We start from the raw sequence: 72,089 nt of genomic DNA, 5'->3' as shown, positions 1-72,089 counted from the left end.
GCTGGTATAACAAACGATATGAGGTAATTAATGAGATTGACTAAATGTACAATGATTATCTCATTAATTACCTTATATTGTTTGTTATACCAGTTGGCGATGGAGAAGCGCAAAGAATAATGGATAAAACAACGAAGAAAGCGCAAAATGGAAGAGTAGATAAAGTATTTGGATGTGTTTCCTATTTGGATTTGTTACCATTTTATACATCACAGATTCATATACATGCCTTTAACTAAATTACTTATTAAGTTAAAATGTTATACAAAAAATAATAGTTCTTTTCATGACTTTTTAACTAATGCATCTTGACAACTAGGGCATTTGGCCTAATGGTTGTGTAACACCTTTTGTGGTGTGAGATCTCGAGTTAAACTACTATAGATAAGAGTTTGATACCTTTTGTGATGGTGTATTTGTCCCCCTTTATAGGGGTTGTGTGCTCAAAATTTTGTTGTCCTTAAACTCTTATACAAACATGTATAGAGGACCTCTCTATAATTTTTCTAAAAAGTTTAAGATTTTAATTGTTAATATTTATAAAATTTACCACTGATGTGTAATTTTCTTTCTAAATTTCCATTGAATTGTAATGTTGAAAAAATTTTCAATTTTTTTGCCAAAACCCTATTGTTGGACCTTTTTTTAGTGAAATGGGCAGCCTCAATTTTTATTTATTTATTTTTTTCAAATTTGTAGATCTCTTCAAGAACACATACAATTCCTTCGTGAAGGATAAAAAAAGTTATTTTCATTTTTTCATGGATGATCCTACCCTTTGACATATTTCTTGTATAGCTTAACATTAAATCTTTTAGAGGTATTGACCTCCACCACCGTCGAAGAGATTGTTGCATGGTGGAGGCCATACACTACTCTTCATTTTCAATGTTGTGTTATGGTGTTTTTCTACAAGTTTGGAATATTAAATTATTATCTTGCTCTATTTTTTGGAGTATTGAGCTGTGTTGGCTATTTGACTTTCAAACTTTAAATCAAACATTTTTGTTGTATTTTGATGAATGTTGGATCAAAATATGCAATTGAGCCATATAAGAAATGTGTATTTTGTTTGTTTCTTTGAATGAAATAATGAATTTGTTGAAGTTTTTTCTTGTGAGATTGGAAATTGAACAATGTATATTTCGGTTGTTATGATTTATTTATTTATTTATTAAACATGATTGAATAAAGATGTTTTGTTTGTTGTGAGGTTAACTTTATTTTGGTTTCCTTTGATAATATGTAGCTTATGTTTTTATTTGTTGATGCTTTGTTTAAAAGTGACAGTAGAATGTTACTCTGGTTTGCAATGACAATATGTATTCTTTCTTTTGTTTGTTAATACAGTAAAATTTTACTATTGAATGGAGTAAAATTTTGTTGTTGACGTTAATTTCGATGGTAAAAATCTTATTATTTTTTAACAAATTTCATAAACAACATAGATCTTGTTTGATAGATTTGACGAGAGGAATCAAAATAGATCAAAAGTTATATCATTTTAAAGTTTATCACAACAAACATACTAGGTATACGTCTATTACTAGCTAGCGAAACAAACCCATTGCGGTAATAACCACGTCCCACAATCCCAGTACGCTCTGATACCAAGTTAGAATGCCCCGAAATAAAAACAATAGATACACTCATAACCCTCAAGATATATCCATATAATACATAGCAGATATGCGAAGCTCATAAGATTAAATCATTCATTAAAGACAGTATTAGTAGAACATTCTCTTTTTCATTAATTTTTTTTAATGTAATACAAAGATAACATCACATGCATTAATATATTTATTAACCCTAAGCTATGAATCTATAGCATAAAAGAAAAGAGAAGTTCATGCCCTAATGGCTACGCATTTCCAAGACGATGCTTAGTTACAACAAAAAATGGGTCAAACTCAATACAAATAAAAGCCCTAGGCTTGTACAAAAGATATTTACGACACAAAAATAAATGAGCCTTCAGATCCAAGATCCTCCTAAGTAATTTTCTTAGCGGAGGCATGTCATCAACACCTGAAAGTTGTTTTCCACATAGGGTGAGCTACTAAAACCCAATAGAGATTAATTTAACATACTGTATGATCCCTAACAAGCCATATGATAAATGCACATGAATGCCATTTACCAAAGCGATGCATTTTCCTTCTCAAACAATACAATGCTATGTTTATAAATCAATTCATATACATATACTTTTTAAAACAAAAAATAGGGCAGTGGATACACAACACTGGAAATATCTGGGTATGTGTTTGCTAGTAGGCTATACAAGTACTACGAAAGCCACTTTACCTGTGCTAACCGGAAGGATCAACACCTAATCGAGCGGGTTTCTAGACTTTCACCAAGGCCATATCGGCCAACGTAATAATAACCACAACCACACCCCTTAAACAGATTCACCAAGGTATTCACCAATTTTTCTCAAAACGATACATTTTCAATGTGTGAATATGAAACAACTGTTCAAATACAATACATGAGTGAATGGTTTCAATTAACCTAGTTCTCATGTAATTTCTACATGTTCTTCTCCACTGATAGCCAAAATAGATATCTTTATTCAAAAGATAAATTTCAGAAGATAGATAGAAAGATAAAATTTCAATACTAACAATACATGTTCAACTCCACTTCCAACCCAACAAATATTATTACAATATCATTTCAAGTCTCAATAATTCCTTATCATTTATTCAAATCATGATTGCCCAAAGATATCCAAATATCTCTAGACAAATATTCTTTCCAACATTTCACATTTTAAAACCAACTTCGCAAATTTTCAATACCAAACCATTCTAATATCATTCCCAAGAAATCCCTTCTTTTATAATCCCAAATCCAACCCACATTCAACCCACAACTCTCCAAAAACACCATTTTATTCAAAGAACACATAACAATATTAAATACCATACAAAACACTAAAGAAATCCCTAACTCAAAGTAGAAGGAGAGAGAAAGATCAATCCCAAAATCAACGTGACAGAAATCTGAACTTTTCAACCACTTCCATGCGCTTTACCTTTTATCCCAAAGCACCAAGATGACGAGATTAGCAGATTAGAGTGTATGGGAAGGTTTCTGTGAGATTTATATATATATATATATATATAGAGAGAGAGAGAGAGAGAGAGATAAATTAGATTTGGAGACCCTTTAGCAAGAGAGAGATAGAAAGAAATCAAAAAGTGAAAGAAAAGATCTTTTGCCTGCAGCTTTATACACGCAGATTGCCCGAGTGTCAGTGTGACGACCCAACACATACATTAGTTTTCTATATTTATTTGTGTAAGTTTAATTGCTAAATTATATGTTTAATTGTGAATATCTGTTTGTTTTTGGAATACCTGTTCAGAATTGTCGACCTAAAGACAGAAACGGATAGCCTTAACGGCTTCAAAAACCAAAATTGACTAGCCCATTAGGCTAATTAGAATATTTAGAGTTTTGTGGCAACTTTAATTGAAATTTAATTCGGATCAAAATAATTAGAATTAATCAAAACCAAGTGGGATTAATTAGCCCTAACTAAGCTTAATTAACCTAAGCTAATTACACCATATATAAGGCCTTAATTATGTTTTCAACTCATTTTACAGCATATGGGTTGAGAATTCTAGAGAAAAGGAGAGTGAACTCAACACTTTAGAGAGAGAAAGGAGAATTTGAAGGAGATTGGGAGGAGACTTGAAGAATTAAGCTAGAATACACTTGAATTCACACTCTAGGTATGAAATTCTCCCTTAATCCTTATAGATAAAACATATACAAGTTGAATTCATCTAGTTCTTAAGTTCATTTGCATGTAATTGGATAATGAACGCTAGAATTACCATGAATTGGAAGAGTTGAGTTGAATTATGCACATACATGCATAATCCCTCATCTTTAGTTCAATTTCCTATGAATTCTTACATGCATGGAACTTTTACACATTTATTTGAAGAGTTCTTCACGTTTTTACACTTTTCATGTCATTTGATCAAGTTTTGAAAAAGAGACCAAGAGTTCATCTCTTGCATAAGTTAAACATGGTAATTTAAGTTTGAATTTGGGACTTGGTTCATGATTTTGAGCACTTGAATCAAGGTGACTAAGTTTTCAATGTATACAATGTTTCTCCATGTTTTGGTACCAACATGCAAGCTTTGAAACTTTTGAATTCATGTTTTGAGCTTCCAATTCAATTTTGGAAATTCCAGAATTCGTGCAGTTCGCTTGAGCGGTGAACTTGTCGCTCGAGCGTACTTCACATGCCCGACAATTGCATAGTGGCTCAAGCAACCGATTGTGCGCTCGAGCGAACTCCCTTTTACTTAGTACTTGGCTCGAGCAACCATCAAGCGTGAAAATTTTGCGTAGCTTCTAGACCGCTCGAGCAACCAAAGGTGCGCTCGAGCGAAGACCCTGTTTTTAGCAATTTTTGGCTAACTCTTTCAAGTGCATACTTGCATACTCATATCATTTTAGGTAGTTTAAGACATCAATTGGACACACATAACCATGGAATAAGTTAGGAACACATAAAAGTATATTGAATTAAGATGAAACAGCTTATCGAGTTTGTCATGACCCGAACCCGCCCCTATGGATTAGGGTCATAACTGGCCAGTAATCATGAGATTACCTACGGCCTCAGACAAAAATCAAATCATATTTACGAATAGGGGGCCAAAAGAGGAAGCAAAATGCAAAGATTGTCCAATGAGCTTGTACATAAATGACATAGAACAAAACCTTTTTACTCATATTAATAGTAACTCACACATTCATACAAAACAATATCACACATACCCAGGAACATTCATCACATAGTCTTCTAAGTCAAAAACGTATATACATAAATGGTCATCTGTAGTCAACAAAAGCAACCCAAAGACAAAACAAAAGATTGAGAGTACAACCTCCTCTGTGAGGCATCCCGGGTTGACCTCTCAAAACTTGGTTTTTTTTCACATATCACTGGGTTGGGGCTGGGGCTGGGGCTGGGGCTGGACATCCCGCTGCTCACCTATGTACATATAAATAAAGAGTAAGCTAACGCTTAGTGAATAATATCAGAGTAAAGAGGTTAATGAATGAGATTCGTATTTAAATGAATCATACATGTACTTGATAAATATAGAACACAATTCTCAATCATAATATACTTAAGCAAATCATAACAAAACGACATCGGGTCCAATCCATTATACTTAGAACATGTCGAAGGGACTAAACGACCTTGGGTCCAAACATTTTCCATAACTGATCATAACATGTGTACTAAACAACCACAAGTCCAACATTTCCATATTCTTGTTCATGCGAATATTTAAATTCAAGACCATATTCATGGTTAATCAATCCATACACAAACGACCATCCGATCCTTTACACCACATGTACAAAACAACCTTAGGTCCATTATTTCCAAATTCACATTTATGCGCGCATTGATAATCATGATTATTTATTCAAAATGACCTTTGGTCCAATTCATATGTAAATTGACCTTAGGTCTATCATGTCAAACATTTTAAACGGTCTTAGGCCCTGTAGACACCCCATTTTTGACCGTCCTCAAGACTTGGACGTCACCGTTTGAACACTCGGTGATCATCTATGTTCGTGTTCGTCTTGAGTTTTCGAAGGTTTCAGTCGCGCCCCTTGCCTCAAGACCTCTCGACTTGTTTGTTTTGTGCTTGGTTGTGTACCAAACACTTGTATTTTTGCTTCTGAGGGTAGGGAATGGCTTGTTGGCCATCCTCACACCTCACCGGCCTTGGCTTGAGGCCACCGGCCTTATTTTCTTGCTACCTGCCAAATCTTTTGGTCGGTCGGCAATGTTTTTGGTCGGCCGGCCATTTTTGTTGGTCAATCGGTCATATTTTCCAGCCGATCCCTTTCCATCTGCTTTTGGCAGATATTTTATGCCAGCTGGCTGGCATTCACAATACACCCCCTCCATACACGTGTATGGAGGGATTTGCTCCCTTGTGTTGGCTTCTCCAAGAAGCTTAGGAATTGAATTCCTATAAAAGGAGGGCCTCCCCTCCCTTTCTAGAGGTTGAACAACCTGTGATATATGATATATATTACTCTCTCTCTATATCTCCCTCTCTCTATATTTGTGTGTGTAATAGTGTTCTAAAGGGGTTTTTGTTCTTAGTTTTGCACTAAGACACCTACTGTTACACTATACTTTGGTTGCTGAGGTTTTAAGGGGTTGATTTCAGAGTTTTGAATTGGTTTTTGATCAAAAAGAGGTGCTGGAGTTAGCGTTCTTGAAGTGTTCTTCAAGGGTGAGAACTTACCTTTTTATTTCCCATTTTTGCTTAAGGTTTTAGACCTATTTTCATATTGTTTCGAGCTTAGTGTATAACTGATAAAAGTTTTGTATTTTCATGCTTGTTATAGTTGCTTAAGGTCATTTTGGTGTTGGGGGTTGTCTACCCCCTCTTAAGCCTTGTTTGACCACTTTTGTGCCTTCCTCTTTGGGCTTTGGAACCCTTCGTGTGTTGACCTTCTCACCATTGAAATCCAGAGGATTTTCAATGGTGGAGAAGTGGTTTTGAGGTCTTGTATAGGGGAGGGACACCCCTCTCCCCTTGTGACTCATTTGCTTGCATTTAGGGCTCATAAAGGTAGCATGTTTGCATGGATTTATTTGGCTCCATTTCAGAAGGTATTTGGTGTTAGTCTATCATGTTAGACCTCTGTTTCATATTGGTTCGATGGCCTATTGTTTGCATCATGCACTTGCTTTGTAATCCCCTCTATTGTCATAACATGTATCATGCATTTAGACCATCATACTTGCATGTTTTAGCTTGACTTCATGAAGCTCTTATCCATGTTTTGACATGTTTAAGCTCTGTTTGGTATTGATTTGGTAATGTTTTCCATGTTTTGTATGGCCACCATGTATCCTAGCTTGTTAGCTTTGAGTGTATGAGTCATGAGTATGCTTTATTTGGGTTATTTCAGTGATTTAGAATCACTTATCATGCTATTTCAGTCCATGCTCCATGCTTGTATGCTTGCATTTACCATCCTTTCAATGCCTTGAAGAGTTGTTCTTTTGTGCCTTAAAATAGGTCATTGTGCATGCCTCTTTGTTTAAGTCCTTGGGCTACCATATCAGTGGGTTTTGGGGCTCTTTTTGGCACATTATAACTCTGATTTCCCTTGGTTAAGTCATGCCATGCTTGGTTGTAATGGGTGTAGTGCAATTCCCTCTTTTGGCCTTGTGTACGCTTTGTTTTGTACTCGCCTTTCTTAGCATGTTTTGGCCTTAATCCATGCATGCTCTAGCCTTATTTTGGTCTGCCCTAAGACTGTTTTGGGTCACCTTGGTCCTTTGGGACTTGGTTGATATGGCCATGGTTCAAGTCCTTTGGCTAACTTTGAGCTTTAAGTCCATTAGCATGCCATGCTTGTCTTGTTTTGTTGATTTGGCATCACTCTTAACATGTTTTCAGAGCTTATTGCATTGTCATATTCTCATGTTTATCACATCTCACTCATATTTGAGGATTGTGCATTGTTGCATAGTTTATGGATCAATGTGTGAACATGCGTGTTTTGCCCTTTCGGCGTCTCAATTCATCACTTTGGCTATTGTTTTGGACGTGGCTGAGATCTTCCCACTATGATCTAAGTCCATCTTTGTATATAGCCGCATGCTTAACATGGTACATCTTGTCGCATACTTGCTAGTTTACCTTTTGTCACATGCTTGTGTAGGTTGCTTTGCATTTAGCATGCTCTCTACTTTAGCCTTTGTGTGCATGCTTGAGCCATGTTGCACTTGGCATATTCATGTTATATTGCATTACTTTGAGTTGGCGTGCTCATGTTGCATTGTTTGCATGCATTGCACTACATTTGGCATACTTGCATGCATTGCATTGTGTTTGGTTTGGGGTGTCAAACCAAACATGAGGAATGAGGGATGTTCGTACTTGAAGTGACGAAACGTACTTTAATCCTCGGTCGCCGACACACTTGATTCAACATGATAGAGTGTGTAGCATTCATTTGTTTGTTGCATTCATTCATATTGATTTGCACACTTCACATCTTTGGCCATCATGCATCAAAATGCACGATTGGTGGCCCGAGGATCAGGAGCCATACTCCCTTGAGTTCTTAGTATGATAGGGAGGGTGGTCGTGCATACATTGTCTTGTAAATGCCTTGCCATACACTGTCTGTCCTCTGTTGTAGCAAAACCAGTGTTCTGCAGGAATAAATGGTCGGTCGGCCACTTTCAGTACCGACCGACTACCAAAATCGTGCCGGTGATCCCATTTTTGGTCGATGACCATATTTCCATGGCCGGTGGTGTTTTCTCTTGGCCGGTGGCATTCCAAAGTTCTCAGGGAGTGGTTCAGAAGCAACCTTAGGATTTTTATAATTCTCAGAGGTGCAGAACAGTGCAAACAAAGGCAACAGAGGCATGGCAATGGGTTTCCGAGCAAGGCGAATCGAGCATGCATCATCCAATCATTTCGAGGCGGAGCTGCGGCGGCCTCTTTAATTTTATACTTAGATTGTTTTGTAATTAATTTATTAATTAATTAAGGGCTTTGTAATATTTAATTAGCTGGGGTAGTTGATTAATCATTCGGTATGTATTATTTATTCGGACCCTCCGAGAGAGGGCAATGTTGTAATAAGTGTACGTGTGTGTGATGTATGTCTTCCAACTCCCATTTCTTTCTCCATTTTACGTAACCGCTTACGATGGTTAGTTTTAGGACATATTTCATTTAGCATCCTTATGCTATGCATGTTTGCATCATTCATCTGTATTGCATGCACCGGGCTCGGTGCATCATACTAATTGCATTGTATTTCAATTCCAAATTGAATACATGTATCAAGTATTGCATCTCACATGCCATCTTAGAATAGCCGAGCCTATTTCTAGTTGCATTTTGCATGTATTGCATTAGCCATCTCAACATGAACTAGGATCATGCATGATTTCTAACTAGTTTCTTGTTTTGGCTCGGAGTACACTGTAAGTGTTTATGCTTTAGCATCTTGCATGTGTGTGAGTGTTAACATGACAGCATGCTTGCCATGAGGCTAATTGCTTATGTGATATAACTGCCTGAATGCTTGTGAGTGAAGGTTAGATTACTTGAATTGGGACAATTCATTGAAATTCGCATTTTAGCCTACTTACGAGTAACAAACTTCAAATTATTTCCAAACAAACAGATATGCGATGCTTTGTTCCAAATTAGGCGATCTAGTCTATACTTGTGTGTTGTGCGCATCACATAGTAATTCTAGCTAATTAACCGGAATAAGAACACATATGTTTTCAAAACAAAATATCATGCTTGGTACAGGCCGATCTTCGGATCGGGAGAGCGGGGGTGCTCATAGATGACCTTCTCCAATCGTATCCAAGTTCCCGAGCCGAGGCAACTTTGGTGATGACGGACACGTGGCCTTAGGCAAGAGTCAGGGTTTTCTAAATTCCCCCGAAATAAAATATTTAGGTGGCAACTCTGTATCTGGCAAAGCAGTCCATGTTTGACACTTCTTTCTTAAAAATCAGTTTTCCAAAACGATTTGCCGGATTTGGACTCTTTGGTGATTTATCAGTCTCGCATTGCACTTTGCGGGATTAGATTCAGAACTGTGACATTTGAGTTCGAACTATAGAAGCAAGGCCCTCGAAGGTGCGTCCATAGGCCCATTCCGTGTCCTTGTCAAAGATACCAAACAGCCTTGGGCCCATTTCATATTCTCATTAAACATACCAAACAGCCTTGGGCCCATTTTGTATTCGTACTAATCAGTTAGACAGATAGAATACTCATTCATAGTACAAATTCATGAGTTCAAAAAGCTTACCACATAGGTAGCATGTAGAAGGTAACATACATGAAAATATCTTTACTAAGATATTACTCACAGTGTTTAAATGGTTGATTCATCCTCGCGATTGACCCTACACAATTCATAGCACATACAAAAATTAGGTCACAATATAATTCAATTCGTTATTTCATTCATTTATTCTTCTTAGGCTTCTTTCTACCTCCTTAGTTCATTTAGAATGCTCAATATATGCCTAAAAGTGCTCGAAAATGCAAAAGAACGGAAAATGAAACATTAAACAACTTTTCAAAGTTTCCTGAAACAGGGCACTTTGCTCGAGCGCAACATTGGTCGCTTGAGCGAACCCCTTGGTTTACAAAAGTACTGGATGCTCTCATTTTATGCTCAAGCTAACTTTTAGTCGCTTAAGCCAAGGCTGAAATTAAAGGGTGGTCGCTCGAGTGGTGTTTTGGTCGCTCGAGCCAACCTTTAATGTCTACAATAGTACTGGGAGCTCAAAATGTACGCTCAAACGACACTTCCATTGCTCAAGCGAACTGCTTGAATTTTAGAATTTCCAGAATTCTGTTTGAGCTTCAAATATAACTCCAAGGCTCCAAATTCATGCATGACTTACTCAAACATGCAAGAACACTTCCAAACACAAATCTTTGAAGGTAGTTTCAACCGATTGTTCAAAATTCCATAAATTTATCAAAATTCAAACCACAAACTTCATGAATTTGTCAAAATGAACTCAAAACTTTCATGCATATGTGATCTAGTTTGAATTCTTATTTAATCATCTTCAAAACATGAAACTAAGTCTTATAGCCTCATGATTCATGAATACATGTGCTAAGTAACACCCAATTTAACATGATTATCATGTTTCATGCTCAAATATGAGGAATTATAACAAATTTACACATGCATGCACATATTGATTCTACTCTCCACAAATTCAACTCAATTCTTGCATTTATTTACATACTCTTTTGAATTCACATACTTATGGACTTAAACTCAAGAATTAGAGTTCAAATACTCGCTTGGAGCCTTCAATCCTTCAAACTCTAGCAAATTCTTGAGCCTAGCTTCCCAAATCTTCAATCTCTAAGTCAATTCCTTCAACTACTTGCCTTCCTCTCTCTAAAATGGCTCACTCTCTCTCTCTCTCTCTCTCTCTCTCTCTCTCTCTCTCTCTCTCTCTCTCTTTCTAACTTCTCTAGGCTGATTTTTTAGCTCAAAATGAGCTTAAGCACCTTAATTAGCATATATATATGCTTCATTAACTTAATTAACTAATCTAAACTTATGCTAATTAATCAAGGCTTAGTTTAATTAATCTAAGGCTTATTTTAATTGAATTAATCTAATTAATTTGATCCAAATCAAATTTTAATCAAATTTCACCAAGGGCTCTAAAAATTATGCTAATCACAATGGTACAGTCAATTTCGATTTTGTCGCCTCTACGACCCTTAATTCCAGTTTATTACAGAATACCAAACATATTTTCCTATAACGGACAGATATGAATTCAAAAACACACATATTCACATGATTAGCATCCAAATTCTCATTAAGCACATAATCACAAGTACAAGAACGGGGTTATCACAAAGTTGGTGCTTTAATTGTGTATTGTTATGTGCTTTGTATAGGTGGGCATCTAAGGCGTAGGATCCATCCAACCCACTATGAGTAGTAACTTTATAAAGATACATTCAAGTTATATCTACTTTTGAAATTGTTATGTGATAGGTTTATTGAAATGTCATCTTCTTTAATGAATGAAGTTCTCACTTTGAAATTGCATTTGTGGCATCATTTAGAGAAGCCCTTGCCTAAAGGAAACAATACCACGGCCATTGATTATAGACCCTTGCTTGGGGGTAACCATCAGATGGGTGTGTCAGAGGAAAATATATCGCTTATTGCTTTTCGGACTTGGCATGGGTTGTACGAATTTTCTGTAATGCCTTTGGCTTGACAAATGTTCTTGCCTATTTCATGGACTTGATGAATAGAATTTTTCAACCGTATCTAGATAAGTTTGTGATTATCTTCATAGATGATATCTTAGTGTATTCTAAGAATGAGGAAGAGCACAGAGAACACTTGAAAGACATGTTGCAGACTTTGAGGGAGCAACAGTTATATGTTAAGTTCAGTAAGTGTCTTTTTTCGAATAAATAAGCTTAGTTTTTGGGACATGTTGTGTCCAATTAGGGGATAGCGGTAGATCCTGAGAAAATTGTTGCTATCAAAGAATGGAAACAACCCATAAACCCTTAAGAGGTGAGGAGTTTTTTAGGACTAGCAGATTATTACAAGAGATTTATAGATAAGTTTTCCACTATTGCAGCACCCATGACCAAGTTGACTCACAAGAATGTGAAGTTCGTATGGACAGATGATTGTAAGAGAGCTTTCCAAGAGTTAAAGTGGTGTTTGACTACACCTCCAGTGTTAACTATACCAGTACAAAGGGAAAAGTTAGTAGTGTTTACTGATGCGAGTGGAACTGGTTTGGGATGTGTGTTGATGCAGCATCAAAAGGTTGTATCTTATGCCTCATGATAGTTAAAACCTCATGGGAGATGATACCCTACTCATGACTTAAAGCTGGCAGCAGTTGTTTTTGCATTGAAAGTATGGCGACACTACTTGTTTAGGGAGCACTTCAAGTTATACACAGATCACAAAAGCCTCAAATATATTTTTTTCTCAAAAAGAGTTGAACATGAGGCAACAAAGGTGGGTTAAATTCATCAGCAGTTATGATTTCGAGATCCTTTACCACCCGAGGAAAGAAAATGTGGTCATAGATACATTTAGTCGACAACATGGGATTATAGCTTCTTTAATGATTCAGGAATGGAAGTCCTTGGAGTTCGCTTCGATGCATAATGTTCAACCAATAGAGGGTGTCGAGAGGACATACATTGGTAGTTTGACCATGTAGCCGACGTTACTAGGTAAAGTTCATCAGATGCAGTATTTAGATGGGTTCCTCGTCAATAAGCTCGATAACCTTGTAGTGGATTTAATCGATGATTGTCCTACTGATTAGTTTGTGGACTTAGATAGGGAATTGCGATTCAATGGCAGGTTGTGTGTACCTAACATTGTTGAATTGAGGAAAGAGATTATTGATGATGCCCATAGGTCCCGATATACCATTCACCCTAGTGAGACTAAGATGCATCATGACCCGAAGAGGACGTTTTGATGGGAAGGTATGAAAAAGGACGTAGGAGCGTATGTTTCTCGATGCTATATTTGTCAATAGCTTAAGGTAGAACACCAACAACCGTTTGGACTTTTGCAACCTCTCAAGATTCCTATATGGAAATGAGAGTACATCTCTATAGACTTTGTGGATGGATTGTTGCGGTCTAAGCGAGGCAATGAATCTATTTAGGTGATAGTGGATCGACTCATCAAGTCTGCTCATTTTATTCCTATCAGTGTTCATCGAACTACTAATAAACTGGTTAGGCTGTATATTCGGGAGGTGGTATGACTTCATGGCGCGCCAGTTTCTATAGTTTCGGATCGTGATCCGTTGTTTGTGGCAGAGTTTTGGAAGAGTTTTCAGCATACTTTGGGTGCTAGGTTAGACCTGAGCACGACTTATCATCCTCAGACAGATGGGCAAACTAACTAAGTAAATCAGATCTTGGAGGATATGTTGAGAGCTTGCATCCTCGATCTTGGTGGTAGTTGGGAAAAACACTTGCCATTGGTGGAGTTTGCTTATAATAATAGCTATCACTCAAGTATCAGGATGACATCTTTTGAGGCTTTGTATGGAAGGCCATGTCGATCACATGCTTGTCGGATAGAGGTACGAGATGCGCCGTTGTTAGGGCCAGAGTTGGTGAGAGAGACCACAAGGAAGATGAACATTATTCAGGAATGTATTAAGACTGCACAGAGTTGTCAGAAGAGTTACGCTGATAGAAAACATAAGGGGGTTGAGTTGAATGCTGGAGAGTTTGTGTTTTTGAAGGTCTCGCCGATGAAGGGTATCATGCGGTTTGGAAATAAGGGAAAGTTGGCACCTAGATTTGTGGGACCATATAAGATCACTGAGAGGATTGGTAATATGGCTTACAAATTAGCCCTACCACTAGCTTTAGCTATGATTCACAACGTGTTCCATGTATCCTTATTGCGGAAATGTGTGCAAGACCCTTCCCAAGTAGTATCAGTAGAAGTGTTGGAGATTAGTGATTATCTCACGTATGTGGTGCGACCGGTTACTATTCTAGAACAGGATGTAAAGTAGTTGCAGCACAAGAAAGTAAACTTGGTGAAAATGCAATGGAGCGAAGAAGAGAACAATATCATTTGGGAATTAGAAGAGAAAGTTCGACGTATGCACCGGAGCTTTTTGCTAGTACTCTCTCCTATCAAATCTCGGGATGTGATTCTTTTGAGGTGTGTATATTGTAGCAACCCTAATTTTCTTAAGTCATTATTTATTATTATTATTATTACTTTATTTTTTTTGGCTTTATTAATTGCGTGGATACATGAGAATTTAATGTGATATTTAATTATATATAATTAATCCGAATATTTATATATATATATATATATCTGTATAATAAGACAGAAGAGTTTTTAAATTTGTCCTACACACATTTGTCCTATTAGGACATTTGAACGACTAAGATGACTTTTAATAATAACATCCAACGCTAAAAAATGTATGAACCAACCTAAGGATTTCAGATTCCCGTCCATAAACATCTTTTATCAATTTTGCCAAAGTCAATTAACCCACGTCCATGCTTCTCTCTCTCTCTCTCTCTCTCTTACCTCTCATCACTCTGTCTTCTTCTTCTCCTCTCGACCTGCCGCTCACCACCTCTCCTCTCGACACTGTCGCTCTCAGCTAGGAGCACGCCATTGACAAAACCCTTTCTCTCTCTTCATGTCCTCTTCCTTTCCCTTCTCTGCCGCCGTCGGAAGTAACATCTTTACCATCTACAGTAACTCTTCATTGTCACGCCGCTTTTACGATCTCCATCGACAACAACTCTTTATCTCTTCTCTCTTTTAGTTCTCAGATCTTCTCTTCGATCTTAACCCATAGCGGCTCCTCCATTCTCCACCATCGAGAGTTTGATTTTCTGAAAGGTTTCATTGTGTTTGGATTTGTGTTTCTAAGATATGGGTTTGGGCTTGTGATTTTCATTAACTGGATTATGACTCCCATTCGAAGCTCAAACTTGAGCAACAATGGAGTTCGAATAGGAAGAGAGAGACGTAGAGGAAAAAGAGAGACAAAGCTTTCTGCTCAAAAAAGAACAAAAACAAAAAGAAGTAAAAGAAGAAAAGAAAAAGCAAAGGGAGTGGGGGGGTAACCCACGTGGGTCTGCTTTCCTTTCCCAAGAATAGTGTTGGTTTTATATTAAATTGATAATTTATTTTTAAGACAGAAGGGTTGGGATTACAATTATATTAAATAGATAATTGATAGTTGATAATTTATTAAATAGTGTTGAGATTACAATTATATTCTAATCCCAACATTATTTACACCGTGCCTTTAGGCACGGGCATACACTAGTTTTTATATATTTTTTATATTATCTATATAAGGTGTTATATATATATATATATATTGATCTTATATAGCATATTTATATATGTTGTATTTATATATTAAAATATAATATAAATGTAAATTAGGTTATCATAATCATGAGTGCTGCCACTTAAAAAAAATAATAAAACAAAACAAAACAAAAAAGAGAGGGTTGTGCTTGTGTGCGAATAAGAAAGCTGAGAGAGAGAGAGAGAGAGAGAGAGAGGGAGAGGTCCCAGAGAGAAAGAGAGACGATGGAGAGAAAGAGGAGAGGAGGGAAAAAATGGTTTAGGGTTTTGTTTTGGTGGCTTCATTAATTCTCCAAGTATTTCTTTGACCTTCAAAAAATAATTGTGAGTGCAAAATCCACTTTCCTTGATTTATATTTATTTTGTTGTTTTTATTTATTTGATATTGTACTTGTATGTAGATGATGGATTGATTTCAACTATTTTAGTTAGTTGTGTATGCAAGATTTAGGGTTTATATATATATATATATATGAGTCCCAAAATAATCCCTTACATAGACTGTTGTTGAGATTCAACGAAGATAGTCCCATGAACCTGCAATAGATAATTATGGTTGATGTCACCCAACCGGGGTTACCGACCAAGGACACTTCGATGATGAGTTAGAATCCATGAATGAAAAATATAGATCAAGAATTGTAAAGAGTGTTGTGTGTGAAGTACAGGGGTGTAACAAGTCCGCGGGGGACCTCGCTACAGCTCGGACTCGATTTGTGTCACGGTTCTAAGTCTGAACCAAAGAGTCCAAATCCGGCAAATCGTTTTGAGAAAACAAATTTTTGAAAGAAGTGCCAAACATGGACTGCTTTGCCAGATACAGAGTCGCCACCTAAATATTTTATTTTGGGGGAAATTTAGAAAACCCTGACTCGTTTGCCTAAGGCCACGTGTCCGTCATCACCAAAGTTGCCTCGGCTCGGGAACTTTGGTACGATTGGGGAAGGTCACTTCGTGAGCACCCCCGCTCGCCCGATCAAAGATCGGCCTCTACTAACCATGATATCTATTTTTGAAAACTTTATGTGTTCTTATTCCGGTTATTAGCCTAGATTACTATGTGATGCGCACAGCATACAAGTATAGACTAAATCGCCTAAATTGGAACGAAACATAGCATGTTTGTTTTGAAAATGGTTTGCTACTCGCAAGTAGGCTAAAATGCAGGTTTTGCCACCCTCAAGTGGGCTTTAGAAAAGATGGTTTTTCCACTATCTAGTGGGCTTAAAACTCACAGTTTTAATGCATTATTCCTATTTAGATAATTTGACCTCCATCCACAGGCATTCAAGCAGTTATATCACATAAGCAGCTAGCCTTATGGTAATCATGCTATCATGACAACATTCACACGCATGCGATATGCTAAAGCATAAAAGCTTACCTAGTACTCCGAGCCAAAACAGAAACTAGTTAGTAATCATATGCATGATCCTAGTTCGTGTTAAAAATGGCTAATGCAACACATGCAAAGATGCAATCTAAACAGGCTCGGCTATCCTAAAGATGGCATGTGAAATGCTACGACTAACAAGTTCTCAACTTGGAATTGAAATACAAGTGCAGTTAGCATGATGTGCCGAGCCCGGTGCATGTAAGACAAATGTATGGATGCACGCATGCTATCATACTGTTATGCTAATTTAAATATGCCCTAGTCTACCATCATAAGCGGGTAAATAAAAGGGAGAAAGAAGTGGGGGTTGGAAGACATGCACACACGCACCCACACTTATTACAAGTTTGCCCTCGCTCGGAGAGACCAAAAGAATAATACAGTCTGAATAATAAATCGACTATCCTAGCTAATTAATTATTACAGACCCTTAATTAATTAACAAAATAAATGCAGCAAGAAGGTGGCCGCAGCCCTGCCTTGGGATGCGTGAGTGATGCATGCTTGATCCGCCTTGCCCGGAAACTCGTTGCCATAGCATTACTGCCTCTGTTTACACTGCCTAGCTCCCCTGAAAACTGCACAAGTCTCGGGATATGTTCTTTGCACACTGTGGAGCACCACCGGCTGGGAAGGATGGCCATTGGCCTCAGAGGATGACCACCGGCCACAGATGAAGTTATCGGTCATTGATAAATTGCCGGTCGGCACTGTATTTAGCCGACCGGCCAAAGCTCCCTGCAGAACCGGCAATTGGCAGCATCAGAGGGCAAGCAGTGTATGGCATGGAATTTTTAGGCAAATGTATGCATGGACGCACTCCCTATCATGTAATGGACTCAAGGGAGCATGGTCCTCGACTCTTGGGCCACCAATCACGCATTTCGATGCATGATGGCCAAAGAGTCAAGTATGCATTTCAATGTCAAATGCAATGCACACAAAACATACAAGAGACCCAACCTCAATCATGGTTGGTCAAGAGGCGAGGCAATGCACAACAATGCACATGCGACCTAAGCATGCAAGCAAACATACAAACATGCAATATAACTACATGGCACACACAATGCTAACAACATAACATGCACAACGCATTGAAACATGGCATACACAATGCAAAATGGACTTACACCAATGTGAGTGGACCTCAGCCACACCCACATCAGTGGCCATGAGATGAAAATGAGGCACTCGAAATGCGTGCACATATGCACGCAAACCGAGGACCGAACCTAAGGCACGAATGCCACTCTAATGAGACATGGCAAAGACATGGAATATGATATGCAAACATGCAAAAATCAGTAGCAAAATGAGGGGCAAAACAGCCCCGAATCATGGCAAAATGATACCCAATGCATGGAACGAGTCCCGAAACATGAATTTTGGCGCATGAAATGGCCTATAGCTATGAAATGCATGCATAATTTGAACATGAAGTATGAAGAAAGAAGCTAGGCAGCCCCAAAACAAGAATGTTTACAGTTTAAAGCATGGCCAAACAGGGAACACAAATGAGGCTAGATTAGCATACAAAAATGGGGCCAAGAGAGGGGTAATGAAGCAACTCACAAATGCTGGCCCCAAACAGAGAAGGGGCCTTCTACAATATTGAAGAGGGGCCAAAAATATGATGTATTACAGTTTATGACAAACCCCAAAAACAGATACAAGTATGCTCAAAATGCTATGCAAAATAATGGCACCAAGAGAGCTATAACATGAAGTATAAAAAGGATGTCCCAAACAGCCATAGACCCTTAATGAAACATGAATAGAGGGTCAAAATAGGGCCATTTTCAGTTCGGACCAAGGTCCAAAAATAGAAGCTCAATAGGCTAATAAATCGTGCAAAAATGGGGACCAAAGAGGGGGATAATGACAAGTGGCACATGGAGGTCCCAAACAGTTTGAAGAAGGGCTCAAAATAAGCCTATCTACAGTTTACATCATGCTCCGAAACAGATTACACATAGGCCAAAAATACTATGCAAGATTATGGCATACAAAGGGGTAATGAAGCAAGTGCAAAATGGGGGTCCCAAACAGGGTAAGACCCTTAATGAAAGATGAAATAGAGCTCAAAAAAATGCCACTTTCAGTTTTGGTCAGAGCTCAAAACACCAAGCAAAAGGGGCTAAGAAAACTTGCAAAAATGAGCTAGAAAGAGGGAGCAATCAACTCATCCTTGAAGACCAATCTTTTGCTGCCTCTTGGACCAAGAAAAGCTGCCTCCTAGCCTCTGAGAAGATCTCCAAGCTGCTGGAATGGAAGTGGTAGTGTGCTATAGGGTGTAGTGCAAATGGAGCAAGGATTTTAGGGTTTGGAGGCTTGGATGAGATAGATATATGGAGGATTGTATGCAATGCTCCAGCTGGTTTTCTAACCTAGTATAAGGAAGAGGAGAGGTTCCTTTATAGAGCCAAGAGACTAAAGCTTCTCTTAGAAGCTTCAAACCAAGAGCAAAGATCCTCCATACACGTGTATGGAGGATCCAGTCTGTGCCCTCCAGCTGGCACAGCTAGCATCCACTCAATCTGTAGAATGCTCCGGAAGGTCGTCGGCCAGCAAAAATGGTCGGTTGGCTAAAATAAATGGCCAGTCGGCACAATAAATTGCCGGTCGGATAAATAGAGTGCCGATGGGTGGCCGATGAGGTCAAAAAGTTCCAGTGGATGTCCAGATTGAAGCCCCGGAAGTTAGCTTTCCAATGACGCAAACCTTGCATTAAAATTCCTCCTGTGGAAAAAGTTATGCTCATTTTGGTGAAGCCGCGCAGATTCGATCTAACCGGGATGATGCCCAACTTCAGCTGCTCATATCTCCCCCACCCGGACTTGGCTTTAAGAGATTCTTGAGCGCAAAATGAAACCCCGGAAGTAAGCTTTCCGACGGTGGTAGCCCCATAGCTAAACTCCAAGTGTACAGACAGATAAGCCCGATTCAGCGAGGGCTGCTCGACTCGCTTCTACCCGGATTCATGCCGAACTTCTCCTCCAACTTGTTTTCTCTCCTCTTCTCCTCTTTTCTTCAACTTCAAACCCCTAAGTAAGGTGTTTTGAAAGATTTTTCAAATATTTCATCTCTCTTTTATTAATTTCCACTTTGTCCTTGCTCAGTTTATCGAAAAACGCATCATTTGACAAAATGTGAGCCTCGGAACATTGTAGAAATTTTATTTCAAAAATGTTTTGAAAGAGAGGGTTTTAAGGTCTAAAAACCGTCCAAAATAACTTTGGTCCAAAATGGGGTGTGAAGTTGAGATTTGTCTCTCTTCTTGCCGAAGAAACTGAACCTTTGCCCTGCACACCTTTCTCCACCAAGTAAACCATCAATAACGCCCAAGTCTTAAGGGCGGTCAAAAATGGGGTGTCTACAAGGGGAAAAGGTATACCTCTTGTGTGTGGGGTCACCTCCGTTTATAGGGGATAGATGATATTTGTTTAGGATATTTTATCCCTATAGCTAGGATTTTTTCCTGGCTCCCACAATTGCCCCAAAACTTTCTCTTTCTTTGACACAAGAAGTGAAAGTTTTTTGTTCTGAGTTCGTGGCATAAACAAATGCTAGATCTTTGATGGATAATACGTCGCTGATGTAGGTTTTACTTCCGGACCACATTGCCAAACGATTTTGCTTGAATAAATATTAAATCCCCTCGGAGATCTCTATAATGATGGGCCACGGTATTATAATCCCCAAGCAATGGTGTAGGCCGTTGTATTATAACCCCTGGGCGAGGGTGTAGGCTGCGGTATTATAACCCCTAAGCGAAGGTGTAAGTCGCGGTATTATAACCCTTGGGCGAGGGTGTAGTGTATTGTCGAGTGCGAAAATTGCTTCACAATATGGACTTCTGTGCCGAGCTAGAGAGATTTCTATGTGTCGAGTACGGAGAGCTCCAAAATATGGAGGGTTTTGTCGGTGTCAGGCGGTGATCAATTGCATACATTGCAAGGATAATAATCCGTGCCAATGATTGCCTGTACCAAATAATACAGATATATCAGCCACAAAAAAGTGGAAAGCTATAAAAGCTATAACAATGACGGTGAACAAAAAATAAGCGAAGAACTGCTGAGTGTGTAGCATGAGTGTATTGCCCCAAAATTGTCATTTGCTTGGAGCTGGGTGAAAAGGAACGGGACTTTGCAACTCAAGTAATTTGGCGTTGTAATGCTTGGACCAAGTGGGTCGAGTATGCATGCATAGCAGACATGTCGAGATGATAAACGGCTGAGATGCCCCAAGTGGAAAGTGGAAAATGGAAAATTGACTAAGATGTCCCAGCTGGCAATAAATGGCCATGGTAACGAATTCAGAGTAGACAGTGGCCAATAGTGCCAAGAAGTAAGTTGATAACAAAGTAGGCCTAGTGCTTGCGAATGGAAGTGAATTCGAAATAGACTTGAGGCAAAATTGCCGAATGATGGCAGGAAGACGCCAAAATTGTTAAAGTCAGCATAGAGAGCTGCGAGAGTGGCACTACATAAAGAATCAACAAATTATTGGTATGAAATGTACAAAATCAGACCATACGGATGTGTTCAAAAGGTGCCTAATAGTTAGAAACGACTATTGGATCGTTGTGATCGGACTCCAGATGGCATCGTTGTAGCCAAAATTTATCGAACGGTGCAGATTGGTGGAGTGGTTTGCTTGGCGAAGCACCAGATAACTTCTCTTTCATGGCTTTCTAGTTCGTCTTCCTCAGCAAATCCATCAACTTTGTAAGCAAACTTTGACCGGCCCGTATGACTATGTTTTAGCTCCGATTTCGACGCGATTTTTTGCGTTGGATTCGTCTCGATGTGCACTTCACATTTGTGGACATGAAACGAGATTGCGATGACTTTGAAAATTTTAGTTTCGACAACACATGAAGAGTTGTTTAAATTCAAGCCCTCAATATTGAACGGTTGTAGTTTCCTCGTTGTAAGTCCAATTCGCCTCATTTTTGTAGCGTTGGATTCATCTCGCAGCCTAGTGTTTATTTCATCACTCATACGCCACAATCCGCCATGTTTTGGATACCGTCGGACTGGCTAAAGTGGACTGAAAACAAGATATATGGTTGTTGCATATGCACGGTGTAGAATATTTGGGCCGTATTTGTGACTAGATCCACTGAGCCGAGCTGGAGTGATGTTCAGAGGGTTCAAGAATGCCGAGTATCCTTGTACGAGGTATGGCACTGCCGAGCAACTTTGTCGCTTTGCCGAGCAATTTGTTATGAATCGCGGCACCGGCGAAGTGCACATGTAATGGCTCAAATGCCGAATAACTCTTGCCGAAATGATTTGGTCGGCTTGTCATCTTTGTCTTTGTTGAGAGCTTGGTTGGTAATGGCCACTCATTGGCTTTTTGCTTTTGCGAAAAATATTTCTTTATACTTTGGTCTCCTTATTTTGGCAACATGGTCGGTTGGCTATTTCATGTTGCCGAATGATTTAATTAGAGTAGCAGCACCGAACTTCGGAGGTGGAGATGAACTGGCAAGTTGATAAGCTAATGGTCACGCCGAGTAAGTAATATTGTCGAACTGATGTTGAAGTGAGTCGGCCATTTGTTACATGTTTTTGAAGTCGGCAATTGTAGACGTCCCCGAACGCCCCGGGAGGGAAATCCCGCTCTGTTCATTTGGGGTCACTACAACTCAGGACTCTCAAATTGTCACGGTTCTAAATCTGAACCAAAGAGTCTAACTCCGGCAAATCGTTTTGAGAAAACAGATTTTTTGAAAGAAGTGCCAAACATGGACTGCTTTGCCAGATACAGAGTCGCCACCTAAATGTTTTATTTTGGGAAATTTAGGAAACCCTAACTCGTTGCCTAAGGCCACGTGTCCGTCATCACCAAAGTTGCCTCGGCTCGGGAACTTGGGTACGATTGGGGAAGGTCACTTCGTGAGCACCCCCGCTCGCCCGATCAAAGATCGGCCTCTACTAATCATGATATCTATTTTTGAAAAACACTGTGTGTTCTTATTCCGGTTATTAGCCTAGATTTACTATGTGATGCGCACAGCATACAAGTATAGACTGGATCGCCTGAATTGGAACAAAACATTTCATGTTTGTTTTTGAAAGATGGTTTGATGGTGCTACTCGCAAGTAGGCTAAGACGTGGATTTGCCACCCTCGGGTGGGCTTAGAAAACATGATTTTGCCACTATCTAGTGGGCTTAAAACACACATTTGATGAATTGTTCCAATCCAAATAACCCAACCTTCACCCACAGGCATTCAGGCAGTTATATCACATAAGCAATTAGCCTCATGGTAAGCATGCTATCATGGCAGTCACTCACACGCATGCAAGGATGCTAAAGCATAAAACTTACCGAGTACTCCAAGCCAAAACAGAAACTAATTAGAAATCCATGCATGATCCTAATTATACAGAAATGCCTAATGCAACACATGCAAAAGTGCAACTATAGCAGGCTCGGCTATTCTAAACATGGCATATGAAATGCTACAGCTAACATGTATTCAACTTGAAATTGAAAATACAATGCAGTTAGTATGATGCGCCGAGCCCGGTGCATGCAAAACAGATGAATGAATGCAAGCATGCTATCATACTGTATGCTAATTGAAATATGCCCTAATCTAGCCATCATAAGCTGGTAAATAAAAGGGAAGGAAGACGTGGGGTTGGAAGACATACATCACACACACGCACACTTATTACAATTGTGCCCTCGCTCGGAGGGTCCGAATAAATATACAGTCCCAAATAAATAATTACAGTCCCGAATAAATACAAAAATCCTAATTAATTTACAAATTAATCTAGGAAAGCTATAAACTGGCATGCAAGCCAGGGACTGCCTTGACTCTGATGAATGATGTATGTTTGGGCTGCCTTGCGCGGAAATCCACTGGGATGCCCCAATTAGCCTCTGTTTTGCAATGATTTCTTGGAAAGCACGACAAGCCCCGGAAGACTGCTGATTCTTGATTTGCTGCAACAGAGAGCAAGAGAGGGGCATAGCAATGTATTTTTATAGATGTATGCATGCCTCGATCCTCGTGCCACCAATCATGCATCTTGATGCATGATGGCCGAGGAGTCGGTTTGCATGACTCAATATGGAATGAATGCACATGAAAACTCAACTAAAACCTAACTTCATCATGGATAATCCGGAGTGTCGGTGACTGGGGAATTGAGACACGTTCCGTCACTCGGAGTACGAAACGTACCTCGTTTCCCGTGCTCGGGCTAACTCCTATCCCAAGCACAATGCAATATGCATGACATGCATGAATGCAACTAATATACAACCTAGCATGCACAATGCTATGAAATGGCATACACGATGTACAAGATAACATGGCATACACAATGCGCTAACATACAACCTAGCATACGCAATGCTGTGAAATGAAATGGCATACACAATGCATAATGGACTTACACCAACATGAGTGGACCTCAGCCACACTCACATAAGAGGCCATTAGATGAAAATGAGACACTCGAGATGCGTGCACGCATGCACGCAAATCGAGGACCGATCCTAAGGCACCAAATGCCACTCTAACAAGACATGACAAGGCATGGAATATGGCATCTAGCATGCAAATTTTAGAAGCGAAATATGACCCAAAACAGTCCTGAAACATGACAATATAGCACCCGATGCATGAAATGGTCCCGAAATGCAAGATTAAGCACATGAAATGACTTGTAGCTACATCAAGAATGCATTATTTGATCATGAAATGTGAAGACAGATTCAAGGAAGCCCCAAAAAAAGCATGTTTACAATTTTAAGCAAGGCCAAACAATGAACATAAATGGGGCTAAGCTAGCATGCAAAAATGGCCCTAAATGTGAGATAAAGAAGCAAGTCACAGCTGGTGGCCCCAAACAGATGAGGGTCCTTCAACAATGTTGGAGAGGGACCCAAAACATGGCATTTTACAGTTTATGACCGAGCCAAAAACAGTACACAAGCATGCTCAAAATACAATGCAAAACAAGGCCAAAAGAGAGCTATAACACAAAGTACAAAAAGGATACTTCAAACAGTAAAATACCCTTAATGAAACATGAAGAAGGGGTCAAAATAAGGCTGTTTTAAGTTCGGACCAGAGCCCAAAAACAGAAGCACAAGAGGCTAATAAATCATGCAAAAATGGAGCCAAAAAAGGGATATAAAGGCAAGTAGAAGATAGAAGCCTCAAACAGTGATGAGCCCTTCAACAACATTGAAGAAGGTCTCAAAATAAGCCACTTTTCAGTTCATGACAGAGCTCAAAACAGTTTATACGTAGGCCAGAAATACTACACAAGAAGATGGCATACAAGGGAGATAATGAAGCAAGTGCAACAAGGAAACCTCAAACAGGTAAATACCCTTAAACAAACATGAAAAATATCTCAAAATAAGCCTAGTTCTAGTTAGGGTCGGAGCCCAAAACAGCAAGCAAGTATGGCTAAGAAAGCATGCAAAATATGGACCAAAAAGGGGGAAATGGAGCTTACCCTTGTAGACCAATCTTTTGGCAACTCTTGGACCAAAATGCAGCACTCTTAGGCTCTGGAGAACACCCTCAAATTGCTGGAATGGAGGATGGAAGGGTGGGGCTATGGGTTGATGAAGAAATGAGTGTAGAACTCAAGGGTTTTGAGCTTGGAAGAGAGGGAGAAGAAGGTGTATGGATGCAAAGCTCTTAGGGAAAATTTGTAACCCTCAAACCAGCAGCTGGAGCTGCTGTTATATAGACAAAAGAAGGGGAAAAAAGGGGGGGAAAAATGGAGGGAAATGTATCAAGTTTCCCCTCAAAAGGCTAAACCTTCGGACATAAGGCCTAGAGGAAAACAAAATTCACTTCTAGGACACACTTGGGGAGGGGGTTATGGACGGCTAGCTAAAAAGGGCAAAAAAGTCATTTCACCAGCTAGGTGGCCGGCCTGCTAGATTTTCTGGCTAGCCAGCTACTTTCAGGACAAAAAAATTGGCTGCCGGAAAGAAAAGTGGCCGGTGGGTGATTGGGAAGTCCAATGGTGGCCATTCAAGTATCCAAATTGAAGCCCCGGAAGTTATCTTTCCAATGGAGTAAACCTTGCATTAAAATTCATCCTGTGCAAAACGTTATGCCAGTTTCCGTGAAGCCGCGCAGATTCGGTCCCAACCGGAGTGATGCCCTACTTCAATCAACTATATCTCCCTCGTCCGGAATTGGATTTAGGAGATTCTTGAGTGAAAAATGAAGCCCCAGAAGTATTATTTCCAACGGCAGTGGCCTCATAGCTTGATTCCAAGTGTGCAAATGAATAGGCCCGATTTGGCGAGGGCTGCTCGACTCTTTCTTAACGGTTCATGCCCATTTTCTCCCCCAACTGGATTTCTTCCCTCTTCTCCTCTTTTCTTCAACTTCAAACCCCTAAGCAAGGTGTTTTGAAAGATTTTTTTCAAAGATTTCATCTCTCTTTCATTCTTTTCCACTTTGCCCTTGCTCGGTTTACCGAAAAGCGCAACATTTGACAAAATGCGAGCCTCGGAACATCGTAAAAACTTTATTTCAAAAACGTTTTGAAAGAGAGGGTTTTACGGCTAAAATCTTTTGATCAAGATTGTTTTGGTCTAAAAAGGGGTATGAAGTTGAGCTTTGACTCTCTCCTTGCTGAAGAAATTGAACCTTTGCCCTGCACATCTTCCAAAACCATCAGTCGCGTCCGAGTCTTAAAGGCGGTCAAAAATGGGGTGTCTACAGTTGCCCCTCTTTGACAGAACTCGGAAGTCAAGAAGTGGCGAGAGTGAATGTCAAAGCCCAGAGACCACCCATTTTTGACAAGGCTGAAGACTTGGACAAACAAACAAAATATAGATAAATAAATGGTTATGCCCGCAGGCTGCCTACGTATCCTTTTTGCGCAGGATCAAACCAGCGTAGTTCAGGGGCAGGATGCAAAATGATATGCAGAAATATTTTGAAGATTGGACTTATACGCTACGCGAAGCCAGTTTTGAAAATTGAACTTATACGCTACGCGAAACCGGTTTGAAAATTGGACTTATACGCTACGCGAAGCCGGTTTGAAAATTGAGGACTCATGCAATGCACTGCAGCGTAGTAGCTAAGATGCAATGTAATAGCTAAGAGGTAAAGGTATCTTACAGGGGCAATTGGTAATGACTTACCTCGGCAATGTCCTACCTCATGCTGATGTGGGAATCTTCCTCTTCTTCTCAGTTGAACCACAGGTACTACTTTTCTCCCTGACTATGGTTGCAGCTTTCCCTATTCTCCAACAGGGTGACAGACTAGGTTGGATCAGTATCCAGAATTGAGGTGCATACAGATGATATCTCAATCTATGGGGCTGCCATACAGATTTCAAGCCGAGGATATACCCCTGGGTATTTAAACCAGACTTTAGTCTCAGAAATCCCGAACCTTTGCGTTCTAGGCATAAGCCATTCGAACTCTAGTTTCCACCGTCTCAGTTGGTCTCCTAGGAACTCACCGCAAACACAGGCAGGTGGCTATACCAGACCACCAGAAAGTCGTTCGGGCACGACAAACACCAAAGGAATTGCACCTTTAGAGGATTTAAGGTCTCCTAGACCGAGGAGTGCACAAGACAGTGCAAATAAAGATGCAGGATTTAAGGTCTCCTTAGACCGGAGGATTTAAGGTCTCCTAGACCAGACAGTAAAATAGATACGATGTAATAGATGTAATGCAATAGATGCAAAGGGTGAACACACGCCAACCACGCTGGACTTGCGAGTGGAGGAAGAACAAAGAAAATCAATCAGAAGCGCGCTCCATGCAACCTAAGATAAATTCCAAACACGCTGAAATCGTGTGAGGAAGGGAAGGCACCAATCACGCTGAAATCGTGAGAGGAGGTCCAAAAATAACCCGCCCAGCGCGTCTACAACGCAACCTGGGATAAAATCCAAACACGCTGAAATCGTGTGAGGAAAAGAACACTCTAACCACGCTGAAATCGTGAGAAGAGGTCCGAAGACAACCGTCTAGGTGCACGCACAACGCAACCTGAGATAAAATTCAAACATGCTGAAAACGTGTGAGGAAGGGGACACTCAAACCACGCTGAAATCGTGAGAAGAGGTCCAAACAATAACCGCCCAGGTGCGCGCACAACGCAACCTGAGATAAATTCCAAACACGCTGAAATCGCGTAAGGAACGAGACACTCAAACCACGCTGAAATCGTGAGAGGAGGCCCAAACAACAACCGCCCAGGTGCGTGCACAATGCAACCTGAGATAAATTCCAAACACGCTGAAATCGTGTAAGGAACGGGACACTCAAACCACGCTGAAATCGTGAGAGGAGGCCCCAAAACAACAACCGCCCAGGTGCGTGCACAACACAACCTGAGATAAATTCCAAACACGCTGAAATCGTGTAAGCAACGGGACACTTAAACCACGCTGAAATCGTGAGAGGAGGCCCAAACAACAACCGCCCAGGTGCGTGCACAACGCAACCTGAGATAAATTCCAAACACGCTGAAATCGTGTAAGGAACGGGACACTCAAACCACGCTGAAATCGTGAGAGGAAGCCCCAAAACAACCGCCCGGATGCGTACACAACGCAACCTGAGATAAATTCCAAACACGCTGAAATCGCGTAAGGAACGGGACACTCAAACCACGCTGAAACCGTGAGAGGAGGCCCAAAAACAACCGCCCAGGTGCGTACACAACGCAACCTAAGATAAATTCCAAACACGCTGAAATCGCGTAAGGAACGGGACACTCAAACCACGCTAAAATCGTGAGAGGAGGCCCCAAAACAACCGCCCAGGTGCGTACACAACGCAACCTGAGAAAAATTCCAAACACGCTGAAATCTTGTGAGGAAAAGAACACTCTAACTACGCTGAAATCGTGAGAAGAGATCCAAAACCGCTCGAGCTCGCGCTTCACGCGTCCCGAGATATAAGAGAAAGGTACGAGACTGTACCACAATTGTAATGAAAGTGTGCGCTAGATGTACAAAGTGAAAGAGTGCGATAGATACGCAAAATGAATGAGGAAAGATGGTGTGAACACCTGGCGCACCTGATGTTTCTAACCCAGTGAATCAGCGACCTAACGCGTCTCACGCGAAAGGCGAAAAGATGGAACTATAAGATCTAAACGCGTTTCATGCGACTACAGGAAAATGAACACGAAATCCTAACACGTTTCACGTGAAAGGTGCGAAGGTGGTGTAACCAGCAGGCATACCTAACCGCATCTCATACGGAGAGGGAGAAGGTTTTAACCAGGGAGAAAAACAATGGTGTAACCAACAGGCGTATCTCAACGTATTTCATACGGAGAGAGGGAAGGTTTTAACCGGGGAGAAAAACAATGGTGTAACCAACAGGCGTATCTCAACGTATTTCATACGGAGAGAGGAAAGGTTTTAACCGGGGAGAAAAACAATGGTGTAACCAACAGGCGTATCTCAACGTATTTCATATGGAGAGAGGGAAGGTTTTAACCAGGGAGAATAACAATGGTGTAACCAACAGGCGTATCTCAACGTATTTCATACGGAGAGAGGGAAGGTTTTAACCGGGGAGAATAAGAATGGTGTAACCAACAGGCATATCTCAACGTATTTCATACGGAGAGAGGGAAGGTTTTAACCGGGGAGAATAACAATGGTGTAACCAACAGGCGTATCTCAATGTATTTCATACGGAGAGAGGGAAGGTTTTAACCGGGGAGAAAAACAATGGTGTAACCAACAGGCGTATCTCAACGTATTTCATACGGAGAGAGGAAAGGTTTTAACCGGGGAGAAAAACAATGGTGTGACCAACAGGCGTATCTCAACGTATTTCATACGGAGAGAGGGAAGGTTTTAACCGGGGAGAAAAACAATGGTGTAACCAACAGGCGTATCTCAACGTATTTCATACGGAGAGAGGGAAGGTTTTAACCGGGGAGAATAACGATGGTGTAACCAACAGGCGTATCTCAACGTATTTCATACGGCAAGAGGGAAGGTTTTAACCGGGGAGAATAACAATGGTGTAACCAACAGGCGTATCTCAGCGTATTTCATACGGAGAGAGGGAAGGTTTTAACCAGGTAAACGTCACATCCTAATACGTTTCACATGAAAGGGGGAAAGGTGGATTCGAAATCCGAATGCGTCTCACGCGAGTGGAAGAATGGTAAAATGATTTCTTGCTGACAAAGGGTAATCTCTACATGTAAAAGCCACGGATGCCGCTTTTCTTTCTGATCATATTCACAACTTTCCCTCATTACAAACAAAAGCCAAGATAACTCTGACGGGGAATGGTACTCGGGGAGAGCACATCTGATCGCCATTCTGGCTTGAGACAGTGAAACAGTCAACATTGTAATCTGTTCACTTTGAACACACAGCTCATATCAGCACACTGCTCATTCTGAACACGCAGCTCATAACACAGTATTTGGTTTATTCGGCACACAGCTCATTCTGAACAGACAATCTGATCTGAAAAGACAGGACGCAAAACGGAACCTGTAGAAGTTGAAACAAACTCAGATACCCGACATTTTCCTCTTTTGCTTTTGCTTTGCAGTCCGGAACCATATATAGTTTCAGATAGGTCCTGGTTCTACTGTTCTCACATGACCTGGGTTGAATCCTGCGATTTTATGAAAGAACGAATCTTGTTTTGCACAGATGTGGAGAATGGCACGGCACGGCACGGCACTCGGAGCGCAAAACGATTTTATTTTGAAATTGATAAATGAGTTCTCGACCGGGTATTGAGCCTACAACTGAACACAACGCACTACGACTCAACAACGGAAAACAAAAGGTAAACAACCTAAACACATCGAGTAACACTCGAAACGACTCAAAACAAGAATCGAGATAAAACAAAAAGACACGACACTCAGACGTGCACAGGGAGCCTGTTTCACCGGGTAGTGTTTCCCACCCTTTCTCATTTATGGTTCTCACATCACTCGGCCCTCAAGCTCTATTTTTCTGAAAAAGCCCTCTTCTCTCTTTTCCTCTCATCGCACATCTCTCTATTCTTCAATCTCTCATTTTTCATCCCTCCCCTGGGTGGTTGATGGATAAACAGCAAATTGTGGGCTCGTGCCCCTAGCATTCTGCTAGATTCTCTTTCTTCCGCTCACAACTAGTGAATTCCTCCCACGGAAAGGTTGTGCTACAACTGGGTGTGTAGCAAATCTGCAGCTAACATCAGTTGATGATGCTTTGCTGGGGAGCTTGGACGTGATAAGATCTGTCCAGATGATGGAGTGGAATATCTTGCCCCATTCTAGTTCGTGCTTCGCACTTTGCTTGATACCTCGTTGCTTGGAGGATGTGAGAGCTTTCTGCCCTTTGTTGTGCCATTTTCTGGCGAATACGGTGCCCTTTCCGACAAGTAGAGTTCCCTTTCTGGCAAGTATTTTGACAAAGGGGAAAAGACAGAACACGTGACTCAACTGTGCCCCTAGTTCATCATTTTGACCATTTTTTATTTTTGCTTTCTACTAAAACAGTTTTGACCAACATGAGAGTTAGATTAACACACTTGTTCGATTTTTGATTTGAAATCATGCAAGTCAGGTTATGAGCACTGAAAATTTTTCTTTTTTGGGTCCAAGAAATGGTCTAGTTTGGGAATATGAAACAATTTTCGAGAAATTAGTCAACCTCAGTAAAAATTTTCAAAAATTATTTTTGCAAACGGCCACTGCTCAACGAGCACGGAACCTACTCTTGAGATGTACAACCTTAGATTCGAAGGAAAATTGCCCCTTGCTTGAGGGGAGCTGCATGGCAACGGACAGTCGCCTCTTGTTTGAACGGCACTGCAGCGCATTGAATGGCAACGAAAAGTTGCCCCTTGTTTGAACGGCACCACAGTGCATTGAATGGCAATGAAAAGTTGCCCCTTGTCTGAATGGCCCCGCAACGCATTGTAGTCAGTCCTCAGAGTGACGAACACAACCAAATTCTCGAATACAGAGAAAGCGAAGATGATCAAAACCATTACATGGGCACAATCAATTTGCAGTGTTTTACGGCTGGACTTCAGAATAAAGTTGCCTACGTATCCCAAAGACGGGAATCAAGCCTTACGTAGTTCGGGGTTAAGGTACACTCGGGTATTAACCTCTCCTTTTTAGGCTCTAACTTTTGCCAAGGCGCCCATCGCGGGTTTTCGATCTTGCGAGCTTTGTTCTTCTTTCTTTTTCATTTCTTTTCTTCTCTTTTTTTTTTTCTTTTTTTTTTGCTTTTCTTCTTTTTTCTCTTTTCTTTTTTTTTTTTTTTTGCTTTTCTTCTTTTCTTGCTCTAACTTTTGCCTGGGCCGCCCTTCTGGGTTTTCGGCCCAGCGAGCCTCTCAAGGGTAAAAGTATAGTTTTGTCCATGTCAAATGGTTTTGAGATCCTGAAGTCATCTGAATCCAGGAGAATGGCTGTTGTTCGCTGACGATGCAAGAGTCCATCCAATGGAGGGTGAATTTCCCCTAGTGTTTGTGAATAGGAACTCGGTTGTCCTTCAACAATGTCTTCTTCTTTCCTCCCTTCTGGGGTTCGGTATTCTCGCCGATCTTCACCTTGGACTCTTCGAGCACATTTGAAATTCTCGCCCCTAGTTCGAGGGGTGCTCCTGATCTAGCTTCGCAAGCTTCTTGATCTGACTTTGTTGCCGCTAATTCACGGGCTGCTCTGGATCCGGCCACACAGGCCTTACATTGTAGTTGACCTTTGAACTTTCTGAGTTCTAGTCCAAGGTTTGAAAATAAGGGGTCGAGTCTTGAGGCTGAGAGCGATCCTAAGCTGCACAATCTCAAGAGCGATTCCACACAGGTCTTCGCAGGACCGCGCAAAACATTTTTTTTGAAATCTTTTAAGAAAGCGACCAATCGCTCGCGCTGAAGACAGTGTAGAACCAATCTGGATCAAGCCAGGATCCTTCCCAGTACTCACACTAACGAGCATGATTTCATCCATTAAGGGCTTAGCATGCCTCTCTTTCTCCCAGTTTGATCAAAGTTTTGCAAATCCCGAGGAATTCCTCCCTCTTTGTTTTCATCGCATCGTTCAAAAAGTTTTGAAAAACTCAGGTCATTACAATGACTTCCAGGCACAGAAAAGGCAGAGTTCTTAGTCAAATACTGCCATCTCATTCAGAACTTCCGGCATCACTGGCACAAGGCAGAAGCAAATACGAGAGCGTGTAAATCACTGCTGTTTCATTCAAAATCTGTTGGCACAACTGGCTCCCCGGCAGAAACAGACTCAAAGGAAAAAAAAAAGGACAAACGCAAAACAAGCAAGTGATATCCAAGGTAACACCCCCGAAATCACCTGACTTCTGTACAACAGGACTGACTCGATACAACAAGACAGACCCTTAATAGGACTGACTCGACACAACGAGACAGACTCAGCAGGACTAGCTCGATACAACGAGACAGACTCGACAGGACTGACTCGATATAACAAGACAGACTCAACAGGACTGACTCGATACAACAAGACAGACTCAATAGGACTGACTCGATACAACAAGACAGACTCAATACCCAAGTCAGAAAGCAGAATAAACAGCATTCACAAATGCTCAAAATAGTGCGTGCCATCCATCACATCTGGGGTAAACTGAGCACCGCCAGCAAGTGGTTCATCCCCCGATCACATAACAACACAGGTCCAGAGTACCCGGGGGATATCAGACCCTTCTGATGCTATGGTTCCAAGACTACTTAGCAAAAGGGAAAACAGACAGCATCTCAACCCGATTTCACGATAACCCATATGAGCAGAGCTGAATGACTGTGCCTCCTACTGAATTCTGCCCCCAAAATTCAGCCTTAAATCTGATACCCTTAGGTAAACTGAATCCCAAAATACTGAACTGGTGCCCGCAAGCCTGATGCCCAAACTTGCAAACCGATACATGCATTCCTGTAGAGACGCACTCTAAAAGCACATAACAGATAAGTGAGAGCCAAAACACCCCTATGTTGGGGTAGGGTTTCCCTGTCCTATTTTGTTAGGAGCTAGGGTTTCACTACGCATGCAGCGGCTTCAAACAACCTATCGGATAAGCAACCTGTCCTAGTTTAGAATGGTCACTACGGATTCCGAATATGCACTAGGTCGAATGATCAAAAGGGTGCCCCGGTAAAACCGGGGTTTGTGTTCCCATACTGGCAGAGCCCACAACCGGTCAGCCTTATGGTCATGCCTTGACAAGACAAGCCTCCGGCAAACCGTTCAGGAATAGCAGATGGCAAACATGGTGTCCTAGGCGCACCAATGCACATGCAATGCAAAGAAACACATAAGTGTAGTCAAAAACAGATATCATGAGTTCGAGTCAAGTTCTCTAAATCCCTAGCAGAGTCGCCAGAAACTGTAGACGTCCCCGAACGCCCCGGGAGGGAAATCTCGCTCTGTTCATTTGGGGTCACTACAGCTCAGGACTCTCAAATTGTCACGGTTCTAAATCTGAACCAAAGAGTCCAACTCCGGCAAATCGTTTTGAGAAAACAGATTTTTTGAAAGAAGTGCCAAACATGGACTGCTTTGCCAGATACAGAGTCGCCACCTAAATGTTTTATTTTGGGAAATTTAGGAAACCCTAACTCGTTGCCTAAGGCCACGTGTCCGTCATCACCAAAGTTGCCTCGGCTCGGGAACTTGGGTACGATTGGGGAAGGTCACTTCGTGAGCACCCCCGCTCACCCGATCAAAGATCGGCCTCTACTAATCATGATATCTATTTTTGAAAAACACTGTGTGTTCTTATTCCGGTTATTAGCCTAGATTTACTATGTGATGCGCACAGCATACAAGTATAGACTGGATCGCCTGAATTGGAACAAAACATTTCATGTTTATTTTTGAAAGATGGTTTGATGGTGCTACTCGCAAGTAGGCTAAGACGTGGATTTGCCACCCTCGGGTGGGCTTAGAAAACATGATTTTGCCACTATCTAGTGGGCTAAAAACACACATCTGATGAATTGTTCCAATCCAAATAACCCAACCTTCACCCACAGGCATTCAGGCAGTTATATCACATAAGCAATTAGCCTCATGGTAAGCATGCTATCATGGCAGTCACTCACACGCATGCAAGGATGCTAAAGCATAAAACTTACTGAGTACTCCAAGCCAAAACATAAACTAATTAGAAATCCATGCATGATCCTAATTATACAGAAATGTCTAATGCAACACATGCAAAAGTGCAACTATAGCAGGCTCGGCTATTCTAAACATGGCATATGAAATGCTACAGCTAACATGTATTCAACTTGAAATTGAAAATACAATGCAGTTAGTATGATGCGCCGAGCCCGGTGCATGCAAAACAGATGAATGAATGCAAGCATGCTATCATACTGTATGCTAATTGAAATATGCCCTAATCTAGCCATCATAAGCTGGTAAATAAAAGGGAAGGAAGACGTGGGGTTGGAAGACATACATCACACACACGCACACTTATTACAATTGTGCCCTCGCTCGGAGGGTCCGAATAAATATACAGTCCCAAATAAATAATTACAGTCCCGAATAAATACAAAAATCCTAATTAATTTACAAATTAATCTAGGAAAGCTATAAACTGGCATGCAAGCCAGGGACTGCCTTGACTCTGATGAATGATGTATGTTTGGGCTGCCTTGCGCGGAAATCCACTGGGATGCCCCAATTAGCCTCTGTTTTGCAATGATTTCTTGGAAAGCGCGACAGCCCCGGAAGACTGCTGATTCTTGATTTGCTGCAACAGAGAGCAAGAGAGGGGCATAGCAATGTATTTTTACAGATGTATGCATGCCTCGATCCTCGTGCCACCAATAACGCATCTCGATGCATGATGGCCGAGGAGACGGTTTGCATGACTCAATATGGAATGAATGCACATGAAAACTTAACTAAAACCTAGCTCCATCATGGATAATCCGGAGTGTCGGTGACTGGGAAATTGAGACACGTTCCGTCACTCGGAGTACGAAACGTACCTCGTTTCACGTGCTCGGGCTAACTCCTATCCCAAGCACAATGCAATATGCATGACATGCATGAATGCAACTAATATACAACCTAGCATGCACAATGCTATGAAATGGCATACACGATGCACAATATAACATGGCATATACAATGCGCTAACATACAACCTAGCATACGCAATGCTGTGAAATGAAATGGCATACACAATGCATAATGGATTTACACCAACATGAGTGGACCTCAGCCACACTCACATAAGAGGCCATTAGATGAAAATGAGACACTCGAGATGCGTGCACGCATGCACGCAAACCGAGGACCGATCCTAAGGCATCAAATGCCACTCTAACAAGACATGGCAAGGCATGGAATATGGCATCTAGCATGCAAATTTTAGAAGCAAAATATGACCCAAAACAGTCCCGAAACATGATAATATAGCACCCGATGCATGAAATGGTCCCGAAATGCAAGATTAAGCACATGAAATGACTTGTAGCTACATCAAGCATGCATGATTTGATCATGACATGTGAAGACAGATTCAAGGCAGCCCCAAAAAAAGCATGTTTACAGTTTTAAGCAAGGCCAAAAAATGAACACAAATGGGGCTAAGCTAGCATGCAAAAATGGCCCTAAATGTGAGATAAAGAAGTAAGTCACAGCTGCTGGCTCCAAAAAGATGAGGGTCCTTCAACAATGTTGGAGAGGGACCCAACAAATGGCATTTTATAGTTTATGACCGAGCCAAAAACAGTACACAAGCATGCTCAAAATACAATGCAAAACAAGGCCAAAAGAGAGCTATAACACAAAGTACAAAAAGGATACTTCAAACAGTAAAATACCCTTAATGAAACATGAATAGGGGGTCAAAATAAGGCTGTTTTAAGTTTGGACCAGAGCCCAAAAATAGAAGCACAAGAGGCTAATAAATCATGCAAAAATGGAGCCAAAAAAGGGATATAAAGGCAAGTAGAAAATAGAAGCCTCAAACAGTGATGAGCCCTTCAACAACATTGAAGAAGGGCTCAAAATAAGCCACTTTTTAGTTCATGACAGAACTCAAAACAGTTTATACGTAGGTCAAAAATACTACACAAGAAGATGGCATACAAGGGAGATAATGAAGCAAGTGCAACAAGGAAACCTCAAACAGGTAAATACCCTTAAACAAACATGAAAAATAGCTCCAAATAAACCTAGTTCCAGTTAGGGTTGGAGCCCAAAACATCAAGCAAGTATGGCTAAGAAAGCATGCAAAATATGGACCAAAAAGGGGGAAATGGAGCTTACCCTTGTAGACCAATCTTTTGGCAACTCTTGGACCAAAATGCAGCACTCTTAGGCTCTGGAGAACACCCTCAAATTGCTGGAATGGAGGATGGAAGGGTGGGGCTATGGGTTGATGAAGAAATGAGTGTAGAACTCAAGGGTTTTGAGCTTGGAAGAGAGGGAGAAGAAGGTGTATGGATGCAAAGCTCTTAGGGAAAATTTGTAACCCTCAAACCAGCAGCTGGAGCTGCTGTTATATAGACAAAAGAATGGAAAAAAAGGGGGGGGGGGGAAATGGAGGGAAATGAATCAAGTTTCCCCACAAAAGGCTAAACCTTCGGACATAAGGCCTAGAGGAAAACAAAATTCACTTCTAGGACACACTTGGGGAGGGGGTTATGGCCGGCTAGCTAAAAAGGGAAAAAAAGTCATTTCACCAGCTAGGTGGTCGGCCTGCTAGATTTTCTGGCCGGCCAGCTACTTTCAGGACAAAAAAATGGGCTGTCGGGAAGAAAAGTGGCCGGTGGGTGATTTGGAAGTCTAATGGTGGCCATTCAAGTATCCAAATTGAAGCCCCGGAAGTTAGATTTCCAATGGCGCAAACCTTGCATTAAAATTCCTCCTGTGGAAAAAGTTATGCCAGTTTCCGTGAAGCCGCGCAGATTCGGTCCCAACCGGAGATGCCCTACTTCAATCAACTGTATCTCCCTCGTCCGGAATTGGATTTAGGAGATTCTTGAGTGCAAAATGAAGCCCCAAAAGTATTATTTTCAACGGTGGTGGCCTCATAGCCTGATTCCAAGTGTGCAAATGAATAGGCCCGATTTGGCGAGGGCTGCTCGACTCTTTCTTAACGGTTCATGCCCATTTTCTCCCCCAACTGGATTTCTTCCCCCTTCTCCTCTTTTCTTCAACTTCAAACCCCTAAGCAAGGTGTTTTGAAAGATTTTTTTCAAATATTTCATCTCTCTTTCATTCTTTTCCACTTTGCCCTTGCTCGGTTTACCGAAAAGTGCAACATTTGACAAAATGCGAGCCTCGGAACATCGTAAAAACTTTATTTCAAAAACGTTTTGAAAGAGAGGGTTTTACGGCTAAAATCTTTTGATCAAGATTGTTTTAGTCCAAAAAGGAGTATGAAGTTGAGCTTTGACTCTCTCCTTGCTGAAGAAATTGAACCTTTGCCCTGCACATCTTCCAAAACCATCAGTCGCGTCCGAGTTTTAAAGGCGGTCAAAAATGGGGTGTCTACAGCAATGTTTGTAGGCAATGCAACATTAGATTGTCATTGCCCCATTGCTTGCGAATGACGTTGGTTATTCGAAAGAAACGTCGAAATGACTAGTCAGTTGTCGAATTGGAGTTGGTAAGAGATGTGCATAAAGGTTGAATATTATCATTTGAGATGACGGAGTTGTAATCACTTCGTGTGGCATTGACATTTGGCAGAGCTACATGCGTTTAAGCAGAACTATATTCGCTGAGAAGCATAATAAATGAGGGCAAGATGCATGTTGGCAAGCAAGCTAGCGAGATAAGGATCCTTCGATTTGCCAGCACCTTTTCTTGTTGTGTGGTTTGTCAAGAACACGTTTGGAGAGAGAAGATAAGTTGATTGTGTATCTAAACGTGTGATGGCGCCATACTCAGTTGAGATGAGTGCAAGGTGATTGTTAAACTGATGAAGCCGAGATGATGTCGGCCAAGTCGATTGGTCTGGCCGCCGAGTAGATGATACTATCATTTTCAAAAAACTCGAATTTGGGTTTGGTTTTGAAGTATGGGTTGGCCCTTATAATTCCGTCATCGCCGAACTTGTTACATTCAACGAAGTACAGGGGCCCAATCTTGGTTGGCAATTTCTTAGTCCTTTACTTTGCCAAAAACCTTGCTAGAGAGGAAATCAAGACCCACTATAATCATGAGGTGTATGTTGCCTTTAAGTCGTGGTATGGGGATAGCGGCGTGGCCAAACTGAATATTCAAAGTTCTTTTCCAAGCTGAGGCTGAATAGCTCTTGTTTTGTCAAGAAGAATAATATGTTTGTTGTGTTCTTCGTTGATCTCATTCAGTCATTCCCACATACGGCGCCAATTGTGAGTCCCAAATAATCCCTCACATGGACTGTTGTTGAGAGTCAACGAAGGTAGTCCCATGAACCTGCAAGAAATAAATATGGTTGATGCCACCCAACCGGGGTTACCGGCTGGGAACACTCCGATGATGAAGTTAGAATCCATGAATGAAGAATATAGATCAAGAATTGTAAAGAGTGTTGTGTGTGAAGGACAGGGGAAAAGGCATACCTCTTGTGTATGAGGTCACCTCGTTTTATAGGGGATATACGATATTTGTTTAAGATATTTTACCCTTATAGCTAGGATATTTTTCTGGCTCCCACAATTTATTTTATGGATGTAATCATACTCGTGGATATATGAAATTAAAATAAATTAGGAATCCATAAATAAATTCCGTATACTCCACCAGGACACCATGAATTGTTGTTTTATTTGAGTGTTGGTGAGAAAAAGTGTATAAAAAAAGTGAGAATTATGAGATTTATTTGAATGCCTTAGGCTCGGCATTGTTGTGTTTGTTCTCATGAATAGATGAGGGGTTGTGTATATATATTGTTGCCTCGTTCTCAAGAGGAGGCGAGTACTTTGATTTACGCGTGAACATGTATGTTAACTGTCCGGGAAATGTGGGTCAAACTCGGGACGATATCCCCGTGCAAGTTTGGCTTCAGAACGGTGTTAGGTATACGGGAGACATATGAGATATATGTGTAGGCTAGAAGTAAAGGGTCGAAGTGGTGGCGTTAAGATACAAAGAATTAAATATGAACTTATTAGTATAGTTTAAATTGTACAGATTTGTAGATCTTGAAAAATAGTAAACAACCTTGATAATTACAAAATTTGGACAGAGGCATGTATACGTAATTCCAGAAAACTTTTGTATTTTAACTTTTTTCTAAAAAAACCAATTAGAACTTGTAATCGGATGATCTTGATTACAATAGTTTTTATTCATTTTAACAATGTAGACTTTAGATGATGTTTTAACCCACGAAACGAGCTAATTTTATTGATTTCATTTAAATTAAAGTAAAACATTATTCTGAACACTTTTCGTGTTTTGAACGTTTCCCAAAAAAATATCTTAGAGCAGTTTATTTTCGTTTTTAGTTTTAGTTTTTTTCGATCGAATTCCGTCTAGGTTCTTCTATCAAGTTTTTCTCTCAACCTGTTCAGTTTCTACTAAATTCGTTCACGCTATCTTTTAGGAAATTTGATTATGTACAACTTTTGTTCTTTGAGTTTTGGTTAATTCGAATGATTTAATCATGAAACGATGCATTTGTTTATACTTCTTCAGTAATTTACTTATGATTAAATTATACTAACTTTATTTTTTATAGAATGATGGGTCTTACTAACTTTTTATGCAGGACTAATACACCATATTTATTTTTATTTTCATTATTTTTTTTATATACTCAATTTATGTTTAGTTGTATACCGGCAAGAAACTAAATGTCACTGTATCTCGGGAAACCCCTTTATCTCGATACGGGTGGAACTACTTGTCTTGTCCTGTAACAAGAATGAAATATACTTTTATTTGTGTCTGGTGGACACATGGGTGTCAAATCTTATACTCATGTCAGTATACTTGTATACTGACCCGTTTTGTCTCTTGACATCTTGGGTGCGTTCTGTTTGAGCACAGCCGAACTTCCTTTGCAGGATTAGTTGAGACTATGGTGGTAACGAGAAATAACTACAGTTGTAGGACATGTCTTTCAAATTTCTTTTGTTTTTTGGAGCTTAGGGTTGATATTAGTTTATTTATTTATTTTTATGACCTTAATATTTTGATAATTTGGCATTGTGGGTTATTTTCTAATATTACATTAGTTAAGTTGTTTTGACTATTTATTGCTACTTTAATGTTGGAGGTATTAGATAGTCATTAATTTATGATAGATGGTTTGGTTGGCGTTTGTTAATTTTTTTTTTATCCCTTGTATTTTTTTTTTTTTGAGCATTGAAATTTACTTAAATCTTATGGAGACGAGAACAATTAGATTTTGGACAACCCACGTGGGTCTATTTTCCTTTCCCAAGAATAGTGTTGTTTTTATATTAAATTGATAATTTATTTTTAAGGCAGAAGGGTTGGGATTACAATTATATTAAATTGGTAATTGATAATTGATAATTTATTAAATAGTGTTGGGATTAAAATTATATTCTAATCTCAACATTATTTACACCGTGCCTTTAGACACCAGCATACACTAGTTTATATATTATATATATATATAAACTGTTATATATATATTGATCTTATATAGCATATTTATATATATTGTATTTATATAATAAAATATAATATAAATGTAAATTAGGTCATCATAATCATGAGTGCTGCCACTTGAAAAAACAAAAAATAAAAACAAAAAAGAGAGGGTTGTACTTGTGTGCGGTTGAGAAAGTCGAGAGAGAGAGAGAGAGGGGCTCTGTGTGCGAGAGGTCTCGAGAGAGAAAGAGAGACAGAGGGGAGAAAGAGAAGAGGAGAAAAAAAAAGGGTTAGGGTTTTGTTTTGGTAGCTTTATTAATTTTCCAAGTATTTCTTTGATTTTCGAAAAATAATAGTGAGTGCAAAACCCACTTTCCTTGATTTATATTTATTTCGTTATTTTTATTTATTTGATGTTGGTTTGATATTGTATTCGTATGTAGATAATAGATTGATTTCAACTATTTTGATTAGTTGTGTAGGCAAGGTTTAGAGTTTATATATATATATATATATATTTTTTTTATGGATATAATCACACTCATGGATATATGAAATTAAAATAAATTATGAATCCATAAATAAATTATGTATACCCTACCATGACTCCATGAATTGTTGTTTTATTCGAGTGTTGGTGAGAAAAAGTGTATAAAAAAAGTGAGGATTATGAGATTTATTTGAATGTCTTAAGCTCGACATTGTTGTATTTGTTCTCATGAGTAGATGAGGGTCGTGTATTGTAACAAGCCCGCGGGGGACCTCGCTACAGCTCGGACTCTCAAAGTTGTCACGGTTCCTAATCTGAACCAAAGAGTCCAAATCTGGCAAATCGTTTTGAGAAAACTGATTTTTGAAAAAGTAGTGCCAAACATGGACTGCTTTGCCAGATACAGAGTCGCCACCTAAATATTTTATTTTGGGAAATTTAGGAAACCCTGATTCGGTGCCAAAAGGCCACGTGTCCGTCATCACCAAAGTTGCCTCGGCTCGGGAACTTGGGTACGATTGGGGAAGGTCACTTCGTGAGCACCCCCGCTCGCCCGGTCATAGACCGGCCTCTACTAACCATGATATCAATTTTTGAAAACATTGTGAGTTCTTATTCCGGTTATTAGCCTAGGTTACTATGTGATGCTCATAGCATATAAGTATAGACCGGGTCGCCCGAATTGGAACAAAACATTTTATGTTTGTTTTTGAAAATGGTTTGCTAACCGCAGGTAGGTTTGAAACATTTTGATGATTCATTCCAATTCAGATAACTCAACCTTCACCCACAGGCATTCAGGCAGTTATGTCAGATAAGCAAATAGCCTCATGGTAAGCATGCTATCATGGCATTCACTCACACGCATGCAAGGATGCTAAAGCATAAAAACTCACCGAGTACTCCAAGCCAAAATAGAAATTATGTTAGAAATCATGCATGATCTTAAATATACAGAAATGCCTAATGCGACACATGCAAAATGCAATTTATAGTAGGCTCGGCTATTCTAAGGTGGCATGTGAAATGCTACAACTATCATGTATTCAACTTGGAATTGAAATACAAATGCAGTTAGTATGATGCGCCGAGCCCGATGTATGCAAAACAGATGAATGAATGCAAACATGCTATCATACTGTATGCTAATTTAAATATGCCCTAATCTAACCAACAAAAGCGGGTAAATAAAAGGGAGAAAGACGTGGGATTGGAAGACATACATCACACTCACCCACACTTATTACAGTTGTGCCCTCACTCGGAGGGTCCAAATAAATAATACAGTCTAAATATTACAGTCCCGAATAAAAGAATATTACAGATTTCTAATTAATTAATGAACTGACTAAGAAAGCAAATAAAACTGGCGTGCAAGCCAGGGACTGTCTTGCTTCTGATGGATGATGCATGTCCGGATCGTCTTGCGCGGAAATCCACCGGAATGCCCCAATTAGCCTCTGTTTAGCAGTTATCCTCGAAATGCGTGCCGAATCCCGAAAAATTGCTGATTCCTGATTTTGCTGCAACAGAGAGCAGGAAAGGGGCACAGCAATGTATTTGCACAGATATATGCATGTCTCGATCCTCGTGCCACCAATCACGCATACCGAGGCATGATGGCCGAAGAGTCGAAATGCACCACTCAATATAGGATGAATGCACATGAAACTACAGCTAAAACCTAACTCCATCATGGATAATCCGGAGTGTCGGTGACTGGGGAATTGAGACACATTCCGTCACTCGGAGTACGAAATGTACCTCGTTTCCCGTGCCCGGGTTAACTCCTATTCCGGACATGATGCAATATGCATGATATGCATGAAATGCAACTAATATACAATCCTAACATACAATGCTATGAAAATGACGTGCCTCGAAATGCGTGCACACGGGCACGCAAACTGAGAAAATGACGGAATGCTGAAAATGAGATGCCTCGAAATGCGTGCATACGAGCGCGCAAACCGAGGTGATGACAGAATGAAAATGAGATGCCTCGAAGTACGTGCACACGGGCACGCAAACCGAGGCGATGACAGATACAATGAAAATGAGATGCCTCGAAATACGTGCACACGGGCACGCAAACCGAGGCGATGCTAAAATGACATGGAAATGACAAATGGGCTTATACCAACATGAGTGAGCCTCAGCCACACTCACATCGGATGCCGTCGGATAAAAATAGAGTGCCTCGAAATGCGTGCACACGGGCACGCAAACCGAGGCGATGCTAAAATGACATGGAAATGACAAATGGGCTTATACCAACATGAGTGAGCCTCAGCCACACTCACATCGGATGCCGTCGGATAAAAAAAGGAGTGCCTCGAAATGCGTGCACACGGGCACGCAAACCGAGGCGATGCTAATATGACATGGAAATGACAAATGGGCTTATACCAACATGAGTGAGCCTCAGCCACACTCACATAGGATGCCGGCGGATAAAAATGGAGTGCCTCGAAATGCGTGCACACGGGCACGCAAACCGAGGCAATGATAAAATGCAATGAAATGGCATGGAAATGACAAATGGGCTTATACCAACATGAGTGAGCCTCAGCCACACTCACATAGGATGCCGTCGGATAAAAATGGAGTGCCTCGAAATGCGTGCACACGGGCACGCAAACCGAGGCAATGACAAAATGTGATGAAACATGGTAAAAATGATATGCAAGCATGCTAACGAAATTTCAGCAACAAAATATGGGGAAAACAGTCCCGAAATGAAGCGAAATGGTATGAAATGCAAGGAAATGTCCCGAAATGCAACATTAGGCACCCGAAATGGCCTATAGCCATGCTAAATATGCACAACATGGACATGCAATGCAAAGACAGAAGCTAGACAGCCCCAAGATAAGCACTTTTCCAGTTATAAACATGGCCAAACAGCAAATATAGGTATGGAAAAAATAGCATACGAGAATAGGGGCCAAGATAGGGGTAATGAAGCAAGTGGTATAAGCTAAACCCAAACTGAAAAATTTCCTTCTACAACACTGAAGATGGACCAAAAATATGAACATTTACAGTATATGGCAGCCTCAAAATCAGTATACAAATATGCTAAAAATGGGATGCAAAACAAGGCCCAAAAGGTGCTATAACATGAAGTATATAAAATAATCACCAAACAGAAAAAAAATGTGAATGAAACATGAAGTATAGGCCAAAACAAGGCCACTTTCAGTTCGGACCAAGGTCCAAAAACAGAAGCCAAGAGGGCTATCAACTTATGCAAAAATGGGGCCAAATAAGGGATTGAACTACAAGTGATACATGGAGACACCAAACAATGTTGAGCCCTTCTCCAATGTTGAAGAGGGGCTCAAAATAAGCCCTATATCAGTTTACAACATGCTCGAAAATAAATTGCTCATGGGTCAAAAATAGCATGCAAATCTATGACATACAAGATGGTCAATGAAGCAAGTGTATTATGGAGGGCTCAAACAGGGTTGAGCCCTTAATGAGAAGTGAAGATGAGCTCAAAATATGGCCCTTTTCAGTTAGGGCCAGAGCTTGAAACAAAAAGCAAGAGGGGCTTAGAAATGGAACAAGATAAAGGGTCAAAAGGGTAAAAGTGTAACTTACCCTTGAAGATTCGAGATTTTGTTGCTTCTTGGGTTGATTTGCAGCTTCTTTAGCCTTCAAGAATCCTCCCTTGCTGCTGGAAATGAGATGGTGGTGGTAGAGCTTGGTGGTGTAGAAGGAATGAAGGTTAAGAAGTTAGGGTTTTTTGGAGAATTGAGAAGGATGACAATGGAGTTTAGGGTTTGTGCTTTGAGAGGAATTTTTCTAACCCTCAAGAAGAAGACCCTCAGCTGGCTATAAGGTCAAGAAAGGGGTGTAAAAGGGGGGTGAATTGGAGAGCATAACTCTCTCCCAAAATATCCCCCGGATACAGAAAATATCTGGGGGATATTGCCCAACAGCTGGAACGGGTACAGTGAGGAGAATACGGCCGGCCTCATACTTTTGCTGGAGGTGGCCGGCCGGCCACACCCCCTAGCCGGCCGGCTAGGAGTCAAAAGAGTCAACAAGATTCTTTGGCCGGCCAGGTATTGGGGAGGTAGCCCTATGTGTGTACAACACAACCATGTAATTGAAGTTCCCAGAAAGTGGGCCCAAGGGGTTCAACAATGGCTCGGAATGAGGGGGTCAAAAGGGTCAAGTTGACTTACTGGCCGGCCATGAACTTTTAGTGGCCTCCCAGATGTGTAGATCACAGATATGTGGTTGAAAGTTGGCAACACTAGCTCTAAGGTATTCAACATTAGCCCGGAAGTGCGAAAAACGGGCGCCGGGAGGCTTCGGAGGAGAGATAACTGGTTGCCACAACAATTGTTGGCCTCCCACCCTTCAGTGACCTTCCTCGGGATAAAACAGAGGTACCTGCCAAAAATGAACGAAAACCGTTGCAAAACGAATGTTCCGGGGCCAAAACACGCAGTTCGGGGTCCCGAAAATGGGCTGTTAAGCACCGAAAATGGTATTCGACCTCGAAGTGGGTTTCTCAGCCCCCAGTGTCCCTCAAAAGGGAGAAAATAAGATGTATGCCAAAAATCAGAGCAATAGGAGATGGTTAAGCGGTCCCGAACCGAGGCACACGGCCTGACGGCTCCGAAAACCGGGAACCGGACTCCGAAATGGGCAAAATGGCCTACGGCCACCAAATGTAGCCTACGGACATTGAGAAATGGTCTACGAGACCTCTCCCTCCCTTCAGGAAAAGAAACAGAGAAAACCGAGTCTGGTTCGCAAACCGAGACAAGGCACAGAAAAGGGTTCGGAAGTCCGGAGGCAGGGCTTACGGCCGCGACTCTGAAACTTCTGAACGAGCACATTATGCAACATCACCAAGCGCTCAAACAGTAACGTCTGAGTCTTAAGGCCGGTCAAAAATGGGGTGTCTACATGTATATACATTGTTGTCTCGTTCTCAAGAGTAGACGAGTGCTTTAATTCACGCACGTACGTATATGCTAACCGTCCGAGGAGTGTGTGTCAAACTCGGGACGATATCCCCTTTCAAGTTTTGGTTAATTCGAATGATTTAAGTATAAAACAGTGCATTTGTTTATATTTCTTCAGTAATTTACTTATAATTAAATTATACTAACTTTATTTTATTGTTTTGCAGAATGGTGGGTCTTACTAACTTTTTATGTAGAACTGATCCACCATATTTATTTTTATTTTCATTAGTTTTTTTTTATATACTCAATTTATGTTTAGTTGTGTACTGGCAAGAAACTAAATGTCACTGTATCTCGAGAAACTACCCATTTGTCTCAATGCAGATGGAACTACTTGTCTTGTCCCGTAACAAAAATTAAATGTACTTTTGTTTGTGTCTGGTGAACACGTGAGTGTCAAATCTTATACTCATACCAGTATCCGTTTATACTGACCCGTTTTGTCTCTTGGCATCTCGTGTGCGTTCTGTTTGAGTGCAGCCGAACTTCCTTTGCAGGATTAGTTGGGACCACGGTGGTGATGAGAAATAACTATGGTTGTAGGACATGTCTTTCGGACTTCTTCTTCTTCTTATTTATTTATTTATTTTTCCTGGAGTTTAGGGTTGATATGAATTTATTTATTTATTTTTATGACCTTAGTATTTTGATAATTTTGGTATTGTGGGTTTTTTTTTTTTTTTTTTTTTTAACTTTACATTATTTAAGTTGTTTTGACTATTTGTTGCTATTTTAATATTAAAGGTATTAGATAGTCATGAATTTATGATTGATGGGCTGGTTGGCATTTGTTTTTTTTTTTATCCCTTGTATTTTTTTAAGCATTGAAATTTACTTAAATCTTATGAAGACGAGGACATTTAGATTTTGTTTCACTTTTAGAATTTGGATAATGAAATATTGACTATGATTTAGTCCTATTTTAATATTTAGGAGTTGTTTGGGATGTTCTAAATAAGTGCACTTTTTGACTTTTTGGACTAAAAAGTTGAGGAAAAAAATATGGTTGTTTGGGTTAACTTTTTGATTTTTTATGGAAAAATGTGTATTAAAAAATTGTATAAATTAGTGTGTAGGGAAAAATTAAGATTGAGAGTTATGTAGCTGTACTTTTTGACTTTTGGTAAATAGTGATAACTTTTTAACTTTTTGAATAACTTTTTGACTTTTTGGACACATGCCAAACTTGGCCTTAATAGTCCAAATTTTGGGCGCGTGATATTTAGCCTAATCCACACAACACAATACACATCAAAACACAATAATGTACACATCATCAAAGTTGAAAAGCCAATATATAAGGTTCAAAATACAATTCACGATAATTTTAGATTCTTAGGTCATTCTCTTCCCGATCTGTGTTGAATCTATGAAAGTAACTGAGAGTAAATGGCGAGAATCAAACAGTGGACTGAAATTTTGCGGTGACGAAGCAATCGGTGTAGTATTTTGCAAAAATTTAAACAAAAAACAATTTTCATAAATACAGTGTTAAAAAAAACTTAATATGTTCACAAATTTAAATTCAAACTAAACCAAAATGTTCAATTTTTTTATGTATGGATGTTTAATATTTGTTCAACTTTAATATTATGAACAAAATGATCCTGTTCGAATATAAATAATTGAACATTTTGTAAATGTTAAACTCTATGGAACGAATAAGTCATTGTTGTAAAAACGAATAATCTTCTTTTGTTTCAAATCAATACAAAAAAGATATATAACAAAAAAAATTGACATTTTCATTACTATTTTGTTCCAAATTAATGTTATACATAATATGTAAAATTTTAAAATCGGTTGATTTCAATGTTTTAAAACCGTAAATCTTCTAAAACAATAATACTTTGAATTTGAAAAATAATAAAAAACAATCTGTTCTAGGTCATTGTCCCTATATTTTGTTGTCTATAATGTGTGTAATTACCAAACTAAACCCTACGTTGCTCATGTCACTCTCTCTCTCTCTCTCTCTCTCTCACACAACAACAACTAGCTCCTCTCATTCCTCCTCCTCCCTCACGGACGATTTTGTTGCTCCCATTCCACCGTTGTACCGCCTGAAATCGAAAGTCGACACCGCCGATTCACGAACTTGGACTATTTCATTCTGACCAGGTGAGTTGATTTCTCTTTCACTCTCTGGATCTTATTCTCTGCCCTAATTTCTCTCAAATCGATTCCCTCTCTTAGCAATCTCTACATCACACACTTTCACCGCCCTGTAATCACTACCGCACCACCCATCGCTACCGCCAGCCAATCCCACCGGTAAGCCCGCTTTCCATTGCTTTTGTTGTCCCTCTACATCCTCTCTTGCTTCCTGGCGTCGTGCTCGAAGCTCTCTCTTAGCCACCATATTTCGTTCTGGGTATATGTTAATATCAAGATTTGGTAATTCGAGGAGTATTTTGTGTTGGTACTTCACATTTATGTTTCTTTGATCAAGTGCAAATTCAGTTAAACACAATATATTTATGTTGGATGTACACATGAATTATTGGAAGAAAAAATCTAGTATGATGTGAACTAAGAATTTGGGTATTGTGTTGTAGTCTATTTAATCAATTTGTTGACTTGTACTGCTGTAATGTATTGAGTTTTTGATTGAAAAAAAAAGAGTTTGACTATAACTTTTGTTTTTTTTCTCTAGAAGATTCGAAACTCTGAAGAAGATGTCGATGTCGAAGAGTTCAAAGATGCTTCAATACATAAACTACCGAATGCGAGTGACAATCCAAGACGGTCGACAACTGGTAGGCAAATTCATGGCATTCGATCGCCACATGAACCTTGTCCTCGGCGACTGTGAAGAGTTCCGCAAACTCCCCCCAGCCAAGGGCTCCAAGAAGACCAACGAAGATCGAGACGACCGCCGAACCCTAGGTCTCGTCCTCCTCAGGGGTGAAGAAGTCATTTCCATGACCGTCGAAGGTCCTCCCCCTCCCGAAGAGTCTCGCGCCAAGGCTGCTGGCGCTGCCGCATTGGCCGGTCCCGGCATTGGCCGCGCCGCTGGCCGTGGTGTCCCCACTGCCCCCCTCATCCAAGCACAGCCCGGTTTGGCTGGCCCCGTTCGTGGAGTTGGTGGACCAGCTCCGGGGATGATGCAGCCGCAGATCTCCCGCCCTCCTATGCCGCAGATGTCTGCTCCGCCAATGACTTACCCAGCGCAGGCTTCGGCGCCGGTGATTCGGCCCCCTGGGCAGATGCCTGGGTATCCGCCCCAGCAGATGGGGAGGGGGCCGCCCATGCCACCGCAGTTTGCACCGAGGCCGGGTTCTGTGCCCTACCCGATGCCTCCGCCGCCTCAGTTTGGGCAGAGACCGATGGTTCCGCCGCCGCAGATGATGAGAGGACCGCCCCCTCCGCCGAGGCCGGGGATGCAGGCCGGACCGCCGCCACCAAGGCCTGGGATGCCACCTCCACCTGGTGCTGTTCCTGTGTTTGGCCCTCCTCGCCCCGGGATGCCGCCTCCGCCAAACCCTTAGCAACAGCTGCAGCACTGATTTGGTATGTTTAATATGTTCACAATTGTTAAATTAACTTTTAGATAGTATCAAATATGTTTCTTTCAAGCTTTTTGATTGAATTTAAGTAAAACATATTCTGAAATTATTTTTAGGGTCAATGTTTGGGCATTTGCACTCTTTTCTTGTGTGTATGTATATACTTAATTGTTTGGTTCCTAATTCCTAAAAAGGATAATTTATTGGGATTGGGAATTTTAGGCCAATTAGTATTGTTTATTTCTTTATAAAGTTTTGGTAATAGTGTTATCAATCCAAATCTATTTTAGGGGAACTGTGCCCTTTTCTCAATGGGCATTTATGGAGGGATGTCTAATCTTAGATGTGGTTTCGATTGCAAATGAGGTGGTACAGGAAGAAGTGGTGTCAACAAGAGAGAGGGGTGCCGTTTTTAAGGTTGTTTTTGAAAACACATGTGATCATGTGGAGTGCGACTTGTTGGACTATCTATTGCAAAAAAAAAAAAAAAATAAAAAAAAAAAAAAATAATTTCGACGATAGGTGGAGAAAGTGAATTTGTGGTTGTCTTTTCATGAGTCATTTGCTTGTTATAGTCAATGGAAAGGCTGGTGCTTAATTCAAGGTCTCCAGGGATCGTACATAGATGGATCCTTTATCTTCTTTCCTATTTATGCTAACGGTAGGTGTTTTGGCAAGAATGGTTGATAAAGCTGAATATTTAGGTTTAGTAGATGTCTTTTTAATTGAGAGGGATAATATTTGTGTCTCATTTATAGTTTGCAAATGACATTGTCTTTTTTCTTTGCTTAAAGAGTGTAGTATGGTTCATTTACTTTCCATTTTGATGGTTTTTGGTATAGCTTGATCTTAGGGTGAATATGAGTAAGAGTGCCATTGTGGATATCAACTTTCCTCCAATTGGGTTAAATAAGTTGGCTACATTGTGAGGGTAGGTATCCCTTTTATTGATCAGCAAAGAAGAATAAACTTTATTGATGAAATTGATATACATAACATATGAATACATCAATAAAGAAAGGCAAGAGTGAAGAGCATCATAGTGCCACTTCTAAATCCCAACTAGGTTGGCACTTGGTATCAAGAAGCGCACCCTATCATATGCTAGTTCAAGCCACCAAGGTTGGTGAGAAACCAACACAACAAAAGAAAAGAAAAACCAGAGACGAGACAAAACAAACCCCAATAACAACCAAGGACAAAGCTGACCAAACCCAAGGCAAAAAAAAAAACACCTATTACCAACACCAAATCACAGAAACAGCAACAACAAACCAGCAGCAACAGCTCTGTTCTCTGATCCTCCTCTGCCTCAGTAACAATCACCACCATCTCACAAACACTTTCTTACTTCTTATATGCTTGACACTATCTCATTAATGGAATATAAGCGCCCCATTTCGTGAGATTTCATCCAAATGGCCAATCTAACTTTAATAAGATCACATATCTCCCCAATATTTGGTTGTGTGCCATTAAATACACAGTCATTTCTAAATGTCAAAAAAATAAAAAATAAATACAGTCATTTCTATATTTCTACAGGGTCCAGATTACTGATATGGGAACAGCTCTCCATACTTACTTTTCCTTCTTTTTGAACTTCCAACACAGCCGCCACTGTATCAAACTATCAAATGAGCCTGGTAAGACCCACTGCAATCCGCACCAAGCAATTATATTGGACCAAACCCTCCTCACAAAGGGGCAGAACAGTAGGATATGATGCAATGATTCCAATTCAGATTTACAAAGCGCACAAGAAAGATCCACATTGCCGCTCAACACACCAATTCTACTCAGGAATGCAGCTGTTTTTAGCCTACCTTTCCAAGCTAACCAAGTGATAAATTTTGCTTTCGGTGGGGAAAAGTTATTCCACACCAAATCTGATGAACTCAACACAGGACCCATAAATGATTCACTCCATTTGTACACATTGCTTACTTGAAAACCCCTGTTTGGTCTGCTTTCTACCTTACAAAATCCAGATGTTCCATGTTTAAATTTGGGCCTGCTCCCAATACATTTTGCAATCTAACAACCTCCTCTTCTTCCGAGGCATGAAGTGATCTTCTGAAATTGAAATACCACCTATTCAAATTGTCCTTTCTGATTATTTGCAAACTCAAAGCAACATCATTTTCTGTACAAATCTGATATAGCCTAGGGAATTGGTTCCTAAGGCTTGCTTCACTCACCCACGTGTCTTCCCAAAACATGACCCTATTCCTTCCAGATTTTTGATACAGATGCAGATTCATTAGAAGAAACCACCTTTCCCCCCATTGATCCATACTTACTACAAATTAGTGATTTTCGTAAGGCATCATCCTCTAGAGCATATCTCCACCACCATTTGAGTAATAAGCAGTCATTGGTGAGCCGGATATCTCTAATCCCTAGACCTCCCTGGTTCTTGTTCATTAACACCTCTCTCCATTTTACCAAGTGAACTTTCCTTTTTATCCACTCATCTCCCCAAAGGAAGGCTGCTTGAATTTTGTCAATCTCTCTTGCAACACATTTAGGAATCCTGAACAATGACATATAATAAATAGGCAAGCAAGATAAGACAGATTTGATAAGTGTGACTCTTCCTGCAAATGACAGCATTCTTCTTTTCCAACCAGTTAGCTTCTTTTTAAATTTCTCGACAACTGGCTTCCTAGGCTGTATCCTTCCTGGATTAGCTTCTAGTGGCAGGCAACATACTTCAGAGGTAGTTTTTGACTCAAGCAATTAAGCTTAGTTGCAAAATCAGCCACTAACCCATCCTTCACTCCAACTCCACAAATTACACTCTTGTGAAAATTGATCTTAAGCCCAGAAACCACTTCAAAGCACCTTAAAATTTCTTTCAAATCCACTATTTCAGTCCAATCTGCTTCACAGAAGATAATTGTATCATCTGCGAATTCAAGATGGGATAAGGTCAGCTCATTAGTTCCCCACTGACACTCCTTTAATAATTCCTAACTCCTTTGCTCTTGACAGTAACACATTTAGACCTTCAACAACAACAACATTAAATAGGAAAGGTGAGAGTGGATCACCTTGTCTAAGGCCTCTTTGGAGGCAAAATTCAGCTGAGGGGGATCCATTTACTAGAATAGAAACTCTGGCAGACGCTATGCATTCCTTCATCCAGATCAGCTATTTTGATCCAAAACCAAATTAACTGTATCATAGGCTTTATCAAAATCCAACTTGAGTATTAAACCCTTCTTCTTTGACTTCTTCCACTAGCCCACTACTTCATTTGCTACTAACACTCCATCCATGATGTTTCTTCCACTCAGAAAAGTGGATTGTACCTTATCAATCACACTAGGTAGTACTTGCTTGATTCTCCTTGCTAACACTTTTGACAATATTTTGTATGATGAGTTGATCAAACTGATTGGCTCGCAATCAAGTATGGAAACTGGATTCTCTTTCTTAGTGATTTGACAAATGAGCAGTTCACACCATTACCCAGCTTGCTATTCCTATAAAACTCCTTCATAAAGTTCATGATATCATTCTTCATGAACTTCTACCCTTTTGAAAGCAAGTTAAATTAAATCCATCTGGGCTTGGGGCTTTATTCCCATCACACTCTTTTATAGCTGCCCAAACCTCGGCCTCTGTGAATTCTTTTTCAAGAATACCTTGCACTTGATTAGACTCAATTCTCATGAAAGAACCACCAATACTAGGTCTGCATTTCCAAGGCTCAGTAAACTGTTTCTGGAAGTGGTTGCAAATTGCTTGCTTTACCTCCATTGGTTCTTCAAAAATAGTACCATTTATATTTAATGAATCAAGCATGTTTCTGCTTTGCCTCTTGGATGCCATAATGTGAAAGAACCTGGAATTCCTATCCCCCTTTAATGTCCACTCCATTCTTGACTTCTGCAGCCACAGCCAGTCCTTTCTTTTTCTGAACTTCCATACTAGTTCTTTCACCTCTTTTCTTCTTTTAATTTCCCCCTCATCCAGATTTCTCATTTCAGTAGTCAGATCCGGAGCATGTAATTCATTTTCAGCATCTCTGAGATTGGATTCCACATTTCCAAACACTTCAACATTCCATTTCTTCAAGGCCATTTTCAATGATCTCAGTTTTTCCATGATAATATACCCTGCCCACCATTCAACCTATGTGTTTTCCCACACCCTTTTCACTTCCTTAGCAAAGGTAGGATGCAATGCCCAAGCATTTATAAATCTAAAGGGCTTGGGACCCTAATTTCTCTCATCTTCCTTCAAAACAATTGGGCTATGATCTGAGCAAAATCTAGGCAATCCCCATACTTTAAATCTAAACCACTCTAGCCATCCAGGGTTCACTAGGAATCTGTCTAACCTGCTCCGGTTTTGAGAATTACTCCATGCATATTGTCTTCCCAACATAGGAATATCTATCATTTCAAGGTTGCTAATGAAATTACCAAACTCAGCCATTCCTCTATCCCTTCTTAGACACCCTTTTCTTTCATACACCATGGTTTAGGGAAGGCACTCTTTAGGTTATTTAACACACTCCGAACCCTTCTTCTATTCATATCTTCATTTGGGGCATATACATTTCCAATCACACATTCAATACTTTATGAATAGTACCTGTAAGTAAGATGAAGTTTCTGGAGCAGCAACAATCTTTCAAGACAAATACTTCTTCTGGCTTCCAAATACATAGCAGCCCACCTGCACTTCCCTTAGCATCTACAGCCTTAAACTTCATCAGGTCATTAGGATAGACCTAACAAAATCTTCAGTAGTGTTTGATCCTTTTGATTCTTGTAACAAAACCATATCAATTTTCTTCACTCTTAGTAGCTCCTTGATTCTTCTTTTTTCCACCCTTACTAACCCTCTCACATTCTATGACATAATCTTCATAAAAAACCAACATTTCACCTTCAACTCCCAAAGATGCTAAATTAAGCACCTCCTTTGTCCCCTTTTGCACTTAGTCTTTCAGCATCATCATTCTCCATCTGGATTTTTTTTTCAATACTTTCCCCTTCTTTTCCTCTCATCTCCACCCCCAGAGCCTTCCCAACTTGGATTGTAGCCTGAGCTTCTTCCTGTAGTTTCCTCTGTTTGCTTAAGCTGCTTCTGACTGATACTGAAGCTGAAACTGCAGCAGCTGATACACGAAATAATGCTCCTCTTTGAAAACCATTGCTAAAGGATGGTCCCTTCTTTGCCTTCCTTCTTCTAGATCTTCCCCTATTTCCTTTGTGCTCCTATTGATCATCATCACTGCAGCTTCTCAGCTGAATTTAGAGTTCCCACTTTTGTTCCTGTTTCGTTCACTATTGACACAGATGCAGACTTGCAATTATGCCCATCTACCGTCCCCTCCTTTCTATCTATGGTCCTTTTACCGATTGCCATGTCACCATAATCCTCCACCTCAGCTTCCATGTCATCCACGTCATCATCTTCATTGTTGTTCCCATGGCAGTTTGCAGAGCTCTGGTCATCCCCTTGTAGGTTTCTTCTATGTTACTCTCCTCAACTACTCGAATTGGGTAGATGCTACTTTTGCTTTCCAATTCTCCTATTTTTTCAAAGTTTGTAATATTCCAGGGGTTGGGAGGCATTCCATAACAATTTAGCCAACCAAACTTAAATCGAGCAAGGGTGTGATGTGGATCTTTCACAATTTGACTTCTAGACTTGATATTTTAGAGTATTTTAGAGCTTTTAAAGCTTCTTTATAGATTGTGTGATGCAATCAAACCCTAGGTGTGATGCCTAGATCAATCTTCTTCTTCTCCTTTTATTTTTTAATTTACTATTCTCGGATTACTATTCACAGCCCTCTAAAAGTGCACTTTTCAATCTCAAAACTCCATCCAATCACCCTCAAATCAACCCTAATCCCTTTCCCTACCTATTAGCCTTCAATTTACTCTTGAAACCATAAATTATTCATGGCTTAGGCCATCAAATAACCTCTGTTAAAGTCTAAAACAGGGCAGCATGTCAGTAGCAGCATATATGCAGAGATTTGATGAACTTAAGACTAGAAGTCAAATTGTGGAAGATCCATGTCACGCGCTTGCTTGATTTAAGTCTGGTTTGAGGACTGATATACAATGAGAATTGCTCTGTCAACCCTTATACAGTATGGAGCTTAGTTGCACGAAGCGGGAGCGGGAGCGGGGGCGGGAGCGGGGAAGCGTGAGCTGATAGATGGTTCTTAGGTTGGGAGCGCCTCGGAAAGCGGTAATATATATATATATATATATATTTAATAGTTATTTCTAAAATATATTTATTATTTTTATCTTAAGGATTATTTTTATAGATAATGTTTTTAATTTATTTATATATATATTTTAATTTTTAATTGATATATATTATAAATAAAAAATAGTAAAATAATAAAATATGTTAAAAAACAGTAAAATAATAAAAAAATAGTAAAATAATGATTTATTTTATAAATCTTATTAGATTTTTTTTATTATATTTGATTTAATTAGATTTATTATATTATTATATAACAAATTATATTATTTATATAACAAATTATATTATTTATTATATTATTATATTATTATTATTATATAACAAATTATATTATTTATTATATTTATTATATGTTAGAAACGGAAGGGGGGAAGACAGGGAAGACAGAAACACAAATCGAAGAGAGAGAGAGAGAGAGAGAGAGAGAGAGAGGAGAAGAAGAAGAAGAAGCAGACGGAGGTGAGCAGATCGAAGGCGAGAGCGAAGAGGAGTAGATCGCGAGCAGATCGAAGGTCGATCATCGATGTCGAAAGTCCAGGAGCAGGCAGCTCGTGAAGGAATGGCCTTGAAGCGACGAGTCAACTGGATGTTCGACGATGACGACGACGACGACTGGAGTCGAAGGTTTGTCTTCTCACTCTCTTCCTTCACACTCTCTCTCCTCTGTATCTCTCTCCTAGGGTTTTTGTTCTTCTTCACCAGCGATCCCATCTTGGCTAGGATCGTGTTTCTCTCTCTACGGAAACGCGATTCCTACACATTTCTTTCTAAGAAACGCGGAATCGCGTTTCTTACTAAGATTCGTCACCTGTTGAGACGATTCCTGCAACTAAGGTATGGAGCATGCATTCCAAGTGACACTCGATATAGAAGAATACTTGAGTTACTCAATTACTAAGAAATTTGGGTCTTAAGCAGGGGAGATAACATTTAGAAGATTCACTGATGCAAATAAAAGCACAAAAATAGCACCTTTGCAGCCACTAGATCGACCAAACATATCAAAAGCCTCATCTTCTAGTGTTATTGATCATAGAAATAAAGGTATTTGTGACTATGAAGCCAATTGGGAGGGATAAAAACACTACTTGTTTTGAGTGTGGTGAGTCTGGGCACATGGCTTATCAATGTCCAAAGAAGAATACCCTCCATATTGCAATCGAAGAGGACACAGAGCAACTGCCAGAATATGGCCAATCACAGGAATATGTTAATGATGAGGATGCATTCAATTATGGAGAGGATAAAATTGATGATTTAGTTGGAAACCTCCTTTCTTATTGTTGTTAGGCATATTCTAGCAGCCTCTAAGGTGGAGCAAGAAGATTGGCGACGAACATCAATCTTTCAAATGCTAGTCCGTTGTGGAAATCAACCAAAAAAACTTGTTATTGATGGTGGAAGCTGCATGAATGCTGTTTCTGCATCTACAGTTGAAAGACTTAAGCTTCCAACTAAGCCACATCCTCATCCTTACAAGGTTGCTTGGATTGACAATACATTTATTCCGGTAACTCAACGATGCCTTGTTTCTTTTGCTTTGCCTAATTATAGTGATTCTATTTTATGTGATGTAAACCTTATGAATGTCACTCACATCCTTCTTGGTTGACCATGGCTTTACGATCACGTTGTACAACACAATGGAAGAGAAAATACATACACTTTCTCACTTGGAAAGAAGACAATTGTCCTACATCCTATGACTATGGCAAAGATGAGAAAATATGAAACTCTAAAGCCAAAGCGTATTGCTGAAAGTCAGAATAAACCTCTTCGCGTACTCTCTAAAAAGCAAATTCGTAGTGGAAAGCAAAGAATCAAAGCTTATCTATGCGGTAGTGGTCAAAGAAGTGAAGCAACCAGTAGCTGGTCTTGAGACAAAAAGGCCTTTAGAGGTTGAAAAGAAGTTGTATGAATTTTCTGATATAGCACCAGAAGAGCTACCTAATGAGCTTCCTCCCATGCGTAATGTCCAACATGCAATATATCTTAGCCCCAAGTCTCATATGCCTAATCTTCCAGCTTATTGAATGAATCCTAGTGAACATACTGAGCTAAAAAGGCAAGTAGATGAGCTCCTGCCCAAAGGATTTATCGCGAAAGGTTGAGTCCTTGTGTTGTTCCTGCCTTGATCACACCAAAGAAAGATGGCACGTAGCGCATGTGTGTCAATAGTCGAGCTATCAACAAAATAACCATCAAATATCAGTTTCCAATTCATTGTCCACTCATCCCATTTTCCCATTCAAGAACTAAGTCACTCCTGTCTTTCATCCATTCACCAAGTTTATTCGCTCTGTTTTTCATTGCTTCTATTGATTTGAACATTACATGTGCAATTCTACCTCCTCCTTGTCTCACGTGTAAGTCCTTAAATCCTCTATTTTGAAGCTCCTTCTTGAACTCTGTTGTAACGCCCTCAAAATAATAAGATTAAACCCAACAAATAATACAGGCATTGATATTCAAAAGTTCCACATTCTTTCATTTCCTCAGAGTTTCATTACAAAAAGTATTACATGTTAACAACAAAAGCAAATGCCCTACGGGCTTACAACTTTCCAAGTTAACACTTGGTTACAACCAAAGAGTACTAACTCATACACATTAAGCCCTTGGCATCAATTTACATGTAATACATCAAAAAGAAAACGACAAAAGTATGTCCGCCACTAGCCTCTCAAGCTATGTCCTTGGAGGTGGCATGCTTCCTGTACCTGAAAATGATATTCCCATATAGGGTGAGCCACAGCCCAGTAGAAATACACTAAACCAACCATGGACAATGACTAAAATATTAGCAATTGATAGATGGCCAACACTGATACAATCACATAAATCACATATTTATGTCCTACGACTTATGAGTCCAAATTACTTTTCATTTTCCCTTTTTCAACAGATAGGCATATAAGCACTACCCACATTCTCAACAGATATGTATAACAACAATATCCACATTCACAGATAAGCAAATAAGCTATATCCTCAATCTGCAATAGATATGTATAACAACAATATCCACAGATAAGCATATAAGCTATATCCACACTTCACAAAGATAAGCATATAAGCTCTATCTTCACTTCTCTAGACAAGCATATGAGCTGTATCTACGGAGTTCATCCCCTATCTTCTCCCAACACTATCCGGTTTAGAGGTACATCCCCTATCTTCCCCTAAACCGCGGAGTACATCCCCCATCTCCTCCTCTACACATAACGTATACAAACACATTGGTTCTATATACAATCACTCAATACATGTAGTTAATGTATTCTATCAACCGTCAAGTTCCATGACACACTTCATTGATTAGTTTCAGTTTGCCTAATCATCATGCATTGTCTACAACAATCACGACTATCCTCCACCGATAGCCCAAAGCAGTTATTTCTAAACAGAAGATAAATGCACAAATGGATATTCAATCAACATTTCATTTCCTCACTTCTCACAATTAATTATCCCAATTAATTAAACAATGTAATTAGGTCAATTCCCATAATTAACATCTCAACCCTTAGGTCCCATTTTCATCAATAATTCAACATTCATTCCATTTCTTTATGCCAAACATGCATCTAGGTTTATTATGAGTAAAACCCCAACTTTTGTAAAATAGCACAAAAGCCTCAAACTTTCACAAAATAACCAAACCAACCCCAACATCTCAAAATACCAAAATTTAAAGACAAAATCCATAGAGAGGAGTAGGATATCCCTACCTCAAATCCGGAGCCCCAAAGGAGAAGACGACAAAACCCAACGTGCTCCAAAGCTCGAAATTTTCAGATTAAAAAGTAGTCCTCGACGATCAACAACTTTTTTGCAAAGGCCAAAGGTGAGCAAATCACTCCTACTAGATCAAAACCTAGAGAGAAGGTAGAGTTCTAGAGTGAGAGGCTCAACAATGGTGATTTTGGAAAAGTAAGAGAGAGAAGAGAAAGTAAAAAGTGATTTGAAAAGTCACAATTTCGGGACTTAAACCCAGTCTCCCGCTCGAGCGTAAAACACCCCGCTCGAGCGTCACTCACAGACTCCCGCTCGAGCGTCCAAATTTCCGCTCGAGCGCCAGATGCACTCTCCCAGCATTTATACAGAACCAGGCCTCCGCTCGAGCTTCCAACTCTACGCTCGAGCGGCACTCAGACAACCCCGCTCGAGCGGCCAATCCCACGCTCGAGCGTACAACGCTGCACAGGAAAATACTGAATGGGTGTAATCTCCGCTTGAGCGCCAAAACCCCCGCTCGAGCGTACAGGCCAAAATCTGGGCAACTAGTTTTGGTTTCTAAACTCAACCAACCTGTAACAAACCCGCCCAACACATCCTATAACTCAATTACGAAGTAAAAAGGATGTAAACAAAATAATAAACAACTACCAACATCCACGGACACATGTCCGGATCACGGTATAACAAGGGTAAACCCGGGATCGCTATATCTGTAAAGTTGCAATGAGTGTTCAACTTGACTATCACACTTTCATACAACCATAAATTTCCAAACTCTTCTGCCTTGATTCTGATGTCGTTTCCACTTCCCTCCATCCTCCCTTTTAGGACATCAACGTAAGAGCTCCTCCTTTGTTTGCCCTCAACCCTTGTTCTCAGTGGAGCTTCAAATCTCTGTGCCACTCCTTTCTTAGGTTGGCCTTGGTCCTTTCTGAAATCAAACCTTTTTACCTTCAGAACTTTGTTATTGCACCATATTCCATCTGTTTTCTGAATAGCTATCCCCGTTGCAACAGGACAGTCATAGACAACAAAGCTAAATCTGGACTTTGTGGCTTTCCTTCTCTTATCTGGGATGTAAACATCCTTCACTACCCCAAAGTTTGAAAGCATAACTTGCAGTTCTTTAGGATTCATTGATTCCGGAATCTCATCATCAAAGATTGTATGCATGTTTGATGATGGCCCATACCTTTCTATTCTTCGTCTGAACATAGGCTTCCATCCTCCTCCCTCCATTTCTTCTCTTTGTACCCTAGGTATCCCTTTTGAGTATTTGCCTCTTTAAATATTTAGTTTTACTTTTAGGAGTTAATCCTTGGTGATGATTTTTAGGATCCAATCATTGTCAAGATTGGAGGGTTGAAATTGGCTTTGATTTTTAAGGGAGGCAGGTACACTTGGTCAAATCAGTCTAATCCTATTTATTTCTTATGCTTGTTTAAGATACCAATTTGAGTGCCTGATGGAAATGAAATATTGACAAGTGATGTTTGTGGAAAGGTTGTGATGAGGGGAAAGACGTGCTCTTAATCATATAATGCCATAAAGCATCTGGCTTAAGGGAATCTCCACAACCATCATTTACTTAATAGTGACTTGGCCAAAATATTCCCAATGTCAAGACTCGCTTTATACTTTCTAAGGGAAACAATACCCCAATGGTTGGGAATCTTAGGTTGTTTTCAAGGGAAATTTTAGAGCTCCATGCATCTGCAATTCTTCAAAACTTGATCATTTTTTGTACATTTCATTTGTCTTATGGTATGGAATGGAGAGAATGCTTTTGGAAGTATGTTTGGGTTGGTGATGATTTTTATTGGTGGTTTTCACACATTAGTGCCTACCTTGCTCTAATAATGTTTTTATTTCTTCTCTTGCTTGTTTATATGAGGCTCCTATTTCTTAGAATTTCAAAATTTCTAGAAATTTAAATGATAGAAAGGCTAATGATTTGGTGTCGTTGTTAGCAATTTTTCATTATTTTGTTTCTTTGAGGCATTATGCTATGGATGGAAAAGTGTGGTTCATTCAGTCCTTGGATTTGTTTTCTTGCAAGTCTTTCTTTCATGAATTAATAGATAATCTATTAATCATATTGTTCTTCTTTTTCCCCTTATGAATTGATTTGGAAATCTTGTGTGCCCCGTAGAAGTAAAATTTTTTCTATGTTCTGTGACTAATAAGAACATTAAATACTAATGATTTGTTTCAAGAAAGGATTTGCTCTTTGCTTTCATAGTGGCTTATTTTATGTTAGAAGGATGAAGAAAGTATTGACCATAATTTTTTGCATTGTCCCGTGGCATTTTCATTATGGTGCAAACTATTTTATGTGTTTAGTATGGATGTCTTCCATTTTCTATTCAAATGCTTTTACTTGATTATCGGGGATTTGGTATCAAACTATCTATAAGAGAGCTCAAGTTCTATGGGATTGTGTCACCTTCCTTTGTGATATTTTGGGAAATTTGGTTGAAAATGAATTGCAACCATTTTTTAAAGATAAATTTGAGGACCTAGAGGGATGTGGGATAAGATTTATCATAGATCATCATTTTAGGCTTTTGTTTCTTCCCCTGTAATAAGGGGATTCCATTGTTTTTGCTTGATAAGGATTAAAGGGCAGTGTGTGATGTTCTCTTCTTTTTATTTCCCTCCTTACATTTTGTGCTTCCAGTGAAGTTCTTCTTATGTATGTTTTCTTTTGTTATTTTTAATAAAATTTATTCGTTGTCAATCACTAAGAAGCATTGACACTTTTGTGAAGGTATTTTGTTTGATATGAACACACCTCAACACATATTGGACACTCATTGTACCATTTGTTTATTATTTTAATCTTTTTAAAATCAAACACGATTTGAATACTTTGGAAGATGCACAGATTTATTGCATAGGTAGACATAACACATGCCTTTTGTTTTTCATTCACTCTTTTGAGATTTGATATGGATCAATTATGGAACTTATTGGCCTTGTTTAGGAACAAGAAGCTATTTAAGTCATTGTTGGTGAATGGTGATTGATGTTACTTTCACGCCTACACAACCACCATCACCATCGCCGTCCCACCGCCACAATCACCGCAACCACCGTCGTTTCCCAACCACCATCATCGCAACTACCGAACTACCACTAGTAAATGTGTTTCTTTAGAAAAAAAATAATTTTTTAGGTTGATTTTCTTGTTGCTCTACATACTATTCATGTAGTGAATGGAATTTGACCATGAAGTATAGACATGTGACACAACACGACATGGACATGTTGACGTGAAAATTTCTTAAAAAAATATTGGATAGGGAATACATGTTACATATGTAGTTTTATATATTTATTGTGTCATAGATACGATATTTCATCTAAAGATGTTAAAATTGCAATATAACACTAATTCGAAACAATGATTAGGAGTCGGTATGTAAATCAACATTATTTTGTCATCATTAGACCTGAAGTTATTTTCTTTAAACTTGTAATGTGCTTCATGTGTCTAAACAATATGTGGGTTCCCCAAGTGATTGAAACTGAAAAAAAAAAGTTAAAAAGAAATAATAGGACCTGTTGAGGAGTGTGTCAAACACATGTGAGAACTGTTCGACAAGGGTTGGTGTTCGACACAATCATAATGTTTTCTTAGAATTGTTTGTGTTTGTGTTTGTGTTTTTTTTTTTTTTTTGGAAATTTGAAATATTTATGATTTTTTTATGCCAGTCAAACATTGGAAAATATTTTTTGGCTCATTTTGAGGTTCCCAACCAAACACAGGAGGACGGGTAATTTTTTTGAGAAAATATTTCAAGAAATTGTCTTACATTGAAACAAAAGACAATTGAATTTTGTCCTTAATTATGTATAGTGTACGAATGTGTTAATGTCATTCTACAAAGCATGGGTACTTCAAAAATATTGTCATACGAGTACCAAGTACTTGCCCAGTATGGGTATGCGTATTGGGTACTTTTGTGGGTACTTTGGGACAAAAATGTAAATTTTTTTTTTTAAAAAAATGGGATACTGGAATAATTGTATTGTGTCTATTTTTTAAAACTTTAAACATAGAGGAGATTTTTACAATTATAAAAAATATAAAAATTACTTGAAATTCTTTTTGACCATTACAAAAATACTTTAATTATTTTTTACATATGATTTTTAGTTATTATATGTCATGTACTAGTGCGAATTATAAAATTATATATACAGTATGGATGTATTGGACTGTACCCAAACCCTACTTTTTTTTTTGGTTTTTCCGTATTGACATATCTGCTCGTGCATCCTAGGTGCCATTCTAGTGGTTCTGTATGTGTTTTATTGCTTACTCTTGTAAGTAAGTAAAACTTTTACCCATGCCCTGTTACTTCCTGTTAGTACTGTATTTGATGGAAGTGCAAGCAATAGCAACAATGTATATATTTTTCATATGATGAAGATTATTCTTGTAAAAGGAAATCTAGGTGTGTAGTCATGGCTTTTCTTTCATTCTTTTTCTTTCTTTTTCCCCCTCATTGTTTTAATCTAAGGTTTCTAGAGAAGCAATGTGTAGTTAGGATCCTTAATAAGCAACAAAACCATGTGTGCTTATGAATTGGACATCTTAGCCTTCTTTATGGAGGATAGAATGACGGTTTCTAGATTTTTCCCTCTAGTTATTTTTGAAATGCCAAAATTTAGTAAATACTGTGACTGACTTTTGACCAGCATCATTAAGAATTAAGATGGAGCTAAATGGGGTGTAATTTGGCTGTTGAAACCATTTTCTTTTATATCCCCCTGCCCCCTCTCACCTTCGGTTGGGTATCTTTTAATAGACTTCCCTGTCAAACCCCTTCCAGTTATGGATTTTGTGGCCACACGTTTTCATGTATTTCATGCATATAAAGCAATAATGCTCATGATTCCTGACCTTGTTTGTCATGCTGTCTAAACCTTATAGTACCGTGAGGGATGGTTTCTATCCGATTTGTGATCTATTTGAAAATGAGTTGGGTTTATGTTCATCCTCTAAACTATATGGGCATGTATACTTTTTAAGCAACTCTTGCCTGATACTGTTAAACACTAGGAATCAGTGCCGTTAGTCTAAGCTAAAACAGAGTCTCTGGCTATGTTTATATAGCCAAAACGCAAGTTGCAGGCTTGCCCGCTGGGAGCTGGGGGTTCCACATGAGCTGCTACTAATAATTGAAAAGGTTCACAGCGAGTTCAGTCTATAGTGACAGAATGTTTCTTGCTATTTAAAAAGGGAACCATTAACTACCAAAACTCTTATGTATTTTAATTTTATGCTGACCTTTTCACCAATTTAGATCCTTTGAATAATCATGCTGGTTTTGGTGAAAAGTGAGTTAGGCTTGGGATGACTTTGAACATTATGGTTGCTATATATGTTTTTGAAGCTCAGTGGTTGTTTTGTCATATAGTTTGGGTGAAAAAGGTACAGCTACTCTTTGATCATGTAGAGATAATTTTTATGATGGGACTGTTGGTGGTTGGGAACTGCTTTACTCTTTTTTTTTATTCTTGCTTCTTTTTTCTTCAAGGAGGTACCTTTCATCCTTCATCCCTATGTACTCCCTTTTTTCTCTCTAAGCAGATTCTTACCATCAAAAGGCAAAAAGCTCTTGTGAATTTTGCTACTTTTGTACCATCTGGTTCATGTGACCTCATCATCATTAATGTATGATTAAATGTTTCGATATAGTTGTATTTTATTACAACCAGTGTTTTGAGTAGATGACGCCACCTTCTGTTCCCTTCTGCACCTGTGTATGTGAGTGTTAATTGTGTCACTTGGATTTGGTAATCGTGTTTGGAGCTTGGTTTGCTTTACTGATTGCCACTTACAGCAAACAAAAATCCTAATATAGACACAGGCAGATGGAAAGGTTTCCCCATTATAAAAAATATGTGATTAGCATCTTTCTTTCTTTTCCCCCCTGCTATGATGTCGTTGCTTAATTTTGATGTGGCATGTCACTCAGTTATTTGCTTTCTTTCCTGCTAATAAGGGTTGAAGTTCTACACCTGTATGGAGCTGTTACTGTTTTCTCTCAATGATCTATTGAGCTTGCTGGGATTGATTTGGGAATTCAACCGAATTGATGATTATGTTGGGAATTTTCCATTAATTATATTTCTAGTCTTTTGTTGGCACAGGGATCTAGAAGTCCACATGGACATATTGGTTATGAAGAATTTGGCATTACGTGAAGCTGGACTAAGAATTTGTTCCCTACACAAATCATTTCCCACGATTAGTTTTATTTTTTAATTTTTTAATTTTTTTGGCACTAGGTTGGATGTTCACAGGTTAGCAAGTTAGGTTAGCATAACTGGTCTTTTGATGCTTCTTTGTAAGCTTGAAACCCAAACCCACCCTTTAGAAATCTAGAGTTACAACCACTTGAGCTATGCATAAGTTCTTTCCCAAGATTAGTATAATGAGATCTTATTGAGGGTTACATGCACTATGTTTAATATTGCTCAAGTGCCTTCCTTTATTGTGTAAATGCTAATTAATTGTTTGTGTTTGTCAATTAGAAAATATTGGTGTCCAATTAAAATAAGACAAGCATCATATTTTCACTTTTCACTTGCCTGGTTTTGGATCTAGAGCTTTGCTTAGAGCATCCTATCAGCTTACCTAAATTTTACCTTAAAATATTATTAAAAAATTCATTCCCTATTTTAGGAATCACTTTTTCATCTACCTTCCCCAACAAACTCCCTATTCTTTCTCTATTTCATTAAAATAATCTTTTTAATTATTTTTAAATTTGAATATTTTTTTAATAATAAAATAATTAAACAACATAAAATAAAATAAAAAATGGAAGCTCAAAGGCTACTCTGGCTGTATATAATGTACATAGACAATACGAAAGAAGAGTGGTATTGACTTTGAACTTCCTATATGTAGAAAGAAGAGTGGTATTGACTTTGTATTGTATTGTTCATGTATTGAAACAAGCCAGGACTTTGTATTGTTTATGTACAGCTCAAACAATTACAAAGAAAGCAATAGAAGCATAAAACCAGGGACCAGACGTCCGAGAGGTCGACCGGCTGGATGTCCAGGTGGATGACCGGCGAAGCAAGTTTTACTCAGATTATTTTATTTGGGTCATCTAGGTGGACAACCGGTGAAGCAAGTTTTGTCAGATATAAGGGAGCAACAGTGACTCCCTACAAATAGGGAGTGACTGTTGCAATCCTAAATTTAAGGAGTTGTATAAGGGATCTAATGGGAAATGATTTTTGAAGAATCAATCCCTTATAAAAGCAAAAAGCTATTATAAGGGGATTTGATAGAGATGCTCTTATGATATCTAATTGTTGTATTGAGCATAATTTGACACTATGGAATCAATACATAGAAGCATCCAGCAATCGGTGCAATTTTGTAAACTATAGGAGTCTGTAGATTGTTGTACATTGCAATGTGAACTAATCAGTGTGGTTGTGGTGTTTGTCATGGATTGGAGCCTGAAAGTTATGTTTTTACATTCCAAGACTTTCAAGGACTCCCTCGCTAAAACAAAAAAGAAAAACCCAAAAAATTTGATTTTTTTCTTTCATGAATTTTTCATCTACTATCTTGCTAATTAACCGAACCCTTAAGGAAGAGTGTATATTTTTTATGATGTTATGTTTGATGTGTATAACAATATCATGGTAGTATGAACTATTGGGGCTAGTATTAACTCTTGTCTGTAGAAAATGCTTTGTGAATGTGACCTCTAATATGTAATTTTTTTTTTTTTTTTTTTTGGCAGGGATGTTTTTCAGTTTGGTCGTGCTGTGAAGAAATTCAGCCAAATCACTCTCTCTTAGACTTGCATTAGATCTTGATTGAATTAGCTAATGGTTTGTATTTGGGAGAAGTTTTCCATTCGGTCTCCTTTTGTAATGTTAATTTTAGCTTAGTATGATTACATCGTATTTTTAGCAGAGCAGATTATCGTCAAACGGAATTTGAATATTATTATTATTCTTCTGATTATGGGTTTATATGGACTTATATGGACTCTCTGTCAGTACACAAACGCACATGCACAGTTGCATGTATTAATGACTGGTGGTTTAGCAGTATCTGCAGCAGTGTACACTAGAAAGTGCCAGAAAATGGTCCATTTCCATGACTTTGAGTTGGTTCAGAGGCTAGATGATAAATTTTCCTACAACAATTCTGTTTTCACTACTTCAACTTGACTATTGCAGTAAGTTCGATTAATTTATGTAAGCATTTGGTGCATGAGTTTGAGAATAAGCTGCAAGTTTGTTTATCTGTTTTTTATTTTTGCCTAAGATTAATATAAACGTGGCATTTTTAGTGTGTTGGTTTAATTGATAACATTTCGCTTCACCCTCTAGAATGGTGATCACTTGTGTGTGTAAAGATGAGGCATGACGGGTTAGTATTACTGTTGATGCTTTAACTTTCTTAGCATTTCATCATATTCATTTTTACAGCCTCCGTATTACACATGCTGGAGTTTTTGTATTTGCATATTTAAAATTGGCTTAAAGATGCTGATTTATTTTATGGTTGAATGGGGTGCTGTGATTATACATCTATATTTTGTTTTCTATTTTCTTTTTTCAAAAAACACAATTTGTTTGGTGTTACTATTTTGAAAAATGCATATAGAAACCATGTTCAAGGAAGGCATGGTTGAGTGAGGAAGGTGTTGGAACGTGTTGATTATTAACTAGGCATGGGGTTTATCGACTTAGATTTATATGTGGTTCAAATACGGAGTGGTATGTAAAATATTCATGCACTTCTGTTGAGATTCATTTGGTGACTGGTTTTGCCCCTTGTATTGCTATTACAGGCAATGACGTCCAGGATTTCACTTGGTGTCTCATGAGGTTCCCTATTGAGAAATTTCTGAATAGTTTTTAAATCTCTCATTGATCTAGGAGCAATAAGTTAAAAAAAAGAAGGTAAATTTGATAAGTTAAAAAAAGAAGAAGGTAAATTCAATAATTTAGGTGTATGGGAGTTTCTGTTCTTAAAATTTGACCATACACATTAATTGAATCATGTCTTGGAGTAATAATTATAAACATAATGCTAGAGACATTAAATTTTCTACCAAACAAATGACCAAATGTCTCACATGGGTGTGTGGTCCGCAATTTTGTAGGCCCCACACCCATGTGAGACATTTGGTCATTTATTTGGTAGAAAATTTGGGACCTCTAGCATTTTCCTTTGATGACACATAATTCATCTTCTCAGACCAATCAATTAGAGAAGGCTACAGAAGTTTGGTCCACCATCTTGTGGATTGTACTTATAGAACATAAACATATAACATGACATGCTTCCCAAGAATAAATAAAGGTCACATATATTTGATTTTTTTTACCCTTGAATTACTAATGTTTTTTGCTCTCCATTTTTAATTAATAATTAGAGAGCATATTCTTTTTGAGTTTTACTGAAGGCACCACTATTCTTTTTATCTTTTTTCTTTCTTTTTTGATAATCGAGTATTTTAGGCCCTTGTTTCTCTCAAATTCCTAGTGAAAATTAAGGATGATCCTTTGAACCTCCATTTTCAGTGTCATCTTCACGGGTCAAACTAGACTTTGTATATAGTGAACTCAATGAAAGTGTCTTCATCACTCTTTTTTTAAGCTTGTCTAGAGATGTGCTCCGGAGATTTCCTCCTTTGATGAGTCCATGATTTTTTGTTTAAGCTTCATCATCATTCACAAAATCTTGTATCTTGATGCCCTCTTCGGCCTATTTTGGAAACTAGGTCAAAAGTTGACTTTTTAACTTTTTTTGATAAAACGTGTAAAAAAGTACAAAGGTAATTTGATCTGAACCTTTGTCTTCAATCACCAACATTGACTTCAGTATTGACAATGATGACTTGTTCTTGTAGATCATATAGACAATCAACTGAGCCAAGCCCAACACAACTCCAACTGCATTTGGCACCTAAAATAAGTAAAAGACAATTCATTGATTTGATTGAAATCACTTGGTTTGTTGTGTTCACTCTAGTCAAGTTTGTGAATATGAAAATATTTGCACATGAAAGCAAACACAAACAACATAGGAACTTACTAGGACATAATTATCTTTGACTAGCATGCTGAAAGTAAACCAAACACTGACATAGAGAAACAAAGAAAATGAGAGGAAGAATGGCATGTACTCCATGCTTTTCATTCTTATTACTGTTCCTGTTAAAATAATAATAATAATAATTTGAAACAGATCAAATAAGATGAGTAAAGAGCAACTATTATTGAACATTATTCATAGAAGTTTACTACTAGTTACACATGTTTCATGGTTGTTTATCAAAGCCACTAACAATAAACACATTTCATGAGTCTTGTTTTTAGTGTAGTTATTCGACCCCAATGAGTAAACATGGAGGGAGATTAGTTGCTTCCTGATATATGTATATATATTTGTTGAGAATTTTGGATCATTGAAACAAACAACTACCTTGTTTTTCATTGTATGAATGAAAAATGCACAAAAAACTCAAAAAAAATAAAAAATTATCACTTTTTTTTAGATTGTGGATTAGTTGATGATTGTGATACAAACAGAAAAAAATTATACAAAAGAAAAAAAAAAATTGAAGTTAGAATGTAAATCAATAGGAGGAGGAAGGGAAAATAATTGTAGAAAACATGGAGGTGCAAGTATATGCCTATGTTATGGTGCAACTTGAATTATGACATTACTTTCACCACAGAACATAACCCACTTCTAGGTCTATGTTTTTATGATTATTTTTACTTAATTAATACATGTGACATGACAAAATATTAATTTTACCGTTTTAAAGCAAAAGGACCCATTGAAATTGGGCTTTTTTTTTTTTTTTTTTTTTTTTTTTAAAAAAATATATATATATATACATCATTTTAATTATGAAATTTGTGTGAAAATTTTGTAAGAATGGACTTCTTCTTCTTCTTCCTTTATTTTATTTTATTTACGACTTTAAGAGGTGCAGCATATACATGGCACTGGTAAGAGTTGCACATAGAAGAACTCCAACAAAAGTGCGGCGGGCACTCCCATGGAATGCTAGACGAGTCACTGCTATTACTGTCCCCACCACTCCTACTAGTATTCCCAACAAACTCATTGATTTAACCTACCAAAAAAAACAATAACATTCTCGATTGATCTTTTATTCAATCGTGTGCACAAGCATGGGCAGAGAGAGGATGGTAGTACTTTTTTTTTTTTTTATGGAGGGGAGCTGTTAGTAAAAATTATGCTAGGGCCGGATTGATAGCAACTAAGCAGTAATTTTAAACTACACAACTTAAACCAGAATAATCAAACAATTGTGGCTCTGGTTCGAATGCCTAAAAAGAATGAGGACTTCTTTGGATTATTTGATGACAACAAAGTAAACAAGAAGATAAACAAACTTTCTGTCTCAACAGATGGTAACAAGGTAGATTAAACAAACAAAAGCAACTTCGTGTTGAAGTTACTTATGTTCATCATATTATAGACTACAATAGTAAAAACCACTCCTAAATTATGATCTCAACTACTCCTAGGTCTAAAAACTAAGTTGTTATGTTGTTGTTGATGTCCTTGATTTCTGCAAATCTCTGGCCTTTATACTTCTTCTTTC

At 39.2% G+C, this 72,089-nt stretch overlaps 2 protein-coding genes across 4 annotated transcripts; both read left to right on the top strand.

Moving 5' to 3' along the window:
• The first annotated feature begins 13,645 nt into the window (after positions 1-13,645).
• LOC145793285 (uncharacterized) lies at positions 13,646-14,149 on the top strand. Its single transcript, XM_082876074.1, has one exon. The coding sequence runs from the start codon at positions 13,646-13,648 to the stop codon at positions 14,147-14,149; it is 504 nt and encodes a 167-aa protein (XP_082732200.1).
• Positions 14,150-48,747: 34,598 nt separating this feature from the next.
• LOC114322482 (uncharacterized) lies at positions 48,748-68,473 on the top strand. Of its 3 annotated transcripts, none has more exons than XM_028269789.2 (3): positions 48,748-49,063; positions 49,599-50,455; positions 68,229-68,473. In XM_028269789.2, exon 2 carries the CDS (start codon positions 49,621-49,623, stop codon positions 50,431-50,433), a length of 813 nt encoding a protein of 270 aa, XP_028125590.2. In that variant the 5' UTR covers positions 48,748-49,063; positions 49,599-49,620; the 3' UTR covers positions 50,434-50,455; positions 68,229-68,473. The 3 variants fall into 3 exon arrangements, with proteins under 3 accessions (XP_028125590.2, XP_028125591.2, XP_082729902.1); XM_028269790.2 differs by having other exon boundaries at positions 48,833-49,063; positions 49,602-50,455; XM_082873776.1 differs by having other exon boundaries at positions 48,893-49,216.
• The last annotated feature ends 3,616 nt before the right edge of the window (positions 68,474-72,089 follow it).

This window comes from Camellia sinensis, chromosome 6, assembly GCF_055761805.1.
Source record: "Camellia sinensis isolate YWXY chromosome 6, ASM5576180v1, whole genome shotgun sequence".
NCBI classification, from domain to species: Eukaryota; Viridiplantae; Streptophyta; class Magnoliopsida; order Ericales; family Theaceae; genus Camellia; species Camellia sinensis.
This window is presented reverse-complemented; position numbering and strand designations above follow the sequence as displayed.

Bases quoted from the DNA above. Each gene is read 5' to 3' on its own strand.
- LOC145793285 (XM_082876074.1), top strand. From the start codon at position 13,646: ATGACATCTTTTGAGGCTTTGTATGGAAGGCCATGTCGATCACATGCT.
- LOC114322482 (XM_028269789.2), top strand. From the start codon at position 49,621: ATGTCGATGTCGAAGAGTTCAAAGATGCTTCAATACATAAACTACCGA.